At 40.9% G+C, this 72089-nt stretch overlaps 1 protein-coding gene across 2 annotated transcripts; it reads left to right on the top strand.

Moving 5' to 3' along the window:
* The first annotated feature begins 31637 nt into the window (after nt 1-31637).
* FGF16 (fibroblast growth factor 16) lies at nt 31638-71866 on the top strand. Of its 2 annotated transcripts, none has more exons than XM_075834317.1 (4): nt 31638-31798; nt 32789-33307; nt 63979-64082; nt 70191-71866. In XM_075834317.1, exons 2-4 carry the CDS (start codon nt 33034-33036, stop codon nt 70434-70436), a joined length of 624 nt encoding a protein of 207 aa, XP_075690432.1. In that variant the 5' UTR covers nt 31638-31798; nt 32789-33033; the 3' UTR covers nt 70437-71866. The 2 variants fall into 2 exon arrangements, with proteins under 2 accessions (XP_075690432.1, XP_075690431.1); XM_075834316.1 differs by having other exon boundaries at nt 32785-33307.
* Nucleotides 71867-72089: the final 223 nt, after the last annotated feature.

The raw sequence follows: 72089 nt of genomic DNA, 5'->3' as shown, positions 1-72089 counted from the left end.
TCAAGGGAAAACAGCTCCTCATTTTCAGAAGTTTTTTATTCAAAGTCGCATTTTTTTATGCGTTTTTAACAGCCGCTTTTGGAGCTGTTTTTCTATAGTCTATGAAAAACGGCTCCAAAAACGGCTGAAGAAGTGACATGCACTTTATTTTCGCGGCTGTTTTTTACGCCCCATCGGAAGAGAACGACGTTTTTCCCATTGAAATAAATGGGCAGATGTTTGGAGGCGTTCTGCTTCTGACTTTTCCAGCCATTTTGTGAACATACCCTTAGAGCACCATCATTGTTTTCGTTAGTGTCTTTGTTGAATCTTTGAATTATGCCTTCCTTACCCGGTCTGTGGGTTTTAGTGGGCAACCTTCTCTTGTCAGGTTTGTAGTTGTGCCATATTTTCTCCAGTTTGTTATAATGGTTTTACTGGTGCTTCATATGATGTTCCTAAAAGTTTGGGATATTTCTTTATAACCCAACCCTGTTATATACTTCTATACAACTTTATCTCTGACCTGTTTGGAGAGCTCCTTGGTCTTGCTCAGTATTGTTGTAGACTCTGGATTGAACAGACCTTACTAAGGGGTTTCATAGCAAAGGGGGTGAATACATTTGCCCTGGCAACTTTTCAGTTTTTAGTTATTTAAAAAAAAAAAAGAAATGATTTATTTTATTATTCCACTGTAACAATTTTGACTATTTTGTCGGGTCCATTACTTAAAATCAAATTTAGAATACCTTTTAATTTAAGGTTGTAAAACAGGAAAAACACCAAGGAGGTGAATACTTTCACAAGGCACTGTACTTAAAGTATCAATTCTTTACAATTTTCAATCTCTGGATTTGTTCAGGGTTTTTTCGGGCAGTTTTTGAAGACAATGTCAGGTGTAGCTGGTAAAGGGAGGGGAAGAACATAGGACAGAGACTACTTTTTCTCTTATTTTTATCCACTCCTGGTTTTGACCGCGACGTATAAACCCAGCCATCAAGTTTGTTACAAATTGTATCCAGTCAGGGCAATCCTCTGTGAGCTAAAAACACCAGCAGCACAAATCTCTTTCTTTTATGGGGGCTCACAGGCATATAGCCGCTGAGCCAGGGACTGTTGCAGGGAAGGGGTTAAGTGAAGGGAAGAGTTGTCTCCCTCCACCTCCTTCGTGCTTGGGTGAGTCAGTTAGGTAGGGGGCGTTAGAGGAGGAGAGGGGGTGGGTTTAGGGTAATCGAAGTGGGTTTATAAGGGGCTGCTTACTGGTAGTGCGGCCTCTTTGTCAGGAATCTTCTCTGAGACATGGACCGTGCTCAGCTTCTTCAGGCACTGCGTGCCACTATTGCCGCGGAAGGGAGCGGCTGGCTGCAGTCCATGCTGAGGGAGTCTGCTGTGGCTGCTCCTGCTCCTCTTGCCGGGCGGCGGCGTTCGGCTCGGGCCTCTCGGCCGCCAGTCCGGCTCTCTCCCTCCACTTCCGGTGGGGTGCGGTCGGCGGTGAGGGCTGCGAGTGCGGCACATATTCCGGTCCCTCCCCCGTCGGTGATGTCGCCTCCTCTGGCGCCGGTGCTTCCAGGACCGGGAGTGTCGGCGGCCGTTGTGGGGGATGTGGTTCCCCCGACACAGGGATCCAGGGGAGTCACGGGTGTGGTGGGCCTTAGGCCCCGCCCTATGGACGGGAGGGCATTTATGGGGCAGGCCTTGGCGTCGGCCTCCATTTCTGCAGCTGCAGCTGCTTCCCCGGCTGGGAGCGTGCCGTTGCTCCTAGCTTCAGAGGAACGGGAGGTGGGGGATTTTGAAGGGGAGGGGGAGGAGTGGGTGGATGAGTCAGGTGAAGAGGGCTCTTTTGACGGGTCAGAGCTCTTCTTTTCGGGCTGGTCAGCTAGGCGGGTGGCACGTCAGGCGGTGGCCCCTCCCGCTGATGTGCTGCCGGTGTTGCCTGGGCCGGCGGTGGAGGCAACTGTGTCGGCAGCGAGTGTACGTGGAGAGTGCCGGGATCGGTCCCATAGCAGGCACGGTGCGAGTAGGGCGGGTTCAGGACGGCGCCATGTGTCCGGTCGCAGTCAGTCTAGGAGGCATCGGCGTCGTCATTATCACCGTTATAGGCAGTCTCCATCTGACTCCTTGTCGTCCGACGACTCCCGGGATAGCTGACGGGCCGCAAGGAGCGGTAGCAGAAGTGTTCGCGCTGCGTCCGACCGTGGGACTCGGAATCGGCGTTCCTCAGTTGGAGCGCTGGGGGTCACTCCCCCTACGCCAGAGGTGGTTTCGGTGGTCCCGGTTGCCACAACGGCTGAAGTGGGTCCGTCCGCGCCAGGAGGTGCGTCTGCTGCTGGACACGGTGAGTATGCTTGCCTTAGGGCTTGGAATGCTGATAACATGTCTGCCAATGATTTATTGTCTGCTGTGCAATCTCTGGTGGCAGGGGCCGTCTCGTTGCCCGTGGGACCGTCGTCGCAGGGCGAGGGGGCGAGGTCCACGGTGGAGGCGTCCACATCTATGTCCACTCCATCGGTCCCCGCTTTCAGAGATTCGTATTTTTGTAGTGTGTCTCCCTTAGGTGCTCATGTATCTGATGAGGTGCGTGAGAAAATTGGGAAGAACGCGTATATTGATATTTGGTCTCTTTTGTCGGTTGATTCGTCGACGGTGGATAAACTAGAAAGGGGTGTGTTGAGTAAGCCTAGGGTCGTGCGGTCATTCAATAATTGGGTGCAGGCCTTTGCTATTTTGGGGGGGGGTGTTTAGTCAGGCTCGGCCAGCGTGTGCGGGTCAGTTGTTTGTGTATTTGTATACGAATTTTAGTGCATATAAATCGCACGGTGGCTCGGCCTGGTGGCGGTATGATGAGGAGTTCCATCGGTGTCTAGCGCAGAGGCCGGAGGTGGGGTGGGATACAAAAGCGACGGATGTCTGATTCACCATCTGTCCCATCCTAAGGGGCGGTCGGTGAATGACAGGATTGACAGTGATTTGGCGACGGTCTCGTATGTTTCATTTGATCGGGCGGTCGAATTGGTGTGTCGGGAGGGGGCGGGCGCTCTTATGGCTAAGTCAGATATTGCATCCGCTTTTCGTTTGTTGCCTGTTCATGCGGATTGTTTTCACTTGTTGGGGGGGTTTTGGGGGGGTTTTCTATTATGACATGTGTTTGCCGATGGGCTGTTCAATTACTTGTTTGTATTTTGAGGTGTTCAGCTCATTTCTGGAATGATCTCATCGGTTCTGGGTCGGTGACTCATTATCTGGATGATTTTTTGTTAGTGGGGCCTGGGTCCTCGGGGCAGTGTCAGTCTTTGTTAAGGTCCTTTCAGTTTCTTGCTCAGAGTTTTGGGGTCCCCCTTTCTGAAGAAAAAACGGAGGGACCGGTGACGGTGTTGTGTTTTCTGGGCATTGAAATCGATTCGGTTGCTATGGTCTTTCGCCTACCGGCGGAAAAGGTGGGGAAATTGCGTGCCGCATTTAACGTGGCTCCGGCTGCGCGTAAGTTGGAGTTGCGGCAGATTCAATCATTGTTGGGTCTGTTGGTTTTTGCGGGTCGTATTATGCCCATGGGGCGAGTGTTTTCCAGGAGGTTGTCCTTGGCTTTGGTGGGCGTTTCGGTGCCTTCTCGTCATGTGCGGATTTCTAGTTCTGTTAAGGCGGATTTGCGCGTCTGGCGTACTTTCTTGGAGGACTACAATGGGCGTACGTGTTGGAGCGCGCCTTCCGTTTCCAGTGTGGACTTGGAATTGTTTACGGACGCGGCTGGTGCGGTGGGATTTGGGGTGTTGCTGGGTTCGGCTTGGTGCGCTGCAGCTTGGCCTGATTCCTGGAGGGACAAGGGTTGGTATGCAAATTTGACGTTGTTGGAACTTTTTCCCATAGTTGTCGCCGTTGAATTGTGGGGGGCGCGCCTCTCCAACAGGTCTGTGGTATTTTGGATGGATAACAAGAGTGTTGTTTTTGCTGTTAACCAACTTACTTCTTCCTCAGGTCTGGTGTTGGCTTTGCTCCGTGATTTGGTGTTGCGGTGCTTGCAATGTAACATCAGTTTTCGTGCTCGACATATCCCAGGTGTTCATAATGTTGTTGCTGATGCTTTATCTCATTTTCATTGGTAGGTTTTTCGCTCTCTTTGCCCGCAGGCGGAGCTGGAGGGGGCCAACTGCCTGGAATTCTTGTGGAGGCTGCTGGATCGGAGCTAGTGCCCTTGGTGAGGTTGTCCCTGGCGCCCTCAACTTGGGCAACTTACAGTAATGCGTGGAAGGAATGGTTGAGCACTGCGTGGGATAGACTGGTGGGGGAGGATCCGGTGCTGCGCACGACGGTGACGCTGGAATATTTGATGGCTTTGCGCGAGCGTGGGGTTTTGGAGGTGGTAGCGCAGCGGCGTCTGGCCGGGGTGGCTTTCTTTTTCAAGTTGCGGGGGTGGTCGGACGTGACTAAGTCCTTTTTTATTTTGCAAGCCTTGAAGGGGTGGAAGAAGATGGCTTCTAGGCGAGAGTCGCGTCGTCCGGTGTCTTTTTCTTTATTACAGGAGCTTATAGGGGCGCTGCCGTCGGTGTATTCTTCTCCGTATGAATCTGTTTTGTTTTCTGTGGCTTTCTCGTTGTGTTTTTTCGGGGCTCTGCGGATTTCAGAACTATTTCCGATGGGGGCGTCACGGCTGGGGGGTTTGCTTTTGGAGGACGTCGTGGTCTCCTCGGTGGGGGTTTGATTGCGGATTCGTTGCTCAAAAACGGACGTGTTTGGGTGGGGTTGTTGGGTTGCGCTTCAGCCAGCCCCAGGTCCGGCCTGTCCGGGGGCGGCAGTGATGGCTTTCTTGGGGGTGCGCAGTTCCGGGGTCCAATTTTTGACGCACTCGGATGGGAGGCCGCTTACTAGGTTTCAGTTTTCGGCTATTTTTCGGAAGGCTTTGGTTCGGGTTGGACAACCACCAGGGGATTACGGTACTCATTCGTTCCGTATTTGGGCGGCCACGAATTGGCGGCCAGTGAATTGGGGTTATCGGATGCGGCGGTGAGGCGCAAAGGGAGATGGAAGTCAGATTGTTTTGCTGGTTATGTTCGCCCGGACCTTATTTTGCATTCATTTCAGTTTTCGTTTTAGGTGCCAGACCATCGGTGTGGATTGTCGGTCACTCTTATGTGTTTTGGGCAGAGAGGAGGGCTGCCATACGCCCTGGGGGACGATCGTTGGGCTTTGCAAGTGCCGAAGTTTATTGGAGAGGCCTCCGGGGCCTGCGCTGGTTGCAGGCACTGCCCGAAGTGGTCGATATCAGCCGGCATCGAATGGTTCCAACTGTGTTGCTTATTCATCTGGGAGGCAATGATTTGTGTTCAGTCAGGTTGGGGGAATTGATCTCGCTGATACAGTCAGATTTGGAAAGGTTCGCTTAATTTTTCCCCCGTTTAGTGCTAGTCTGTTCAGAAATTGTTCCTAGGTTGGTGTGGCATGGAGCGCGGGACGTGATTGCCATTGAGCGGGCGAGGCGCATATTAAATACCAGGGTGTCTCGGTTTGTCCGAGCTAGAGGCGGGGTGGTGGTGCGTCATCGGGAGTTGTAGGGTGACAACAGGGGTTTGTTGTTGCCTGACGGGGTGCATCTGACGGAGATTGGGCTGGATATTTTCCTGTCGGGGTTGCAGGATGGGGTTGAGCAGGCTCTATTTTTGTTGGGGGTCGGTGAGCCGTGTAGTTAAGGAATACACGGTCACCTGGTGGCGGTAGTAGAAGGGAATTTACCTACATGTCCTTGGTTAGGCAGGCATACAGGTTGTTTATTGACCTATGTTAAGGTCATTGCGTTTATATATTTTGTAAATATGTTATTTACATGTTATTATATTAATAAAGCTGTGGCCGACCCCCGGGTCAACCCCACTTTAAAAGAGAATTACGTGTCAGTTGGTATGTTATTTTAGATGGGGGGAGACTTATGGGTGAAATGTTGCTATATGCATACAGTCATGGGGGCTCACAGGCATATAGCCACTGAGCCAGGGACTGTTGCAGGGAAGGGGTTAAGTGAAGGGAAGAGTTGTCTCCCTCCCCCTCCCTGGTGCTTGGGTGAGTCAGTTAGGTAGGGGGCGTTAGAGGAGGAGAGGGGGTGGGTTTAGGGTAATGGGAGTGGGTTTATAAGGGGCTGCTTACTGGTAGTGCAGCCTCTTTGTCAGGAATCTTCCCTCCCTCCCTCCCTTAGGTATGGGTATTTCAAAGGTACGAGTTGGTTGGTGGATGGTGGAATATAAAAAAAGCAAAAAAAAACATGAAAATCAACAAAGAGGCCTCAAAAAACATACTGTTATTTGGATGGAGTTACAAAAAAAAAAAAGTAACTGAAAATAAATGGAAAATTTAAATGTTGCTATATGCATACAGTCCCTAAAGGTTTTGTACAATGTGTAAGTAAAATGTTGAAACTTGGAGTCCTCTTTAGCTCAGAGAGGATCGCCTATACTGGAGTGGCAGCAGACTCTCGGCTGAGGGAAGTATTAGGTCTGCACAGGTTTTTCGCCCCTGAATGTAAACAGAAATATTTCCATTCACTTAAAGCAGGAATTGAAACACAAAGGGGTATGTTTATCAATACGATTACGCCCGAAAAAAAAATTCTCCAGTTATCAGTAGCCTTATAATTTCTCTGACAACTACAAAATGTTTCTATTGGTAGGAAAGAAGGGGAGTCGCTTCCAAGTCTCAATGTGTGCAATTGAGTTACAAAATCCATTCAACATTTTCTGCACAGATTAGTTTAGCAGTAGTTCTCCTTAGTTGTACTCCTTAATCTGTGTGCAGCATATTGAGGAATACAGCATGGACTACACTATGGCATACTGCTCTGGGTGCATCAGTATTAATAAATGTGCCCCAAAGTATAGTAGAAAGTTCTATAACTCTCAATTGTGCCCCAACTCCTCCTTGATTTTATTTTTGTATTAAATTTATTAGGGAGAGGGAGATGTCGCTGCCGTCAGAGATGGCTTCAGGGAGAATAATGGAGCTGGCATGTTGAAATCCATCATGCGCAATCCTTCTTTCCCCTGACAACAGGTGTTGGGTGGACAAATGGGCTGCCCCCATACACATTAGGTTATCGGCCGATGAAGACTTGCAGTATAAGCATAATTGATAGTAATGTGTATAAGCATAATGGATCTCATTAATATATAGGTAAAAATGAAAAGGCTACACAAGCAAGCCATGCATGAGTCAACAATCATAACCAAGGCGCTGTGCCTTGTAGTTCTAGAAAATAGAGACACTTCTAGTGTCAAAAACTTTTAATAAATGCATACAAAATTCGAAAGATATTTGGGCAGACTTACTAACACTGTCTTAAATTTAGACAACTTAGAATTAGACTAGATGCGCCAAATTTATTTCAGTGGCTCATGCTGGATGATACATTTGGCGTAACTAAAGACACCTCTGTCTAACTGTGTACCACATATTGGTTAACTTACATTAAATCACTTTTTTGCACCAAAATGTTTGCGCAATTTGGTGCATCTTCAGCCATGCTTCCTTGTTGTTCTTTTTGGCGCTATTCCTTGATAAATTTGTCCAAAGGATTTGCGCCAAAAAGTAGATGCAACTTCTGGCACAACATTAATATTAAATCTGCGCCATTATATATTATATAAACTTTTATAATAGTTACAGCAAATATATGCATTCCCCCTCTGGTTAAAGTACAGAGAGATTATTTCCTATGTAGACTTCCAGTTGACAAATGATGACAACACCCCTAAAAAGCAATGACCCGGTACATGTTCACCTATGAACACATTTTTGCAACATTTAGTAACACTGTAAATACATTGCATTATTGTTTTTACTCTTCTGTCTATATTATAACCCTGAGCAGTATTCACTGTTCTGCTGATTGCCATTGGAAACAGTCAATAAACTTGTCAACAGGCACATCCCTAAACTCAAATAATGCAGGACAGTTTTTCCTATATCAGATTACTGGACTGTGCCTGGAGTAAAGACTACACTTCCCTACATAGTTCTTCATTGCAGATAGCTTGTATAATACTCCACTATTCCTGTACCAGATTAGGTAGCGGAAAAATTGACAATATCCAAAATGTGAAATTAATGAAGCAGACCTGCTTCATTTGATATAGAGATTAACCAAAACTATTTGGATATTGGGAAGGCGTTTGAAATAAATGAAACAGACATTCATAGTTAATGTCAATATGGATCCCCAAATTTGTGTTCTGTGGGATAAATGTGTCATTAACCAAAATATTATGTATTTTACAACAACCATTACTAGTCCAAAAGGTTATTGTGAGTAAACAGTCTGGTGAGTTATGAATTTAGATGTAATCGATAATAGATGGATCCTGCGTGAGCGCTCACCGAAGTCGTCAGTTCCGCTGACCTGACGGATTTGGCTGTGACTGCAAGATACAGCTTCTATGTATCCAGGATACATAGAAGCTGTATCTTAAAAAGTAAACTTTTTTCTTCTAAAACCAAATTCAAAACTTGTTTAAAACATAATAAAACATTGATATATATATATATATATATATATATATATATATATATATATATAAATGTCTTCAACGTTTTGCATAGCCTTTAAAGGGGTTATCCGGGGAGCAAGTAAAAGAAAAAAAGAAATAAAATATATCTAAAGATCAAACTACTTTCCCTCCAGTAAAACAGATTTCAGTGTTACTCACTCGTCCCCGATGTAATGCTGACAGCCTTCTGGATAATAGGCTGGACTTGTCATTTTAGCGCGCTCAGTAAACTACAGATTCCATGATGCACTTCGTTCCTCCATCTGATGTGTGTCCCCGCCTACCCAAAATACTGTTCACTTGCATTCCCGACGCTCTGTGACACACAGCACTACTTTCACAATGGCCACAAGTGCCCCCAATAATAAAACTTTTTCCCATTGGTGGATCAGTGAGAAGCGTGCACTACTGAATAGCTAGCGATATACTATAATTCAGGTCCGCTAGAAATTACAATGAGCATGCGCTGTGAAATGCAGTCCCAGACGCCGCTGGTGAAGAAGGGTGTCGGCTTACTTCTGCTGGGACATCTCAGTGCCAGCCCTCTAGCGGTCACGTGGGATGATGACGCACCGACACATCTGGAAGTGAGACCGCTTTCGGTCATGTGGGCTTGTGTTAGCACATCAGCGCTGCAGAAAGAACTACATGACAACCCAGCAGCATATTGTTAAAAGGAGGACCGGCACAGTACTGCAAAGACATGTACATTAGTAAGTGTGTAAATTAATTTGGAGAACATTTTTTTCTCCCTGGATAACCCTGTCACTGGATAAAGAAAAGGGTATCCCCTCCACGGTGAATATTATTACACTATGATATTAGTTTGCAAAAATATGTTGTCGCTTCATAAATAAATGATGATAGCAGAAGTAAAGACATGAGATTTGTAAGCTGGGGCGCACCTGGCAGCAGTATAATGCTCACTCCCTGTGGATAGGCTGTTCTTTATCTCAGGCAGTTATTCTGCACAGATGCAGAGGGTTGCAGTAAGAGACGGCACACACCCTACTTTATACGTCTCGGTTTGTGCCACATTAAGCAGTTGTTAGCCATTGGATACAAAATGATCAAACATCATCTGCATGGTTTATTTTTTATGTTTTAAATTAGGCTTAAGACTCCATTAACTGCACACTGGGCAGTTGTTCAAAGCTCCGCAGGGCCCTGTATCAGTACTTTTATGTTATTAGTTTTTAGTATTGCTTAGGTAACGTTTGTTGAGCTCTGTTATGTTGGCTGGTTTTACTGCCATTAACTCAATGTGCATCACTAGCAGGATTTCTGGATTTCAATAAGGGAGGGTTTCAAATAAGTTATAAGTAATTTTGGCTTTATAGAATTGGATGCTAGAACATTAAAGAACATTAACGATCAAAAAGTATCGTAAAACAAAAGTTACATTTGTGAGCCGTACTGATCAGACGAGATGTGTAAAAACTAGTGCAAAGGAAAACTGGAGCAGTTGCCCATAACCAGGGCCAGTCTAAAGGTCTGCTCATGTAAATAGGCCTTTATGCTAGGACTACACCTAGAATTTTTATCGATCGCTACAAAAAAAATCACTGTAAAATCGCTATTGACAGGAATGTATTAAGTAGCTTGAAAATCTTTTGTCAATCTCTCCAGTCAAGCTATTTGCTAGCATTTTTTTTTTATTAATCACTGCATGCTGGGATTTCAGCACAATTTTAGCTAATTTTTTCCTTCATAGAGTAACATTAAAATCTATTGGAAATCTCTTGCAAATCAGTTTGGATTACTTTGTAGAAAAAAGTCCTGCTACAAAAAGTTTAGGTGTAGCCCTAGCCTTAGGGGTGTGCAACGGGGCATAGCAGCTACCGCCTGCTGAAGGGGTAGATGCTCTGGCACTGAAAGCTTGCAACCACAACCAATCTTAATATTAATAGTTTATCAGATTATTTAGACATTGATGGGTTACATTTGGCTTACAAAATTGAACTGGACAGCCACACTGTAGAGATAGCCATACACATAAAATAAAAGTCTGCTAAACCCATTGTATGTGGGCTTCTTAGGGAAAAAGCGATCGGGTATGTTTTTAGGGTCCATATTGAAGCCACATTACCCGGACTTCACACAGTTTTACTGAATTGAGTCCACTGAAAGGTTCTATTGGGATCTAAATTTAATTCTGTGGAACCATGTGGGATCCAGCTGTTGGAGCAGTAACACAGACCTGAAATATTGAAACCTTTTTCTGTCAAGAAGCATTAAATGTTTTAAGATTAGGACACATGGAAAAGGGTTTTCCAGATGAGGCAACCACTTTAAAGGAAAAGTAACATCCACAATTGGTATCCAGTTTATCTTAACATTACTGCGGAGAGTCTCTAAGTAAGAGGTTGTTTAGCAGGTGACCTGGGGTTACTTATTTTTCCTGTACATCACCTGTTGCTGGCTCAGTGGATGACCCTCAGAATGTATTATGGTGGGAGCTGGGCATCTCAGTAAAGCAAGTGAGACGAAATCTTCACCCTTTTCATTCTTTCAGCTGATGATGCCAATAACACTCTTTAGAAAGCTAATGACCTGCCAATTCTCACCCTTGAAGTGAAACTGAAGTAATTTCAGTAAAAGCCCTATCAGAGGTCATTCAATGACCTACAACTTTTTATAGCCACTTCTTTATTAAGACCGCAATATATTTGGATGTCTTTATGTCACAGTGCAACTCTAAGCTCACACATAGACTGTAGAATATGTTAATATGACTCGACCGCCTCTCTTTTCTATTGCTTTTGAAGTACTTTGTGTCTTTTCACAGCTGCGTGACTTTATTGCCCAGCAATGCCTCCGAGTATTTGTCACCTACAGTATTTCCTGATTCTCTATTGTATTACAAAAAAGGGGAAATAGGTACCATGTCATTGACTCATAAGAGGTACACTGACCTTTTTTTCTGTAACCACTGAGGTGCTGGAAAGTTCTGAAATATATTTAGCATTTGCAACATTGGCTAAAAATGTATAATGTTCAGACTCATTAATAGTAAAAGAAAAATTAGAGGACCGTACAAGACCTGTAGAACATTGTGGGCACAAACCCGGCACCACGGTGGCTCAGTGCTGAATTAGCGTTGTTATGTTGCACTTGAATCCAACCAATATCAACATCTGCATGGAATTTGTATGTTCCCCTCGTGTTTGTGGGGGTATCTTCCCACACTCCAAAACATACTGATAAGTATATTGTATTTCTGTGAAATTGGACCTAGTATGTATATCTGAGGTTGGAAACTGGGACTGATGAGAGTGATTATACTTTATGTACAGCACTACTGGCGAGAATTTACCTTCATTTCTTGAAAAGCACACGACTCTTAACAAATCTGCTGCATTTGGAATTGTCTGACAACTTCTTTTTACACCCGTAGTTTTAAATTTGGCACATTTTTTAACCTTTGACTTTGATAAATGAGTCGAAAAGTACATAAACAGCTTGATCACACCCATTTTTCTCACCTCTTTTCTTTTTCAGAGTAAGAAGACAAATGGTGCAAATATGGCACAATTTTAGATTTGTTAACCTGTGCAATTTATCACCAAATCAGTCGTAAACTGGAAAATAAATGTAAGCCAGTGTGTAAAAGTAAGTTTTTGGCTGTTTTTTTAGCCAAACTCAGAAGTGGACACAAAAAAGGAGACGCATCAGTCTTTTCTTTATAACTTTTCTTTCTTTTGGATGCACTTCTGGCTTTGGCTAAAAAAAACTGCATAAAAATTGCATCAAAAACTGCATAAAAATTATGTGTGTGATCCTGGCCCAAATGCCATGTCTAGAGCTGGCTAGACACTAGTAGTACAAATGTCACAATGGTTGAAGCTTTGAATGTATATTTAATTACCTTGTAAATCACCGTTGGGGGGGGGAGATATCTTCACATATAACTTCACATTTGTGTATATTTTCAAAAATTGATTATTGTAATGAAAATTATTCCATCTTAACGTTTCTTTTTTTTTTTTACAAATAAACTATGCTTTCATACTACACTATTTTTTACTCACTCTCAGTAAATGAGATGTGGTGTGTCTTTCATTTAGTAATGTTCATTTGGTTTATGTAGCATCACAAGCCAAAACTTTGTCTAACGTCATTAGATGCTGTTTAACTTAGCGCCACTTTTCTTTTTTGGGTCTAACAATGAATATTCTTCTCTGATGTAAATTGAATTATTGGAACCTTCCAGGCATTTAGCGCAATATCAGTGGGAGGTCCTTACTGCTTCAATTGAAACCTTTGCTAGGAATTTGTGTTGGTGAATTGAGGAAAATAAGATTTTGCTTTCTTGGTGGTTCCCAAATACATCTAACTTAATATATTGTAAATGAGTCATTTGAACTGCAGTCAGAAATAAGTTCACATTTCATCAGTTCTGATGTTTTATGTTATTTTTACACAATGTTTTTTTACTTTGTTTAATGGTCACCAGTTAGTTATCATAATATGACGTTTTGTTTCATAGCTCCCATAAAAACAACTTATAACAACCTGTATTTCATTATACTCTGGTACTGCTTTATGAAAACATTAATTTTTTAAGGCCCCATTCACACAACCATATTAAGTATTCATAAAACCTTCAAGTTTTACGGAGCCGCAATACAGCACCTATACACATTTATGACTCCGTACTATAAGCAATTTTATGCATTGTACCATGTTATATCGGATGCCATATTATGGATATGACACATGGATCGGAGATAACTCAAATCCCGGCCGTTTAAGCACTATGAGTCTGCTGCTGGAAAAAGTTATAGCTCTCAGAATACTTCGACAGAATTTATTATTTTTTTTAACAACGTTTTTTCTTTGTAAAAGTAGTACAACATAAAAAAAAATACATAAATTTGGTATCTCCGTAATCATATTGACCCGCAAAATAAAGTTAACATGCCATTTTTACAGCACGGTGAAAGCCGTAAAAACGAAACCTAAAAAGCAATAAAGAAAACATTTTTTCTTCCCATTCAACCTGTCAAAGATTAGTTTCAGTTTCCCAGTCCATTATGGTGCCATTAAAAACTACAACTCGTCCCACACACAACTATGCCGACAGAAAAATTAAAAAGTTATGGCTGTTGGAAGTCGAAGAAGAAAAAACGAAAACTACAAAACTAAAAATGACCTGGACATTAAGGAGTGAAATAAAATCTGTATTAACAGTACAAGCTCTTCAGTTTCTCAACTGTATGAAAGGTTAGTGACGGCTCGTGCTGTGTGTTCAGACTGGTTGTCTGTCCCCCACCCGCATATGGAAGTGAGGGTGAATGGGAGACTTGCACAGGCTAGGAGACCTGCATCTTTGATCCCCCATTTTAAATGACTATGCCCGTCCATTGTGTTGCATTTTCAAGTGAGTGGGCTCTTCTTATAATATGTCGAAAATAAAATAGATTCAGTGTGATTCCTCTGATGAAGTAGATGGTAGAGCTACATTTGGTCAGGTTACAACTTGTTGGTTTCCATGCCATCTACATTATTTTGTACATGTTATTGTTTTATGACTTTGACTATATTTTCAGTCAAATACAGGCTACACCGTCCATCATATCTCTTTTTACCTGGCATAGAAGTGCTTCCCCTGGATGTTTCCAAAAACGTAGTCTCACTGCTCCATAGAATTTCATCATCACATTGTGAAAAGTGTTAAATCTGCTAATAGTGTCATTCACAGAGCTCCTCGTATAACTCATTGTTACATCCTTTATCAACACTTTCTCGGGGAGGTTGTTTTCCCATGGAACCCAATAAGCCACATTTACATGAACATACAACAAATCCACATCCAAATACTTTTCTTTTTTCCGGTATTACAAAAAAAAAGTATTCCCAAAAACTGAAATGTTATGTACAGAACATGCAGCCACCTTGAGGCCAGCATCGCAACCACAGTTTTAATGCAGTTTTTGGTGCAGATTTTTGCTCAGTTTTTTTAGCCAAATACAGGAGTGGATCAATGGCAGATCATCATTAGGGCATTTGGGCGGAGAATCGCGGGAAAAAAACGCGACAAAACTGCATTGTGTATGTGTACTGCAAAAGGACCTTTAGACATAAGGACACATGACCTTATGTCTGCAGTTCTTGTTACTGTTTAGAGACGTGCTGGTCACATAACCGCAGGTCCTTGAACAGCAGCAAGACTCCACAGAGAAGACTGTGAAGTGAGCTGCTAGGTAAGTATAAGGGGATGGATTTGTTTAAGGTGTCTGTGGTCTGTATTTAGAGGGTCTGTGTTAGTTTAAGGGGTCTCATCTGGGGTCTGTATGTAGGGGTCTGGTCTGGGGTATGTATTAGTTTATGGGCTCTGTATTTAGCGTGTCTGGTGTCTGAATTAGTTTAGGGATCTTCATTTAGGGCTCTTGTCTGGGGTCTGTATTACTTTAGGGAGTCAAGTCTGGGGTCATTATTAGTGTAGGGATTTCGGTCTGGAGTCTGTATTTATGGGTCTGGTCCGAGGTCTGTATTTATTTTGGGTACTTGTTCTGGGGTCTATATTTGTTTATGGGGGTCTGGTCTGGGGACTGCAATAGTTTAGAAGGTCTGGGGACTGTACGTATTTTAGGATCTGGTCTGGGATCCGAATTTATTAGTCTGAGTAAAAGGGGTTGTCCAGCCACGTGGATACGTCATCAGTATGAAAAACCAGTAAGCATTCACTTTAAAGTATGGGCCTGGTCCTTTGAGTCTGAATTTGTGTGTTTCTATAGAGGCTGGAAATGGCTGCAGAAGCGAGGGACAAAGATGTTTCATCAGGAGAAGTCGCCATAATGGTCTGTGTCAGATGGAGAAGTAAAGAGAACGTCTCCCATCAGAGAAGACATCACCTGTGAGTCACTAGATCTAAAGAGGATCTGTCCCCTCTCCTGACATGTCTGTTGCAGGAAATCCTTGTATTCTGCATAAAGTCTTTGTGTACCCAGGATTAATAGACAAATGCGTGTTACCATTCCCATTGTCAGGAGGATGTGTCTCTACAGTGTGATACTGTCAGCGATGGTTGGAGACTGTCAGTATGTAGGGACACAGCCCTTTGACAAGAGGAATCGTAACAACTATTTGTCAAATGCTCGCACAGAAACGTGGTGTTCAATATAGACACGGCAGAGCGGCGGTGGGGAAGGGGGGCACAAGTTTGTGGAACAGCCCAGGGCCTACGGTCTACTTAATCCGCCACTGGAGTGGATAAAAACGAAAGGAGATGCATCAGTCTTTTCTTTATACCTTTCTTTCCTTTTGACCTTTCCTTCTTTTCCACTTCTGACTTTGGCTAAAAAAAACAATTAGCCACAAACTGCATCAAGCCTGTGTGTGTTTTGCTTCTCTTTAACATCTTCTACTTAAGAATGAATACAACCATCACATGCGCTGTATAAAAATCCCTGAGGCCTCACGCACTCAACAGTGTGCATTTTGGCCCATGATATTGTCACGACGCGGGGTGTGGACCCGCTGGGCCGTACCGCGTAGCGGGATGGCAGCTGGCAAATAGGTATAGTACAGAGTCTATAGTCCAGAAAGGGTACCTGTTGCAACTCGGACAGTAGCAAGACAGGCTCAGCTGGGACCAGTCAGCAGGTAGACGTCAGGTGTTGAGTAGCAGAACACAACAGCTTCAGCATGGCACTTGACCAGGACAGCACGAGATACAGGATACAGGATACACTTGGGAACTGGAAGACACTAGCAGACCATATGCAAGACAAACTTTGGGTAACGAACAATGCTCAGGCAAAGAGCAAGAGGGCAGAGCCCTTTTTATAGTCCAGTAGCATTCTGGGCTTGATGCAGGCTTCCTGCAATTATGCGCGCACTGGCCCTCTTCTTGGGACCAGAGCGGGAGAGAAACTTACTCACGAGGACAGGGGCATCGATGTTCTTCTCTGGCTCCTAAGACCTCACTTCTGGACCGAATCCCCTCCAATCCACCAAATAAAATGTCCTTCCTCCTACCTTCTTAGTGGCCAGAATCTCCCTTACTTCGAAAGTCCCTGACAATCCGCCAGGGGCCACTGCGGAACTAGGAGTCCTGGAGTAGCAGTTCAGGACCACGGGCTTCAGCAAGGAGACATGGAAGGAGTTAGCGAAAAAGAGCACGGCGCCACATAGTGCAGGTAAATCCAAGGCTTTACTGTTGATTACAAGCAAATGAATGCTTACCAAAATTCAGATGGATAAGCACACCAACAAATGGTTTAAACCGCTGGTTGTAGATAGTGCTGCTGCCAAGATCCAGAGCCGGTTAGACCAGCTGGTCACCGCGAGACCATATGCAAGACAAACTTTGGGTAACGAACAATGCTCAGGCAAAGAACAAGAGGGCAGAGCCTTTTTTATAGTCCAGTAGCATTCTGGGCTTGATGCAGGCTTCCTGCAATTATGCGCACACTGGCCCTTTAAGACCGTGCACGCACCCTCCAGAGACAGTCTCGATACCAGGAAGTGAGTGCCGGCGTCTCACAGAGGGACGACACTGCAGGGAACTCACATGTCCATGGCCGCAGTCGTCGAGGGGTAAGTCAAAACGACGAGCCGTGGCCATAAACGTTACAGATATAATGCATAATACAGAACCATATTACGTACTGCATCGTGGGCCGCATAGTTCTGTGTGGGTTGTCATATCTTGGAACAAGTTTTCTCCTAGAAGCACTGAAAACATTGCTTCTAGGAGAAAACTCTGCCCAATATACAGCATCTGATGGAGCATGATGCAACATTTTTTATGCACTTTCTGGTTATGCCCATGAAGTCCTAAGTCAAGGTCAGCTTTCCCATTCAACAATTATATATGAGGATTGCTCATGTGCCGGAGGTTGACGTGTTCATCGGGTCTCACATTCTGCTTTGGCCATCATTTCTTTTAGTAATTTAGGCAGCTTATATGCTCACTGACTTGGATAGCTTTGTATACACAGTAAAATCCACCAGGGAACAACAGATCCCAGAGAAAGTAAAAATTTATGTGGGAATGAACGAAAACAGGTAACCAATAATGATGATGATGATGAACCTAATGCTCCCATGTTTTTGTTACACAGTTGGAAAACCCCTTTAAATAATCTTTGTAAACAATTATATTGTAGCTATTCTGTAGCTCCAAGGAGAAACTGGATAGGATTCACCGTGGGTATGGTCCCTCCCAAATCATACAGAATTATGGGTGGTTTGACTTATTTTGGGCTCTGCTGGGTAGTGTCTTAAGAGTGGGTGTATGTTAATATAGCAATCTATTGTCATGGTGCCCCTTAGCCTGTGATAGTCAGCTGGGGTAAAAGGAGTATGTGGGTAGAATGGTGCCAGACTTTTGTAGCTCCACGGACCCCTTCTGTCTTTGTGTTATATTAGTGTGTTTGTGGTTGGTGATTGTGTCAGCTGTTTATATTATATTTTTGCATTCTTTTACATGTCAAATATAATTGGTTAGTATGAAGGCTGCTGCGGCCAATTTCGTGGAACAACAGAATAAATTATGTTGCAATAAAGAACAACTGAAGCTCCATCTTAACCCTTTGGCGCCATTTTTTCTTTTTTTTCCTCTACGCAATCCAAAAGCTATAGCTTTTTTTGTGTCCATCACATGACCATGGACAGACTTTTATCCACTGGAAGTAAACAATGAATGTTCTTACTGAATAACAACAAGCAGAGATCTTGAAAACCATGGGGAATTACTAAAGAAAGTATATTTTTCATTATATAACAAAATACCATTAATTTGCTTAAACCATACAACCCCTTTAACTAATTCTACACGGACTAATGGCATTGGTGAAAATCAAATATTGACCAAATAAAAAGTCCATAGCCTCGTCTAAATTTTATATATTTTTTTTCTCAAATCAAGACCAGTGTGTGCAACATACATCCTAGTGATCCCAAATGAAGTAGGAGCGTTATGAATCCAAAAGCCCTAAAGATAGAAATATTGTAGTGCCTCATAGGTGTATCTTTAGTGATTCTGGGATGGGGTATTTTACCCACAAATATACCACAGTAACTTGGACAACAAGATTATTACATTCCCTGATGGACATTTTTTCTGACATTACCTACAATGGTCCTATTATTTTCATCATCATCATCATCATCATCATCATCATCATCATATCCTCCACAAATAAGTAGTTTTGACCCTTTTCATTTAATCTACCAACAAGAGAAAATATCTCTACAAGTGACAGATACAGATATAAGCTAAAATTTGCTACAAAATAATGCCTTATTTTTGCCTTCAAAGATCAAATCCATGCAATGTCCTCACCAGATAATCATATTTAATGATCAAAAATGTAGGAGCCAATGTAGAACTGATAGGATATTAAAATATTCAGTCTTCCAATTGGAAATTAAACATGAGATTTTTCTTATTCCCCTTATATAAAAAATGTGAGTGCATTTTTGAAGCTTTATATTTTCTTATTTAAGGTTCTATGGTTTTATGGATCCTATAGAACAGTCCAGAGCTTGTTGCTGTTTTAAGTGATGGTGTTTGTTTTATTTCATTCTTTTACAAGTGTCATTATTACAATATCCATTTTTATGAGTCTTCAATTTGTTTTATTGTAAGCTTTTTTGTAATGGTCTACCTAAGAAAGTAATAGAAATGAGTCATTGTCATTATAATTTATTGTCATTGGATATTACAAGGGAGGTAGAATTGAGTTACTGTCTGTATCCTGCAAAAAAAATAAAATGGTTCGGGTAAACAATGTTAAGAAACAGGAAAAATGAGCCAGCGCTGAGTCGTACTTTGAGTTTAAAAAGGAAGCCGTATTCCCACCATTATTGGGGTATTGAGATTAAAATTGGAGGGAGACGCAGTCCCAAGACATGTGTAGATAGTAGGCAGTTTGCCCTGGCCTACGCGTTACTCTTTGCCATGAGTAAGAGCACAGTACGTGCTTGAAATGCGTAGGCCAGGGCAAACTGCCTACTATCTACACATGTCTTGGGACTGCGTCTCCCTCCAATTTTAATCTCAATACCCCAATAAAGGTGGGAATACTGCTTCCTTTTTAAACTCAAAGTACGACTCAGCGCTGGATCATTTTTCCTGTTTCTTCTATTGTACACCGCCAGCCGTAGCGGGGATCCGAGCGGAGAGTCTGGAGACGCATCAAACTGGTGAGCTGGAGGTTTCCTCCCTTCTTTACTGCTAAACAATGTTAACTTTGTGTCCTGTTTACGGACCTGGTGCACCTGGCTAACATCATTACATACTAGCTGCATCCCCAAATAAACGAAAATGCAAAAGCTAGTCTGTTGCTGGTAGGAAGAAGACATGGAAGGAAGGCCTTACACGTTTCTTACACCCCATTGTAATACATCGTTTTCCAAACATTCCTGCGCTCAAGGAACAAACCTTTCAAGTATGTGTGACAACATTAAGAGTAAGCATTTTACTGAAGCACTTAGCATATCTGCCACCACACAGGAAAGAAAACCTTGCAAATAATTCCTAATGGAGTACGTGTTTAACATGTGCTAATTTTATTTTATTTCCCATGCTTGACAGGTGACAGGTAAACACTGGCTACAGTGGCTCGTCTTCACATAAGAATATAGAAGTGATAAACTAGAAAATAGAAGTTATTAAATTGTTTCCCTGCTTTTGTAGAGGTTATTGCTTGCAACCAAGAAAAATGTAGGAGCAAAACAAAAGTTGTGAATTGACTAATATAAAACACTAATAGAAAAAAATAACTTAATTTTGTCTTTGTTATATCCAAAGGTAAAAGTAAGGTAAGCAACAAAGACCAATGGCCTAGACAAGACAAGTTGTACTGGAGATTATAAAAGAACAAGGATAATATAGAGTCTCTGAACTGTGACTGATTATATTGTAATGTAACTATTAGTATCTGATCTGTTCTTGTATGCATGTGTATTGTACAGTGTCGCTGCCACATGTAACATAATCAAAAGTGTTACACAGACATAACATGGTAAAACAGGAACACAATGTGGTGAAAAGAGTGCGTGAAATAGAGGTGTGAGACGAATTCCTGCACAATTAGAAAACATGTCACCTTAGGTGCAAACTCCAAATTGCACCTGTGGTCCCAGTTGTAAAACACTATAGATAGTAGACTATGTGACCTTATCCTGTATTCTATATGCTCGAAAGTTTAAGAATCATACCTACATGGCATGGGTTTATGGGCCTACTTATGAAACTAGAGTGCACTAAAGTGATCGCTCTAGGCCTATCAAACCTGGTACTGTTTTAAGGATCACTAGAGATTCTCATATTACTAAAGTTTAGATCAAGGCTATCAATAATATTAATAAGCTCACAACACCATTTACACAGTATATTAAAAAAGAGTCATTCAAAAAGTATTCCACAATAAGAACTTATAAATAATACCAGTATTGGAATGGAGTTTCCCTGGGCCCATCATAGGAAATGATTCTGGGAGCCCAGCCTGCATCTATACAGAACATATGCACACTACTATCAATGCACATGCAGGACATATCATCAATAAGGTCTAATAGGCTATTTGTGAATCATCCCATAAGAAATAGACCCTAGTAACAAGTGAATATCTCCATAGTCCGCTTCAAATGGGGTTGTCTTCTGCTAGACCTTTGAGACCCATTATTGTGTCTGAGCCTGGGCCCTGGGAATCCTCTGGTATTCTGGTGGGCCAATCTGACCTTGACAATTACTGATATAGAACAAGTATCCCCATGTGAAAATTAGCGTTTAATCTAATTCAAGTCCTAGTTCTAAGAAAGCATGATGTTTTTCACATAGTTATGGTTCTTGTAAATTGACCATACTAAGCTCTACATTTATAGAGCGCCAAATGCCACCTCGGTTGCAATATGTTTGATGTGTTGTCTAATATACACTACAGACATAACATAGATACCAGGGTGGAACATTGGTTTACTTTTACTCCCCCCCCCCCCCCCCAAATAATTGTATTAGTAAATATAAGTCATTACATCTGAAAGTGCGAGAGTCCTATACAATACATTTGGTTTAAACTTCAGTAGAAAAGCTGGTTTATTTATGATAGAGTATCTGTATTTTTTGCTGATAGTCATACATGGAGGGAATGGGTTAAGGAAGTGTAGGTGTGGTGTCCGTGATTTCGGTTTATTACTAGCAGTGTTCTCACAATAGGACATGGTGTACTCACTGCTCCTTATAGCAGAAACATTTCCTATTTCTTTTTAGTATTCTGTGTGCCAAATATAAATGTTTATATACCTACTGCACCTTTACTCCTTCCTGGGACATGGTCTGCTCCTTCTGAGGATTTCCATAGATGTGTTCTGCTTTGATTTCTTCTATACTGTACTTTTTACTTCATACTCTGCACATATTGTATTCATTATTTTACAGGGATACTGAAAACTATAGAAGAAGTAGATAAAACAATAGAAGTAGATAAATATAGTCTTTGTTTCAGTACAAGATATGTGAGTAGACAAGTCTGGAATTGGAAGTATCTCTAAGCGCCTGGAAAAGTATCTAGATGACAAGTACAAGTGCTTGAGAAAGGCACCATGGAGTAGGGCTGAAACGTCGCATGTGGTGAATAAATTATCCACTTTTTCACTATCTATGGAAGTGCTGCCTTGAATTTTTTGGAAGTATCTACGGGAAGTTTGGCACACTGGTCACGTGTCCTATCGAGGCTTATTTGCACCCAATGGATTGGCTAACAACAGTGCTGCTTTCTTTACCAATTTTTTTCGATTACAAGTAAAGTATAATTTTTCCCCTTCTGTGAATGGCACAAATAGCATATAAATTACATCTTAGAAGGCACCTGTTTGTGTTGCAGGATTTACAAACTAAAGACATCCTTAGGAAAAGCTGAAAGGGTTTATCCAGGATTTTCACATTTGTGACCCATCCTTAGCATAGGCCATCAATATTAGATCAATGGGACAGTGCTGCTATACCTTACACTGCCACTACGAAAGTAACAGCATGTGCAAGTACGAACAAAAATTAAATCAATGTAAACAATGAAGAGGCTGTAGCGCTCATACGAGCGTCACGGATCCCTCAGACAGCTGATCGGAGGGGGTGCCGGGCATCAAACCCCTACCAATCTAATATTGATGATCTATCTTAAGGATAGGCCATCAATTTTAAAATCCTGGATTACCCTTTAAACACCACCATTCTCCAAGCGATGGATACAAAAAACTGTGGTCGCTACATTGAACAAATTGTCCTAGTTGATAGATACCTTGACCAGGCCATGAGTTTGAGAATTTCTGAGAGCCACAATGTCTTGTACAACTATAACCGTACTAGTAGCTTCAGGGATGGACTGGGTGACAAATGAAGAACAAAAGCTCAAATTCAATTATGTGACAAAGTAAAGAAACTTTTGCTCGGTATGTGAATCACTTGCTTACGTCATAAACATCAATCACACAAATTACCCAGATCTTCAGTGTCCGGGGCTAACTAGGACCTGATGGCCATCTCCAACAAAAACTTGAGAAACCAAACCACCTCACAAATACATAAGCACACGAGCAGAATCCAGGCCTAAGAAGCTTCATAAGTAGATGTTGTGGAATTACCGTTGCTCATTTATAAATTATGTTTACTAAGAGCACGTCCACAGATAGAAATGGTCCAACCATAGGAACAGAACACAGTTGACTTAAATACAATCCTAGATGTTGCCCATCATGTACTGCTAAGTCACTGTGTTCTTCTCACCAAGATCCACACTGCAAGCAGAGCCGTAACCTAACCCCGGACTAACCACCTATCAGCTATTGACTTCACGTGCTTTAGTATTATGCTATAATAATAAAAATAATAACAATCTTTATTTATATAGCGCCAACATATTCAGCAATGCTTTACAATTGGAGAAGTAACTAATATGTAAAATGAATAATAATCCCAACAAATGATCTATATACATTTGTATAGTGATTTATCTATATCCAGCATTATTTTACAATTATTATGATACATTATTGTGCCCTGCACTGCCGAATTACAAGAGCCTCTTTCAGACATATGGGACTGGTTGCAAGGGCATACTACAAATTCTCACTACCTACTGCAAATTAGTTTGGGCTAAAACAACTATTATTTGTACAAATGATAACGCTAATGTGACCTCCAATATGCTGCGCTATTGTTTACGGTTGAATGTGAAAGCCGATGGAACATATTAAAGTCAATGGGTTCTTTCGGCTGCCGGTGGTGTCCATGTTGCCATGCAACTGTTGTGTCCAGCATTCCCTTGTTCTGCTCTTCTGACGGAGCAGAACAAGGGAATGCCGTGATGAAGATGTGAATAGTAATGATGTGATGGTCTTAGTAACCACAGATCAACAGGTGCTGTTTTTGATTTCTCCATTTTTTTAAACTCCCTGACCTAAAATTTGTCAAATGAAGGTCAAAGTATTTAAAAAAATAATAATTTGTTGAAAAAGATTGTTATGACACAATATGATGATTCAAGTTCTGGACATCTGGACATCTTTCTTCTTTAAGTGGATTGCAGATGATCATGAGGGCTTCCTTTTAACGTCCACAAGAAGTAAGGCTCTACTTTGAAGTGGCTAATTCCAGTTAAATTCCCAGTATTAACTCGTCCTGTGAACGTGGACAAAAATGTTCTGTAATCAAGGACATTTTCCTTGGAGAAACATAACCACATCAAGCCATCAGGATGAACAGCAAAGAACAGATATGACACACTGAGCTCCCTTGAGTTACTGGTTTATTTCATTACCGGTATTGAGCAATTTTACTGCTCACCGCCGGTTGGATGGACAAGAATTCGGATTTCCTGTACAAGATAGATTTTGGTAATAGACAGAGACACTTCACAGATGCTGTTAACCTAAATTCCATGTTATGAGGACCTTGAATGTTACAAACATTGGAGCCTAATCCCTCAGCAGCTGGTCAAATCTTTTAGTGAAATTGATTTTCAATACACAGCAGTTAAATTAGTACGTTCAAATTCAGATTTTATGGACCCATGTTATACTCTGGGGAGATTCACAATAAAATTAGTTTTTGAAATTTGACATTAAGATGCCCCCACAGACACAGAAAAACAGTGTATGGAGTAGTACAACTACACAACGCTATGCATAAATAGCAATCTAGAATAAATATTGGGATGCACTCCTCAATATTAAGGCGTGGTGCGAATGGGGTTGGGAAGAGCTCCCAAAATATGTAGTCCAGGGACTACATGCATAAATAGCAAAACATAACCCGGATGCCTAGAACATGTTTATATATAGATGTATAGAAAAAGAAATATAGTAAAATTCCTTGAAATGACACCCAATAGTCCAGAAAATCTGATAGTCCAAGACTTGTTTATGGAAAACAGTCTGGATTCTCACAAGATTAAAAGCAGAAGACTGAGCAGAGATAACTATGAGACTCTTCTGATTAAAAACGAACTTCTAGTAGCATATTTTAGATTTCAGGTATATTTTGGTCTGTCTTCCCGAAGGTTCTCCAGCCTTAAAATTTAGTGCTATATACTTTTTTTTATAATTGTCTGATAATCCAGAATATTTCATAATCCGGCACCTATTAAGTCATATTTACACTGGAATGGATTAAAGGAAATGTACTATATTAATAAATTATTAAGCAAAAAAAAAAAAAAGGAATTTATTAAGACCTGCATTTCATATGCCAATCTTAAACAGAACTTGGCTGGAGTAAAATGCGTCAAATTTTAAATAAACAAATGGCTCCTAATAAATTTGGATGCATCTTTGCCTGCTCATGAGCTAGAAAATCAAATCTATGCCTGCTATGATAATACCAACTCCTGGCATAAATTATAGTAAATCCGTCAGTCCATGGCAGGCCAAGCCCCCTCCAATGAACCCGGCCCACTTTTCTTGCCACTTTTTAAAAAATAGAGAGAAAAGCGTAAAAGTGCAAAAAATTAATATTTTACGGTAACAATAGCGGTCGACTACGCTATTGTTTTCTCTAAGATAACGAAAACTTTACAGAACGGAAACAAACGGAAACCAACTGAAATGGAAGCATTACCATTGAAATCAATGGTGATGCAAACGGAAGCTATAGTTTCCGTTTGGCTTTCTGTTCATTGGTTCCTCCGACGGAAAGATCGAACGGAAACGATGAACAGAAGCCCGACGCTGATGTAAACATAAGCCCTTATAGAGGTGACAGATTCTCCTGGACCTGGACTATATGGGTAAATTCACACATAGCGTAAATACTGCCCAACGGATTATGTTTTGGAAAATCCGCAGCATCATACAGTAGCAGCAAAGCGGATGAGTTTTAAACAAAGTTCATCCACACGCTGCGTAAATGATGAGCAGAAAAAAACCTCATAAATTGACCTGCGGTGCGTTTTTTTTAATCTGCATCATGTCAATTGTATAATGTACTGACATATGGTTTGCACTAAACTGTATTCATTGGTGCACCCATTTGCAGTGAATAAAGTCCAGCAATCAACTCAGAAATACAGTTAGGTCCAGAATTATTTGGACAGTGACACAATCTTCATGATTTGGACCCTGCATGCCACCACATTGGATTTGAAATGAAACAACTGAGATACAATTGAGGTGTAGACTTTCAGGTGTAATACAAGGGGTTGAACAAAAATATCCGGTGAAACGTTTAGGAATGTCAACCATTTTTCTACACAGCCTCATTTTAGGGGCTCAAAAGTAATTGGGCAAATTAACATTACCATAAATAAAATGTTTCTTTTTTTTAATACTTAGTAGAGAATCCTTTGCAGGCAATGACTGCCTGAAGTTTGGAACCCATGGACATCACCACACACTGTGTTTCCTCCTTTGTGATGCTTTGCCGGGCCTTTACTGCAGCGGTCTTCAGTTGTTGCTTGCTTGTGGGTATTTCTGCCTTAAGTTTTGTCTTAAGCAAGTGAAATGCAGCTCGATCGGGTTGAGATCTGGTGATTGACTTGGCCATTGCAGAATATTCCAATTCTTTGCCTTAAAAAACTCCTGGGTTGCTTTCGCACTATGTTTTGGGTCATTGTCCATCTGTACTGTGAAGCGACGTCCAATCAACCTTGCTGCATTTGGTTGAGCAGAAAGTATATCCCTGACCACTTCAGAATTTATCCGGCTGCTTCTGTCTTCAGTCACATCATCAATAAACACTAGTGACCCAGTGTTGTTCCAGAACTGGGCTGGCTTCTTTAGATCTTGTTTGACAAGTCTAATCTGGCCTTTCTATTTTTGAGGCTTATTAATGGTTTGCACCTTGTGGTGAACACTCTGTATTTGCTCTCATGAAGTCTTCTCTTTATGGTACACTTAGATACTGATCCACCTACTTCCAGGAGAGTGTTCTTCACTTGGGTAGATGTTGTGAAGGGGTTTTTCTTCACCATGGAATGCAATCATCCACCACTGTTGTCTTCCGTGGACGTCCAGGCCTTTTGGAGTTCCCAAGATAACCAGTGCGCTGCTTTTTTTTCAAGAATGTACCAAACTGTTGATTTGGCCACTCCTAACATTTGTGCTATCTCACTGATGGATTTCTTAATTTTTTAGTCTGTTTCAGTTGCATTGAGAGCTCCTTTGACCTCATGGTGTTAGTTCATCGCAACAGCTTCCAAATGAAAATGCCACACCTGGAATCAACTCCAGACCTTTTACCTTCTTAATTGATGATGGATTAATGAGGGAATAGCCCATGCAGTCCATTAAATAGCTTTTGAGATAATTGTCCAATTACCTTTGGTCCCTTGAAAAAGAGGCAGCTACATATTAAAGAGCTGACATTCCTAAACCCTTCCTCAGGGTGCAGGGCCGGCATCAGCACCCAGCGAACCAGGGCAAGTGCCGGGGCCCACTACCCTTGGGGGGGCCCTCAGCCAATGGGTGCTGTCGCTGCCATCATCACAGCATCACTGTATGGACAGTAATGTCAGGGCGAGAGAAGGAGTCCCAGGCAGAGCGCTAGCGACTCTGCTCCAGGACTCCGTCTCTGGGGAAGCCCAAGATATCACTGTCTATATATGGACAGTGATGTCAGAGAGAGAGAAGGAGTCCCAGGCAGAGCGCTAGCAGCTCTGCTCCGGGACTCTGTCTCTGGGGAAGCCCATGACATCCCTGTCCATATATGGACAGGGATGTCAGGAGGAGAGAAGGAGTCCCAGGCAGAACGCTAGCGGCTCTGCTCCGGGTCTCCTTCTCTGGGGAAGCCCCTGACATCAATGTTCATATATGGACAGTGATGTCAGGAAGAGAGAAGGAGTCCCAGGCAGAGCGCTAGCACCTCTGCTCCTGGACTCCGTCTCTGGGGAAGCCCCTGACATTACTGCCCATATATGGACAGTGATGTCAGAGGGAGAGAATGAGTCCCAGGCAGAGCGCTACAAGCGGCTCTGCTCCAGGACTCCGTCTCTGGGGAAGCCCCTGACATCACTGTCCATATATGGACAGTGATGTCAGGAGGAGAGAAGGAGTCCCAGGCAGAGCGCTAGCACGCCTATTTCGGGACACTGTCTCTGCGGAAACCCATGACATCACTGTCCAGATATGACACTGTCCGTGATGTCTGGGGAAGCCAGTCCCATATATGGACAGTGTTGTCAGGAGCAGAGCAGTGTCCCAGGCAGAGTGCTAGTAGCGCTCGGGACTTTGGTTCTGGGGTTGCCCGTGACATCACTTTTCGAATATGGACAGTGATTTCAGGGGCTTCCCCAGAGCTGGAGTACCGGAGCAGAGCCTTTACTAGCGCTCTGCCTGGGACTTCAGCTCTGCTCCAGACATCACTATCCATATATATGGACAGTGATGTCAGGGGCAGAGCAGAAGTGCCAGAAAGAGTGCTAGTATTGAGGAGACCGTATATATACATATAATGATGTGCTGCATAAGCACAAAAAATATGAATAGTGATTAAACATGTATTAAGTCCATATAAACGTAGGGGAAAGCAGTTATACACAAAAATACTGATGCATATCAAAGGGATATATCATACCCATAATGGATGCAGGAAGAGACACAGCGAACGTCCGCCACAACGTGCGTTTCGGCGATAACGCCTTCTTGACCCCCAGACGAAGGCATTAGCGCCGAAACACGCGTTCATTCGCTGTGCCTCTTCCTGCATCCATTATGGGTATGATATATGCCTTTGATATGCCTTAGTATTTTTGTGTATAACTGCTTTCCCCCACGTTTATATGGACTTAATACATGTTTAATCACTATTCATATTTTTTGTGCTTATGCAGCACATCATGGTATGTATATACGGTCTCCTCACTTCAGTCTATATCAAAACTTTTTGGAAGGCGTGTCATTGGTACAACTTTGTACTTTTTGTTCATCTGTTAGACACACAGCTTATCGTCCTTTTTATCTGCTGGTTTATGGATTCCAAATTTTATTTATTGTCTTTTATCATGTAACTCAATAAAGATTTTTTCTATTTTTGCATATTCTCTTGTCTTCTGAGCATCTGTCTTCTTTAGGTTATATATATTTCTTTTTGATGCTTTTTGGGTATAGACACTAGGATCAGCCCATATAGTTTACATATATTTACTATTGAATTATATATTTGGGCCATTAGATCCATGCTGTATTTTCAGTTAGGTCAGAGTGCTAGTAGTGCTGTGCCGGGGACTATGGCTCTGGGGTTGCCCCTGACAACTATCCATATATGGACAGTAACGTCAGGGGTTTCTCCTGAAGCGGAATCCCCAGCCAGAGCATCGGCAATGCTCTGGCTGGGGATTCCACTCCTAGAGGGAACCCCAAAGGCGCTACCTACAGGGAGGGAGGCTGTGTTGTACTACCAGGGAGGGTGACTGTGTGGCACTACTAGGGAGGGGGCTGTGTGGCACTACCAGGGAGGGGGGCTGTGTGGCACTAGCTGGGAGAAGGGGGCTGTGTGGCACTACCTAGGAGGAGGGCGTTGTGTGGCACTACCTGGGAGTGGGACTGTGTAGCACTACCTGGGAGGTGGGGGCTATGTGGTGCTACCTGGGAGGTGGGGGAAATCACAACTTAGTAAAAAATAATAAAAGATTATACTTATCCTGAATTCTGGACATCATCGTCTAGGCCGGCCTCCTGGGATGACGTTTCATCCCATGTGACCACTGCAGCCTGATTGGATGCTGCGGTCACATTGGATGAAACATCATCCCAGGAGGCTGGACTGCAAGACTGCGTAACTGTGGCTACGTAACTGTGAAACTTTTTTTTTTTTTTACATGCAGTTTTCCGCCCTGTGTGAACAACCCTATTTGTGCTTATGGGGGATGGGTAGACAACAATTCAGTTCCCAAATTGCGATGACCCGTTACATTTGTTACAATGCTGCTGGTGCATCTAATTCTTGTCAAATTGACTGTTACCGCATGTTCTCTGTGATCACTATGGTATATCTGTAAATTAAGTATCATATTAAATATATTCTGGGTTGAAATGAGTAAATGGCCAGTAAAGGCTGGGGTACACACAAACCGTTTGTTGCGTGACAGCTGCAATGGCAACTATCATGTGACAGTCGCAGACATCAGGAATACATTGAGTCACTCAAGAGGCGCATGGACATGATATTTTCATGAAACTTTCATGTGACTGTCGCACAAGAAATATATGAAGAAAGGCATGACGTGAAAAAAGTTATACACAAGTCACAGGCATGAGCGTAGTACAAGTTATATGACTGCGACTGTCACACGACCCCCTCAAAACACTGCCCAATGTTGGCTTTAAAAATATTCCTTACAGTCCATTAGAAACTCCCGTGACTTATTACTGGGTTTACACATTAAAGGGCCGCTAATGCTATGGTGTTTTATAGCATGTTGATAGGACATATAAAGCTCTGATCAGTGCAGGTATGGTTGCTAGGACCCCCACTAATCCTGAGAATAGACCAATTTCAGTCCTGGGCCACCATTAGGGCACTTTCAGATGTGGTGGATTTGCTGCGGACATGCCGCAGTGGAAATCCGCAGCAGACTTTTTTACTTTGATTTCTATAGCTTTTTAGTTAAGTTAGTGCAGATAATGCGGAAAGCAACTGTGTAAAAACTAGCTTGTGGTGCAGAATTTAAATTACACAGTATGCAAAGTCTGTTGCAGAGAAGCAGCATATTTTCACTGCGGACTTCAGCCTTTGCGAAGCAAAGGCTGAAATCTACGGCAAGTCAGCGATGTCTGGACGACCCCTCAAATATGCTAATTTTGCTACAGATTCGCAAATTTGCGGCAAAATCTGCAGCGGAACATTTCCGTCACGTCTGAATGGCACGTCTAAGAGCACCTTAGAGCGCAGTTGTTCTCAATTGTAAAGAAAATGTCAAGTGCTATACCTCCCATTCATTATAACAGTGACTGCGCTGACATGGCCTGATCGCCACCAAAGGCCTGAACTAAAACCAAAGCTTTCTCAAGATCGGTGGGGATCCAGTGCTTCATTACCTGTCCTCTCAGCATGTCATCAAACACTACAGTGGGGGAGCCCCTTTAACTATTGGGTTCCCATCATTCCCATTGTAGAAAAGTAAAAGATTTGGAGTTTTCTCTAATGATCACTACAGATGATAGATAGATAGATAGATAGATAGATAGATAGATAGATAGATAGATAGATAGATAGATAGATAGATAGATAGATAGATAGATAGATAGATAGATAGACGGACGGACGGACAGACGGACAGATATGCAATGTTAGCTGCCGTGATGTTCAGAGCATTAAGTCTCATTCTTGCTTGCTGCGGAAAGATATTAATATAATTATTATTTCATTTTTTTCCAGAAACATTATAACATACTTTACATGTTGGTCTGGGGGTTTTGTTTTTTCAGGTATTAGCTGATGGAGTTATGAAGCACAGCAACCAGAAGAGTATGCAGCAGGAATCTGTACATGCAAACGATATTTTCAAGAAGTGCAATTGAGATTATTCACATGTCCTATTATTTATTCCTGGATGTGGTTGTAGAAATGTTGTGTTCAGCATGTAAATGCTATTTCCCCGGTCTATGGAATGTTGTGCGACTCCTCCCTAGAGACCACTGTGCCTGCCCTCCAGTCGGAGTTTTACATATGGGCTGACACCTGATTGCAACAGGACCCAAGCAGTTCCCAAAAGCGCCGAGGAAGGAAGACGACGTTCTCCAGCGAAGCAGCTCCACAGAACGGCGGCTCCGGCAAGACGTCTGCAGGTGAAGCAGGGAAGAAATGAACAACAGCGCCGTCTAGTGGCCGCATCCTCCTCTCACACTCACTGGTAAGATCATATACACTATACAGGCAGGCAGAAGATGAGTGTGCATTGATGGGGGGTTTGATTGCATTTAATCTACTCTACACTTATAGATATTGTAAGCAATACAGCTGCAAGCATACTGCCCCTACTTACCCAGCCAGCAGAAATGCACATACATGTTACACTTACATACATGTCAAATAACATATAGCCACTGCATAGGAGTCTGGTTTAATTACCATGTGTATTATTTAAGTGGAGACAGAATTGTTTCATCACCCCATAGGCTTATCACTTGGGATCAGTCAGTCACATTATTTGTCTCAGTTTTCCTTCTGTCCTTAGTCTCTTTCTTGAGTTTCCCCAGACAGCTGCAGTCCCAGTCCCAGTCCCAGTATCACAGGGCACAAATGATCTGGGGGAAACACCTGTTCCCAACATGAAAAAGGTCTAACTATCTCACATATGCAGTGTATCTATCTATCTATCTATCTATCTATCTATCTATCTATATATATATATATATATATATATATATATATATATATATATATATTCATTCTAGTGGCTTGAAAAATATCAAACCATAAACTATGCTGTATCATTTTTCAAGCGATCCCTTGTCCCATTGATATGCACTGAGTCCTGCTCTTTGCACAATGCAGTTGTTGGGTGTGTGTGAACAGACACCTATGTGGAGTGTGTGAGTGGAGGCTGATTTGTGTACAACACTCAGGTCACACACACACACACACATGATTTCATCAGGGACTTTGCCAGAAACTGTTCTGCCTCACTGCCATGTGCACATTTTTCCTTTCTTATAATAAAGGAGGGAGTGCAACATTTTTTTTTTCTCCAAAAAGAACTAAATGGATCAGAGGAAAAAAAAAAAAAAGGTTTAGCCAGGGGGAATAATAATGAGGTGTGGCTTGTATTTAAATATCCAGTAAGTCAAAGTTAAGGGGAGTGTGTTATGTATATAAAGTGCAGTTTTCATCTCTTAGCTAGACAGACCCAGCTATGAAAAGCAAGAGGAGATTAATGAAGAGGGACAAGACTTCAATTCCCCACTGGAACAAGGTCACTTGTGGACACATCTACACAGAGGGGCTGCTGGAACCAAGAGGCATTGACAAGTTGATGGAAATCAACAGCACATTCCTAATCTGATTGATTCACAAAGTTCCCTTCTTGCTTTTTCATATAAAGTCTGAGGGACTTGCATTGACAACTCATCCCCGTCATCTCTTGCCATGGCTGAAGTTGGTGGCTTTTTGGCATCTCTGGATATAGATTTGCATGGATTTTCTTCATCTCTTGGGAATGTTCCTTTAGCTGACTCTCCTGGGTTTCTGAATGAAAGACTGGGTCAGATAGAAGGGAGACTGCAACGAGGTTCTCCCACTGATTTTGCTCACCTTAAGGGCATCCTGAGGAGAAGGCAGCTCTACTGCAGGACTGGCTTTCACCTGGAGATCTTCCCAAATGGTACCGTGCATGGAACAAGGTTGGACTACAGCAGATTTGGTAAGATTCCCCTGTGGTTTCTACAGATATTACATTTTCTCTTGTAGCAATTTGTCTTCTGCGATATTTTCATTTGACAGGCTATAATAACTTTATTTACATGCATTTTCTGCTAGTTATTTAAAGGAACAGATGGTTTGGGCTCTATTCATAAGAAAAAAAGTTCAAAGTTCTTATTACAACTTCCAAATTCTTTTAAAATCCTAAATCCAGTGCCGTTAATAAAACTACAAATTGTAAGTTTCTACAACATGATGTAAATCAAGAACAGATTAAATATAGAGGTATTATATATAATAACTAATATGAAGAACTTATTCTTGTATTTATAAGACACAGTATATTGATGTGTCAGATAAAAGAAATAAAGGGCATTAGATATTTAACATTTTTTGTCAGTAAAGGAAACAACTTATCCTGTAGTTTTAGCAAAAGTTTTCTTGGTTTGGTTTATTAGATTGCTAGTTTTTGCTTTATAATGAAACGTTTTCTATTTGCTTTATACTTAATTTTAACATCCTGGTGTGTTCTAGTATAGAGGAATATCCTGGTGTGTTCCAGTATAGAGGAATATCATGGTATGTTCTGGTATAGAGGAGTCTCCTGGTATGTTCTGGTATAGAGGAATATCCTGGTATGTTCTGGTATAGAGGAATATCCTGACATGTTCTGGTATAGAGGAATATCCTGACATGTACTGGTATAGAGCAATATCCTGGTATGTTCTGGTATAGAGGAATATCCTGGTATGTTCCAGTATAGAGGAATATCATGGTATGTTCTGGTATAGAGGAGTCTCCTGGTATGTTCTGGTATAGAGGAATATCCTGACATGTTCTGGTATAGAGGAATATCCTGACATGTACTGGTATAGAGCAATATCCTGGTATGTTCTGGTATAGAGGAATATCCTGGTATGTTCTGGTATAGAGGAATATCCTGGTATGTTCTGGTATAGAGGAATATCCTGGTATGTTCTGGTATAGAAGAATATCCTGACATGTACTGGTATTTAGGAATATCCTGGTATGTTCTGGTATAGAGCAATATCCTGGTATGTTCTGGCATAGAGGAATATCCTGGTATGTTCTGGTATAGAGGAATATCCTGACATGTTCTGGTATAGAGGAATATCCTGACATGTTCTGGTATAGAGGAATATCCTGGTATGTTCTGGTATAGAGGAATATCCTGGTATGTTCTGGTATAGAGGAATATCCTGACATGTTCTGGTATAGAGGAATATCCTGACATGTTCTGGTATAGAGGAATATCCTGACATGTTCTGGTATAGAGGAATATCCTGACATGTACTGGTATTTAGGAATATCCTGGTATGTTCTGGCATAGAGGAATATCCTGGTATGTTCTGGCATAGAGGAGTCTCCTGGTATGTTCTGGTATAGAGGAATATCTTGGCATGTTCTGGTATAGAGGAATATCCTGGTATGTTCTGGTATAGAGGAATATCCTGGTATGTTCTGGTATAGAGGAATATCCTGGTATGTTCTGGTATAGAGGAATATCCTGACATGTTCTGGTATAGAGGAATATCCTGACATGTTCTGGTATAGAGGAATATCCTGACATGTTCTGGTATAGAGGAATATCCTGGTATGTTCTGGTATAGAGGAATATCCTGATATATTCTGGTATAGAGGAATATCCTGACATGTACTGGTATTTAGGAATATCCTGGTATGTTCTGGTATAGAGCAATATCCTGGTATGTTCTGGCATAGAGGAATATCCTGGTATGTTCTGGCATAGAGGAGTCTCCTGGTATGTTCTGGTATAGAGGAATATCTTGGCATGTTCTGGTATAGAGGAATATCATGGTATGTTCTGGTATAGAGGAATATCCTGGTATGTTCTGGTATAGAGGAATATCCTGATATGTTCTGGTATAGAGGAATATCCTGACATGTACTGGTATTTAGGAATATCCTGGTATGTTATGGTATAGAGCAATATCCTGGTATGTTCTGGCATAGAGGAATATCCTGGTATGTTCTGGTATAGAGGTATATCCTGACATGTTCTGGTATAGAGGAATATCCTGACATGTACTGGTATTTAGGAATATCCTGGTATGTTCTGGTATAGAGCAATATCCTGGTATGTTCTGGCATAGAGGAATATCCTGGTATGTTCTGGTATAGAGGTATATCCTGACATGTTCTGGTATAGAGGAATATCATGGTATGTTCTGGTATAGAGGAATATCCTGACATGTTCTGGTATAGAGGAATATCCTGGCATGTCCTGGTATAGGGGAGTACCTAGCATGTTCTGGTATAGAGGAGTCTCCTGGTATGTAGGAGTATCCTGGCATATTCTGGTATGGAGAAGTATCCTGCTATGTTCTGGTATAGGGGAGTGTCCTGGTGTGTTCTGGTATAGAGGAATATCCTGCTATGTTCTGGTATAGAGGAATATCCTGCTATGTTCTGGTATAGAGGACTCTCCTGGTATGTTCTGTTATAGAGGAATATCCTGGTATGTTCTGGTATAGAGGAATATCCTGGCATGTTCTGGTATAGAGGAATATCCTGGTATGTTCTGGTATAGAGGACTCTCCTGGTATGTTCTGGTATAGAGGAATATCCTGGCATGTTCTGGTATAGAGGAATATCCTGGTATGTTCTGGTATAGAGGAATATCCTGATATGTTCTGGTATAGAGGAGTTTCCTGGTATGTAGGAGTATCCTGGTATGTTCTGGTATAGAGGAATATCCTGGCATGTTCTGGTATAGAGGAATATCCTGGCATGTTCTGGTATAGAGGAATATCCTGGTATGTTCCGGTATAGAGGAATATCCTGGTATGTTCTGGTATAGATGAATATCCTGATATGTTCCGGTATAGAGGAGTCTCCTGGTATGTGGGAGTATCCTGGTATGCTCTGGTATAAAGGAAATCCTGGCATGTTCTGGTATAGAGGAATATCCTGGTATGTTCTGGTATAGAGGAGTCTCCTGGTATGTTCTGGTGTAGAGGGGTCTCCTGCTATGTTCTGGTATAGAGGGGTCTCCTGCTATGTTCTGGTATAGAAGAGTCTCCTGGTATGTTCTGGTATAGAGGAGTCTCCTGGTATGTTCTGGTATAGAGGAATATCTTGGCATGTTCTGGTATATAGGAATATCATGGTATGTTCTGGTATAGAGGAATATCCTGGTATGTTCTGGTATAGAGGAATATCCTGATATGTTCTGGTATAGAGGAATATCCTGACATGTACTGGTATTTAGGAATATCCTGGTATGTTCTGGTATAGAGGAATATCATGGTATGTTCTGGTATAGAGGAATATCCTGACATGTTCTGGTATAGAGGAATATCCTGACATGTTCTGGTATAGAGGAATATCCTGGAATGTTCTGGTATAGAGGAATATCCTGACATGTTCTGGTATAGAGGAATATCCTGACATGTTCTGGTATAGAGGAATATCCTGGAATGTTCTGGTATCGGGGAATATCCTGGACATGCCGGCATTCTGTATTTGAATTTATCGCAACCTATGTTATTGCACCCTATTCATTACTAGTTTTGTAGCTACACATCTCACCTAAATCAACTGAATGAAATGCTGGGACAGACTAGACACATATAACCTACACTACGTGCTACTATGACCCTGGAGTAAATGATATTGTATTATGGGTGGAGATGAGGGAATCTTTTTAAATCCTCTTGTCCTTTGATTCCTCAGGAGGTAATGTGCTATGTTACTCAAACTTGGCCAGTCTAATACTGTAATTATTTGTATAGGGCCAACATATTCCACAGCGATGTACACAGATTATACTCACTCATGGTCGCATCATTCCAGTGGCGGACAAAAACTGCTCTCCTGTAGATCATTCTAGAGCACCCCCTTTTGTCTCTCTAAGAATCCATCAGTAATTGTGAGCTATGAAATTCAGTATGGATCTTTTCCACCTTACCTTCTGAGAGCGTGTGCAAGTGCACAGGGCACACATATAATATGTCTTCCCTTGCAACAGTCCCAAATACAACTCAATCTAATCTCCCTATCTCAGACATAAACAAACACATTCATAGGAAGCCAATTAACCTACCACATTTCCTGAGCCTTTCTATCTGTCGGGATAGTTCATCAAGCAATGACATGACTTGCTCATTGTTATGATGCTGAATCGGCTTGGTTATATCATATAAACCTTAAATATATCCACCAGCAATGCTTCAGAAAAATCACTGGTTCATTTAAGTTTTTTTTGTTGCTTTTAATTATGTCATAAATTTAACAGAGTAAATAAACATCATATGATTTTATTGAAAATTAGCTTCACGTGTTACTTTCTAGGACAAACCTTCAAAGTTCCTATTTCCTGCACCTAATGAAAACAAATACGGTAATTTTGTCTATACCTTCCTTACTTATTTCCTCTTGCTTATGTAGCACCATCATATCAGTATGTTTCTTATAAACAAAGATTCTATCAATTACCCCGTAATTCATTGTTCTGTTATTAAATAATTTCTATGGATGTACATTGCTGAGACAAGTAATAGAAATGGCCCCATAGTTCATATGTAAGGCATAGCTCTGTTGGGACTTTGATGAAACAGTTAACCCATGTTTAAGGTGTGCCTCCATTAAAGAGAATTTGCAGTGACCCTCTCCCATGCTCCCATGGTCTGCGACCCACCCAAGAGGAAACAGGTGTCCTTCCTCTAGATGTCTGTTCTCACATCACCATCCTGTGATGCCTTGTGGGCCCGATCTGGCAAGGAAAGGGTTAACCCCTTCCCTGCCAACCTGCATACCAACCCAGAAACACCGCCGCCATTGCCACATACAAAACTAATTACACGATTAATATAAATCATCTCTTTATTCCAGTTTCCGCTTGAGTAGAATTGAAATGCTAAACAAATGTGCTCATTTTCAAGAAATGTCAGACTCTTTTTTCCAACTTCCCTTTTTTTTGCAGGTGTACAAAAACATTTTCAGGAATGTCTGGGATTAGTCAACTCATCCCAGGTCTTGCCCTCCCCGGATTCCTTTCTGGAATTACAGAGCAAGGTCCAGGCTTTCTATCTTCCCACTGCCAATGCACTTTATATATTTCTCATAAACCTCGGGCTGCTCCATACATATTTGTTACATGTATACATGCACCAGTGAAAAAAATTATATATATATATTTATGTGTTTTGTGTGTTCAACCACAATAATATACTTCGTTTCAATTCATCACTATTTACAACATTTCTGTTTGTTGTCAGAGAATTGAAATAGATTCAGGGGCTGAGAACCCTTAAATGCTATATAATTTTCACAGCTGAGAATTTGCTACAGTTATATTGAGTTGAGTCTAGGCAATCTTCTGTGATTTAAAGAGAGCCTGTCACTGACTTTGTGCTGCCCTTTTTGAGGGCATCATAAAGTAGTGACAGACACACTGATTTTAGCGGTCTGTCACGCATTTCTGATTAGTTTAGTATCTCCGGATTACTTCCACTTTAGATGTTGCAGTGTGATGCAAGCCTTGGGAGGAAGGAGTCCGGCGTATTCATGAGCTGCCGCTCCCACCGCCGGGCTTCCGATGATTAACAGCTTTCTTTCTATTACTGTGCATGGGGGGGTGCGATAGCTTATAAACACGCCGGACTCCTGCCCCCCAGTGCTCGGATCGCACTGCAACATTCAAAATGTAAGTTATACTAAATCGCTAAACTATCAGACATGAGTGACTGACCGCTGAAATCGGCGTGTCTGTCACTAATTTATGCTGCCCTCAGAAAGGGCAGCATTGTGTCAGTGACGGGTTCCCTTTAAACAGCAGGGACTCCAGGCTGATACATTTTACACAGATTTGTACATTGTAGCAAACATCAGGAAAGGATACAGATCTGTGCTGTGCTGGTGTTTAGAGAGCTAGACGGGATATAACTGTAGCAAACTTTCAGCTATGAGAATTATTAGGGCATGACCACACATGGCGGAATTCCTCCGCAACTGTCCGCATCAATGCCGCACCTAATCCGGGTTGCGGATTACGGCTGCGGATCTGCACAAAATGTGCAGAAAATTGATGCGGACTAGCTGCTGCGGACTGCGGGAAAAGTGCTTCCCTTCTCCCTATCAGTGCAGGATAGAGAGAAGGGACAGCACTTTCCCTAGTGAAAGTAAAAGAAATTCATACTTACCGCCCGTTGTCTTTATGACGCGTCCCTCCTTCGGCATCCAGCCCGACCTCCCTGGATGACGCGCCAGTCCATGTGACCGCTGCAGCCTGTGCTTGGCCTGTGATTGGCTGCAGCCGTCACTTACTCTGAAACGTCATCCTGGGAGGCCGGACTGGAGACAGAAACAGGGAGTTCTCGGTAAGTACGAACTTCATTTTTTTTTACAGATACATGTATATTGAGATCGGTAGTCACTGTCCCGGGTGCAGAAACAGTTACTGCCGATCGCTTAACTCTTTCAGCACCCTGGACAGTGACTATTTACTGACGTCTCCTAGCAACGCTCCCGTCATTACGGGAGCCCCATTGACTTCCTCAGTCTGGCTGTAGACCTAGAAATACATAGGTCCAGCCAGAATGAAGAAATGTCAAGTAAAAAAAGCAAGACGCATCCGCAGCACACATGACATGTACATGACAGCTGCGGACTTCATTGCGGAACTTTGAATCTCCATTGAAGTCAATGGAGAAATTCCGCCATGAGTCCGCCACTGCTCCGCAACAGACAGAGCATGCTGCGGACACCAAATTCCGCTCCGCAGCCTATGCTCCGCAGCGGAATTGTACGCATCGTGTAAACGAACACTGCGAAATTAAAGTGAAAGTCAATGTAGAAACGGCTCCGCTGCGGATTAACGCTGCGGAGTGTCCGCAGCGGAATTTAAGTGCAATTCCGCCATGTGTGAACCCGCCCTTAGGTCTGTTTTTTTTTTTTCATGTCTGAATGTAGCAAGCAGATATATTGAAAATAATGATGAGTTGAAACACAAAGGGGGATTTTAAGAATGGCTGTGCGCCAGTGTTATGGCATTAAAAAGTCGCAAAATTATGGCACAATAATTTGCAACTTTTTGCCATTTTCCACCGCTCACTGTACTTCTAAAAAAGTGGCCAAGACTTAGCCAGAGGGGAGTAAACACAAGTGGCCCGACAGATTTACTATAATTTATGACAGAAACTGGCCTAAAATATAGCGAGCATATGAGACGCCAGTCTTAGTAAATCTGAGCCATTGTATATTATAGTACAGTTGCATAATTCTTTATTATACAATGATTAATATTTTCTTACATAAAACGGAAAAACTAATTTCACAACATTTTATAGCACTTTATTGTAACTTGTGGCATCACAACATGTCATGTTACTGTGTACCAGCTATTGGTATTTTTTTTTCAAACACCAAATAGCACAGGAGCTTTCCAAAAAGATTTTTAGTCTATCTTTAAAAAATACAATTCTTAAAATTCATGGAAAATGTAACATTTTAGAAAAATGGTATCTTTTCACATAACTGACGTATCCTATTGTATATAGTGTGCATAGATCTCTGATACTATGCTGTCCTCTGGACCATTCCTAAGGCCTCTTTCACATGGCAGTATTTAGGTCAGTATTTTGCATCAGTATTTGGAGGTCAAAACCAGGAATGGAACCTACACAGAGAAAAGTATAGTAGAAAAATCTGCACCTCTTGAGAGTTTTGGACCCACTAACCTAACGCTCATAAAATCTGATAAGCGGTCTGCAAATTCTGAATACATGACTATAAAGTTAAATAATCTTCACTCCTCAGTCTGAAATTTTAAATATCATTGAAATACATTATGAATATGTCTTATACAACAGCTCAGAACAGGCAGCACACTGCTTTATTGTGCCGGAATGGAGTCCAGTAGGACCTTATCATGATGGAGCTTTGGTGGTTTGGAGTAAAGTAGTCAGGTCATGGGCAGTAGGTGTAGTGTCATGTATCTGTATACTACATCTTAATGTATATGGGTGACATACAGTCATGTCACAATGCATTAGACATGGCGGTGGTCAGAGCAGGAAACATGTGACCAGTAGAAGAAATTTATATGATTGGAACCAAAACTTTTACTAACTACATACATAAAAAGGCTGCATTTTCCAGCCCAGGAAAGCTGGGTAGGCAGGAGTGGTAAAGCCATGGTTTACCATTCTTCAATATTGATGTCACTATCTATTACATTTCTTAGGAGAAATATTACAGTCTGCTATTAATGTACATGGGCAGCTTCCGTTTAGATTATGTTAGTTGTAGTGATCTATGTCTAGAAGGGGGAAATAGAACTTAATGGTCAGAGTTCAGCTCATGTTGGTTAGGTGCACCATGCCGTATCAATATAGTGTATAACAGTGCTCCATTTTTTTATATACTGTTAGGGAATGGCCAGACGTGGCGTATATCTGCAGACACTGTCCACATCAATGCAGATTCCTTTGAACCTTTGACTAAAATGTGAAGTAAATTGCTGCGGATTAGTCGTTGCGGATTCAGGTGAAGAGTTCAACCTGCTCTCTTTTTAAAACATTTAATCTCAGTCTGGCTATAGACTTCGAAACACATAGGTCCAGCCAGAATGAAGAAATATCCTGTTGGTAAAACCAATACGCAACGCAACACACATAACATCTGTGGATTTCATTGCGTCATTTTGAAACTCCATTGAAGTCAATGGAAAAATTCCGCAACAGCCAGTGTATGCTGCGGACACCAAATTCCGCACCGCAGTCTATGGTCCGCAGCGGAGTTGTCCGCAATGTCTGCACGAACATAACTAAAAAGGCGTGGAAACCAATGGAGAAATGGTCCGCAGCGGAATTCCACAGCAATTCCGCCACGTCTGGCCGTGCCCTTAGTAGTCAGGTTATGGTGCGTAGCTGCTGAATCCTCACAACTTACATTCTTTTCATTGTGATGTCATTTTTGTAAATTAAAATGGATTTAAAAAAAAGAATAAACCTTTTAATTTCTCTTCTCTTCATTCACTTTTAGCCTCCACTACTAGTTTTTCCTTATAAAAACTGCATGCAAAACGTGCATCAAAATGCATATTGTTAACGGAGTCTTACTTAAAGGGATTGTCCTTTAAAAATGAATCTTCCCATTGATCAGCTGATCGCTGCTATTACAACTTTGCTAACCCTGGGTGAACAGCTGCTGTCACTTGCGGAGCCTGTGTGCTGTGGCCACTTCAGGGAAAATTTGGTCCTACATGGCGCCCATTTAATTAAAACGGAAACCATGTAATACATGATCACACCAAATTATGTTGAGTCCAACAGAATTCTCTTTGTCTTGAAAGAACATTGTACTGTGTAAAATCGAAAGAGAAGTCTGAAACTTCGCCACTTTATTAAACGTCTCTTTCATTTTTGACTATTATTAAATTAAAGTCACAGTGAATTTTTTTCCTGATTTGATTTTTTATAAACATTGAGTTTTTCGGTGACCATGTGATGGGACTTATCATATTATAGTCATGGGTCCCAATAAAATTCACAACTTAAATTTATTTAAAGATAAAAAAGAAAAATCTGAATATGGCCAGAAGAGAAAAGTGTGGTTTGCTAATGTCAGGCCTTCTTGACCCTTCTCTCGTCAGTTTAGTGCTAATTCTGCCTTAAGCTGAAGAACTAAGTGATCTGAGACAAATTGGTTGTTCGGGACATACTGCCTGACAACCTAATGTTTATTACTTATATAGTGCCAACATATTCCACAGCGCTGTACAGAAGTTGTCTTCACTCACTGTCCCAATGGGGCTCACAATCTAAATTCCCTATCTGTATGTTTTTAGAAGTGGGGGAGGAAACCAGTGTACCCAGAAGAAACCCACGTAAACATAAGGAAAACATACAAACTCCATGCAGATGTTCTTCTTGGTTTGATTTGAACCCAGAACTCCAGCGATGTAGCGGTTTGTCAGGGTATCCCTAGCAACAACTGACTCAAGTCAAGTTATGTCATTCCTCATCTCAGTGTGCATTATTAATACAATTTTTTAACAGATATATGTGGAAAACCTAAGATTAATCCGTGTCAAAACCAGAAATTGATGCTTACAGTGAAAATTCACCTTTAAAAAAAAAACATGGGTCAGACTTACAGAGCATTCAGAAAGTCTTCAAACTCTTTCACTTTTTTAACATTTTGTTGTGTTGAGGCGTTGTGCTAAAAGAAAAAAAGAACCAAGTTTTTTCCCATCATTCTGTACTCAATACCCCATAATGACAAAGTGAAAACAGAATTTTAGACATTTTTGCAAATTTATTAAAAATTAAAAACGCATATTTCGCATGGACATAATTATTCAGACTGTTTGCTATGACACTTTAAATTTTGCTCTGGGGACCTCCTTTTCTTCTGGATCATCTTTGAAATATTTCTACACCTTGATTGGAGTCCACCTGTAGTAAATTCATTTGATTGGACATGATTTGGAAAGACACACCCCTGTCCATATGAGGTCTTAGGCTGGGTTCACATGACCTATTTTCAGACGTAAACTAGGCGTATTATACCTCGATTTACGCCTGAAAATACGGCTCCAATACGTCGGCAAACATCTGCCAATTCATTTGAATGGGTTTGCCGACGTGCTGTGCAGACGACCTGTAATTTACGCGTCGTCGTTTGACAGCTGTCAAACGACGAAGCGTAAATTGACTGCCTCGGCAAAGAAGTGCAGGGCACTTCTTTGCAACGTAATTTGAGCCGTTCTTCATTGAACTCAATGAAGAGCAGCTCAAGATTTATGAGCGTCACAGACGCCTCGCATAATACGAGGAGGAGCATTTACGTGTGAAACGAGGCAGCTGTTTTCTCTTGAAAACAGTCTGTCTTTTCACACGTAAATGCCTGCTATCGTGTGAACATACCCTCATAGCTGACAATACATATCAAAAGCACAGGGGCAGCAAGTTTGGAACAACCAGGACTCTTCCTAGAGCTGGCCGCCCCACCAAACTGAGTAATCGGGGGAGAAGGGCCTTGGTAAGAAATGCATGTCTGTAGGAAACCAGGCACTGCTCATCACCTGCCCAATACTATCCATGTTGTGGGGGTGTTTTTCAGCAGCTGGGAAGGGGAGACTGGTCAGGGTTGAGGGAAAGATGGATGGAGCAAAGTACAGAGATAATGTTAATGAAAACCTGATCCAGAGTGTTCATGACCTCAGACTGGGCTGAAGGTTCACCTTCTAACAAGACAATGACTCTAAGCACACAGCCAAGACAACACAGGAGCGGCTTAGGGACAACTCTGTGAATGTCCTCGAGTGGCGCAGCCAGAGCCTTGACTTGAACCCAATCGAACATCTCTGGAGAGACTTGAAAATGGCTGTCCACCGACTGTCCCCATCCAACCTGACAGAGCTTGAGAGGATCTGCAGAGAAGAATGGCAGAAAATCCCCAAATCCAGGTGTGCAAATCTTGTGGCATCCTACCCAAGAAGACTAGAGGCTGTTATTGCTGCCAACTAAGTACTGAGTAAAGGGTCTGAATACTTATGTAAAATTTTAGTTTTTTCCTTTTCAATAAATTAGCAAAGATTACTAACATTCTGTTTTCACTTTGTCATTATGGGGTATTGAGTGCAGAATGATGGGAAAAACTTGAATTATTTTTTATTATTTTAGCACAAGGCGTCAATATAACAAAATGTGAAAAAAATGTAAAGGGTCTGAAGACTTTCTGAATGTATTGTATAGACCCAGCAGGCAGAAAATGCGCCAACTTTATCACTGTGGTTCATGTTGTATGATAAATTTGGCACATCTTGCTAGACATGTTAGATACTTTTCTCTTCCTTACACAACCACTTCCACCACCTCTTGGTTGGCATATCTTAGAACAATTTTGGCACATTTTAAGCCACGCCCTTTCCTGTTAAGTCACACACCCTTTTCAAGACAGGTTTCAAAACCTTCTAGTGAAGCGCAAGGAATGTATGCCAGCTTTTTGGGGGGCACAAAATTATCTAGAATTCTGGAGCATTTAGCTTAGTAAATCTGTCTTTCTTAGGTTTAAAATTGTATTATGATTAATTCCTTAACCCGTTAGTGACCGGCCCATCGTGTTTCTACGTCGGTCACTAACGGGCCTTATTCCGATGCCATAGACTTTTTACGTCGCGGCATCGGAATAAGTAAACAGAGCAGGGACCTGTCAAATCTCCCTGCTCTCAGCTGCCAGAGGCAGCTGAGGGCTGGGAGCGTCCCTGCTCTGCCGGGTGAGATCGATATTAGTATCGATCTCACCCGTTTAACCCCTCAGATGCGGTGCTCAATAGCGAGCACCGCATCTGAGTGGTTTTGGAGAGAGGGAGGGAGCTCCCTCTCTCCCCCACCGACACCCGGCGATACGATCGCCGAGTGTCTGTGTCTCTAATGGCAGCCGGGGGTCTAATAAAAGCCCCCAGGTCAGCCTGGAGTGAATGCCTGCTAGATCATGCCGGAGGCATGACCTAGCAGATGCCTGTCCGTTTTAAACGGACAGGCATAATACACTGCAATACAGAAGTATTGCAGTGTATTATAATAGCGATCGGAGAATCGCATATTATAGTCCCCTAGTGGGACTAGTAAAAAAATGTAATAAAGTAAATTTAAAAAAAATGTGAAAAAAAAATGAAAAACCCACTTTTTCCCCTTACAAACTGCTTTACTATTAAAAAACCAAAATAAAGTAAAAAATTTACACATATTTGGTATCGCCGCGTCCGTAACGACCCCGACTATAAAGCTGTTACATTACTTAACCCGCACGGTGAACGCTGTAAAAAATTAAATAAAAAACGATAGAAAAATTGCTGTTTTCTGTGAATCCTGACTTTAAAAAAATGTGATTAAAAAGTGATCAAAAAGTCGCATCTAATCCAAAATGGTACCAATAAAAACTACAAGTCGTCACGCAAAAAAAAAGCCCTCATACAACCGCATCAGCGAAAAAATAAAAACGTTACGGCTCTTCAAATATGGAGACACAAAAACAAATAATTTTGAAAAAAAAGCGTTTTTACTGTGTAAAAGTAGTAAAACATAAAAAAAACTATACATATTTGGTATCGTTGCAATCGTAACAACCCGCTGAATAAAGTTATTGTGTTATTTATACCACACGGTAAACGGTGTAGATTTAGGACGCAAAAAAGAGTGGCGAAATTTCAGTTTTTTTTCCTATTTCCCCCCCCCAAAAAAAAGTTAATAAAAGTTAATCAATAAATAATATGTACCTAAAAATGGTGCTATTAAAAAATACAACTTGTCCCGCAAAAAACAAGACCTTATACAGCTATGTCGACGCAAAAATAAAAAGGTTATAGCTCTTGGAATGCGACGATTGAAAAACGTAAAAAATTGTTTGGTCATTAAGGTCCAAAATAGGCTGGTCATTAAGGGGTTAATATATTTATTTATCAGGCAGAGCTCTGTTTTTCTCATACAGAGCTCCAAATCCCCTGTATCCACCACTAGACAGAGTATAGGACAGGGGTCTCAAACTCGGTCGGGTAAATGGACCGCACATAGAAAAAATGTGAAGTTGACGGGAGGCATTACTTTCAAGTTTTATAGAATACAAAATTATTGTTAATCATTTAGTTATTTGAACTACTATAACAATACTGCATTACTAATACTACATTACTATAATAATACTACATTACTAATACTACATTACTATAATAATACTACATTACTATAACAAATACTACATTACTATAATAATATTACATTACTATAATACTACATTACTATAATAATATTTTACTATAATAATACTACATTACTATAATACTACATTACTATAACAAATACTACATTACTATAACAATACTACATTACTATAATAATACTACATTTCTATAACAATACTACATTACTATAATAATATTACATTACTATAATACTACATTACTATAATAATATTTTACTATAATAATATTACATTACTATAATACTACATTACTATAACAAATACTACATTACTATAACAATACTACATTACTATAATAATACTACATTTCTATAACAATACTACATTACTATAACAAATACTACATTACTATAATAATACTACATTACTATAATACTACATTACTATAATAATACATTACTATAACAAATACTACATTACTATAACAATACTACATTACTATAACAATACTACATTACTATAATAATACTACATTACTATAACAATACCACTAGGTTTAAACTTACCGGAAATTTGCGAGTTTACTCCACATGCTTATTTTAACAATCCAGTTTTCCAGTTTAGGTGTAGCTAAATGCAGTCTGGCAGCTCAGTTGGCAGCGTTTGGCAGACAAAAGAGTGTCAAGATTGCGCAGCCCCTTCTTAGATAGTGCCACAATGCCCTCTGTAGATAATGCCACATTGCCATCTGTAGATATTGCCACAGTGCCCTCTGTAGATACTGCCACAGTGCCCTCTGTAGATACTGCCACAGTGCCCTCTGTAGATACTACCACAGTGCCCTCTGTAGATACTTCCACAGTGCCCTCTGTAGATACTGCCACAGTGCCCTCTGTAGATACTGCCACAGTGCCTTCTGTAGATACTGCCACAGTGCCCTCCGTAGATAAAGCCACACACCCGCCCCCGTAAATAATGCCACAGCCCTCCAAGATAATGCCACAGTGCCCTCTGTTGGTAATGCCACAGTGCCCTCTGTAAATACTGCCCTCTGCAGATAATGCCACACTGCCCTCTGTAGATAATGCCACACTGCCCTCTGTAGATAATGCCCTCTGTAGATACTGCCACAGTGCCCTCTGTAGATACTGCCACAGTGCCCTCTGTAGATACTGCCACAGTGCCCTCTGTAGATACTGCCACACTGCCCTCTGTAGATAATGCCCTCTGTAGATACTGCCACAGTGCCCTCTGTAGATAGCGCCATTGGGACTCCCTCTAGGAGTGGAATCCCCAGCCAGAGCATAGGTTGGAGATTCCGCTCCTAGAGGGAACCCTTGATCTCACTGTCCATATATAAACAGTGACGTCCGGGGCCTACTCCTGCAGCGGAATGCCCTGCAAGAGCATCGGCAACGAGGATTCCGCTCCAGGAGTAGCCACTGACCATATATGAACAGTGACATTAAGGGCTTCCCCGGGCACAGTGCTTAAAGTAGTGCTGTGCCAAGGGAGTCCTTGGTGAGCTCCCTCTGCTCATCCGCTCTGAACTAATGCTGAAGGAGGGAGCTGACGGTTCCTTGCTTCAGTATTGGGTTCAACTGTATCTGCATTCTGAGGATGCAGATACAGTTGACAGCGGGACATATCCCTGGCCACCCGGGACAGCGGGATACTGCCCAGAATCCGGGACTGTCCCGCTAAATCCGGGACGGTTGGGAGGTATGGCCTGGGGCGAATATAGCACTCTCTACAAGGGGGGTGTGGGGCAATATCTACAGGGGGTGCATTATTTACAGGGGGCTGTGTGGCCATTGCTCACCCACCACTAACGGACTGCGCTCCTTCATGACGTCATGAACATTCCTCCTTCGGCCTGCTCTCTCCTGTCCCGAGTTAGCTATAGTGCCAAGCGGGCCGCAGATGACAAACCTTTACGGGCTGCGTGTTTGAGACCCCTGATGTAGGAGCTTACTGCATACTGTTTTATTACGAAGTTAAAATGTATATCACTCATGATGGGGGTAGCTGCACGCACACAAAATGTTATTATTAAAAGAGGATCTGTCAGCTCTATTCACATCTCTCTCTAAGAATAAATTGACAACTGGGTGTTACTGGTTGGGGATGTGCCCCTACACAGTCTGACAATGTCCAGTCAGTGCTGACAGAGTGTAACACCCAGTTGTCAATGTATTCATACATTTTCAGAAAGGATAACAGAGGAACAGCATTATAAGAAAAGGTGCTCCAGAATTTATATCAATTGGGGAATACAAGTATTTACTAAAACAAAAATGTCAGTAGAGGTGTAATCTTTACCTCTGTCTGTGTAGAGGACATAGAGCTCTATATCAGAAAAACAAAGCTCGGACCGATGTAAAGATATATTAAGAAAAGCAGAATACAGCGCAGAATATTGGACCCATTTTAGATTTTAAAAATTGGTATTCATGGGTGGACAACTGGACATTCATTGTGCACTGAAGAGGCATAGATCTATCAGTGAAAGTCTTAGGGTATGTTCACACGCACTAATTACAGACGTAATTCGGGCGTTTTTGCCCCGAATTACGTCCGAAAATAGCGCCTCAATAGCGCTGACAAACATCTGCACATTGAAAGCAATGGGCAGACGTTTGTCTGTTCACACGAGGCGTATATTTACGCGCCGCTGTCAAATGACGGCGCGTAAATAGACGCCCGCGTCAAAGAAGTGACCTGTCACTTCTTTGGCCGTAATTGGAGTCGTTATTCATTGACTCTAATGAATAGCAGCGCCAATTACGTCCGTAATGGACGCTGCGTTCAAGCGCCTGCACATGCCGTTACGGCTGAAATTACGGGGATGTTTTCAGGCTGAAACATCCCCGTAATTTCATCCGTTACGGACGCCCTCGTGTGAACATACCCTTATTATGGTGAATAGCATTTTGTAAAGAATTTTCCCACTCTTTGCTGAATGCAATGAGCTCAATCCACTCATCTGTCTTGGAAACATTTTGTATAACTGATCCTGATGACTGATCATATACTACCGTAGTAGTAGAGTCGTTTAAAGATCAGAGAAGAAAACAGAAAAAGTCATGATCTGCAGAAGAAAGATGCATTTGCCGGATGATGATCCTTACACAAATACAAACTTGCATAGAAAGTAATTTTTAATGCTGCATGGGCATATTCTGCAAAAACAAATATTAATATAGTTACAGTTCTAGAACCTGCAGATCAGAGGGAGAAGGGCCCTTATTATATAATAAAACACAAGACCATGGAAGCACATGAAAGCCCACTGTACATAATGAGGGAGTTAAGGATCTAGGTATCAGTTGCAGCATTACTCATAAGGTCACCCAGCTCATTACTGTTCCATTTCTATTCCAGTGTCAATTAAACATTATGTGAACTGTTGAGAGGAATTTTACAGAAAAGATTTTATCACAGAGTGCAAATGAGCTTTATAATGTTACCCTGGTTATAAATCAAGTGCATATAAGTGACAATAAGGCCCTGTTCAGGCCCAGTTCACACAGAGTTTTTTTTTACACGTTTTTTAACGAGCCAAAAAATGTCCAAATATGCCTCCCATTGATTTCAATGGGAGGCGGAGAAAGCGTATTTTGCGGCGTTTTTGCCTGGAAAAAAGAAGCGACATGCCCTATCTTCGGGCATTTACGTCTCTGACCTCCCATTGACATCAATGGGAGGCAGGGAAAGCGTATTTCTCAGCGTTTTTGCCGGTGGCGCTCAATGGGCGCCAGCGAAAAACGCAGTGAAAAATGCGTCAAACGTGGTGCAGGCAGATCAAAATCTGTCTCAAAATTTCAAACTGAATTTTGAGGCAGAATTTTCGGTCTACAAAAAAGTCTGTGTGAACATAGCCTCACACAGAGTTTTTTGCTGCCGAAACCGCGGCAATAACCGCTGAAAAAAGCGTCCGAAATTGATTTCAATGTGAGGTGGAGGCGTTTGTTTTTTTTTTACCGTGGGCAAAAAAATCGCTTGCGGGAAAAAATAGCGACATGCCCTATCTTGAGGCGTTTTCCGCCTCAAAAACCCCATTGAAACCAAAAGGAGACGTGTTTTTTTTACGCGATTTTTCGGCAAAAAACGCTTGTGGTTATTCCATCTTTCTGTTGAAGAGATAGCTATAAAAAAACTTGGCAAAAAAATGCGTAAAAAAATCAGGCAAAAAATTGCGTCAAAAAACGCGTGTGGTGCAAAACGACTTAAAAAAAACGGAGCTGATTTTTCCAGGCAGAATTTTCTGCCTGCAAAAAAACTCAGTGTGAACAGGGTCTAAAATATAGGTCACCTTTAGATCGCTCATACATTAGGCTTTTTGTAGAGGATATTTTATTAATACACAGAGACTAACCTCATCCGAATCATTCATATCTGCCCAACAATCCATCCAGTCATGGTTTTTTGACAATACAGATCAATCAATAAAAGAAGTCATTGTACTGAACTTATTTTAGCTACTGTAAATGGGTTATTCTATTGTCCCAAAGAAGGACCCACCAGTGATCAGGCAGAAGATGGCCACAAATTTCTCCTGCAGCGGCCGCCTGTGGTATCTGGTATTACATCTCTATGACGTCCATATGCCCTAATAGAGCATGGACAGTGATTGTCCTAATGAGATAACCCTTTACCGGCGATACACATTAGATAGCTGTTTCCCGACTCACCATGAACATGAACACTCTTGGCTGAGTGTGTCTGTTGATTTCAATGAAGGGAGGGAAATAAGAGGTGTCTGGTAACAGTTTATCTCCTGGGAAAAAAAAGATAGGATACGTTCAAATCCAACATACCGGATCCCCAGAGGGTAACTTGAAGCTCCTCGCCCAGGGCAGAATGTCTATCAGGGCACCCACCTACCATGTTCCATCTATCATGCTGTTGTCTGTTTGCTACCTCAGCACCGCCTATAGACTAGGCCCCTGTTGATCCTTGCTACTATTCATATTACACCATTGTTGATCCGTGAACTGACTTCAATGTTTATGGCCTACTTTATGCTAAAGTAAATCTTCCAGTCAGCAGCATTGATACCTTTTGCTACCGGCTTCCAACCGGCAGTGACAAGAACCATCTCCATGTTACCATCCAGGGCTGAGGTACAAATGTCGTCTACAGGCCTTGGTATTCTTAAAAACATTCACCAGTATTTCATATGCCTCTGAGAGTGTCCGGGTTTTAGATTTTTATTGTATGTACTAAGCAAGTGATTTGTTGCTCCACGCGCCTCATGTCTTGAGCAGTCCACAGATTTCACGTTTTTTCTGCCTGCTCCATAATGCACTTTGTATGACCCATCAAGACAAGCTGAGGAAAAAAGTGACCACTGTTCGTAGTATATTTTATCACTCACAAAAATCCTTTTTACTAGCCAGCGGGTCATTACAAGAGGATTGTTCCCACAGATTCTTTTTAACATGGAATCTCCAAGTTAAATAGCTGGCGCTCCACCTACCTCTTCCTCACAGTGTTAAATATTGGACTCACTTGCAGGCCTGAAAACAGGGTCTGATTTATTATGACATAAGTGATGTCACCACAGCAACTCCACAAATGTGTCACCCAAACTTCCTCAGCTGAAGTCATTTATAACATTACACCACAATGCATGAGAGAGCATGGCTGGTACATCAAATGAATGGGAACATTTCTTCATTGACTAAAGCTTAGTTACTGTGGGGATGACTTCAAAGTTATTTCTAGATACTATTACTGGCTTTTATAGTATAACATAATGTGCTCTTCTTACCCAAAATATTCACCTCAAAGTCTGAGGGTGCATTTACATGCGTCGTTTTTACGAAAATCGCTAAATAAAAACCACAACAAAAGACTACTGATGTAAATTAACCCTAAAAGAGGTTACAATAGGATCTTATGCATATGCAGGTAATAAACATTAGGTGCGAAGTCAAGGCTCCTTACACTGTTTATGTGAACAACAGGGACATTCATACATTGGGATCCCTTTACAAGCATATCGCTTCTGCAGACAGCATCATTGCTCACGTGATCGATCTATTGGGAGTATCAGTTTATCAGTGGAGATTTATAAAACAAAGGAAAAATGGAGCAGCTTCCCATAGGAGCCAATCAGCCTGCTGCTTTCATTTTCAAAATGCCTCTGTAAAATTAGACCTGAAATCTCATTGGTTGCCATTGGCATCTGCTCAACTTTTCCCTTGTAATCATTTTGATAAATCTCCCCCAGTGAGCTATAGATTTTATCGGAAAAAAATACAGATAAGGCCTACACATCATCAGTAAAAGCACCCGACATATACATTAAACGTAGGCTCTTGCATTTGCCTAACAGTGGCATCTGTCACATAGACTTAAATAGTATCCGTTAAACGGTTACATCATGAAATGGGGTCATGGTAGTTTATGATATATCTGTTAAAGTATACCATTACAGTCTATAGTGACGGATGCTACTGTTAGGTATTTGCTTTATGGATTCATCACCCTCAGACTTTAATGGCATCCGTTTAATGTATACATCAGGAAAGTTATTGAAACGTCTGTGATGTTAATGTTAAATGTATGTCTATTACATAATGCCATACAGTGGCATACATCACCCATAGGCTCCCATGTTAAAAAAACTTCTTTTTTTTTACTCCATTCCATTGTATGGAATTGTGTAGTCAACTAAACTATTCCATACCTCAAAAAAAGGTATATGAACATATACCAGCCTGACAGAGGCCATAAGGACACTTTTTTGGCCCACATCAGCTAATGGAGCCCTATGTACACTTTTAGGCTTCACAGTTCAGAGTTCACACGGAGCCATTTGACGCGTTTTTCGCTGCGTTTTCCGCTCGCACCCATTGAGTTCCATGGGCAAAAACGGCAAAATACACCTTCTCTGCCTTCCATTGATGTCAATGGGAGGTCAGAGGCGTAAACGCCCAAAGATAGGGCATGTCGCTTCTTTTTCCCACAAGCGTTTTTTACCGCTCGCTGTGAAAAAATGCCTCCGCCTCCCATTGAAATCAATGGGAGGCATTTTTAAACTTTTTTCGGCGCATTTTCCAACGCGGTTTCTGTGTCAAAAAATATGTAAAAAAAAATCTGTGTGAACAGGGCCTTAGCGGGTACACCGGGATCATTCCCAAGGTACATGGTACACGTAGTGCAATGATGGGTTGTGAATGGGCATTATAAATATACATATTGAAGCTCCTTTGTTACAAAGCTTCTGTATGCTATACATTCATTTCAGAGAAAAGCAGGCCAAGAGAATCCTGAGGTCTCTACATCCCAAGATTGTGGGTTAATATGATCTCCAGTATCTCCACCTACAATAGCCTGACACCTGCACCACTTAAATCTTGTGAAAAAATGCACAACCCAAAACATGTTAAGGAAAATCTGGGAAAAAAGATCCAAGCAAGGGCAACCACTCCTTCCTCACCTCCAAGCTGTGACTATCTGTTCCACATGGTCCTTGTCCTGCACTGTTCGGTTTGCAGCCTCTCCTCCGATTCCCAGTTTACATATGAGTGAGTGTGTCTAGACATCCAATATAAGACATTCTGGGTTTGTACATTACAGAGATCCCCAAGGCAATGTTAAATGAATATTTGTGTTCTGCCTTTCAAAGGGAAGCCCAATAGTATTTATTGGAAACCTGTGTCCGTACATAAAACGGAGCTGAATCATGCAGCACAAGCCTATAATATTATGTACGTGCTACGATCATTTGCAATTAACTCTTCAAGTGACTGAAGAACAAGCTGTTCATTATAAAGAATTACACTGCTCAGTACTCAGGCTTTTTTCTTCATATGTGATGTGAAGCAGTAATTTGCAGCGTACACAATGATAGCGAAACCTTATACTAGTGAGTCATTTTGGGTTCAATTCCATAAACTACTATCTATATAATTTTATAAATGACTTATTTCTCCCAAAATGCTCCAGATGTGATATAGAAAAGCACAATAACAATAACAACAACTGGGAGATGGCATTTTCCATTAAGAGTTTGCATTCCTAAAACAAAGAAGTATTTGCATTTCTCAATCCTATCACGCAACCTAAGAAGAAAGAGGTTATAACTCATTTAAGGACAGTGGGTAGAGGTATGAAAACTGTTCCTTTATACTCACATACATCGAGAACCACTGGTATGCAGTACAGACAAAGCTTATAAATACTTACTGATGAGAGTTAAAAAGTTAGGAACAGCTGTGTGCAAAGGGAATTCAATGGCTCTGTACAGGTTTTGCGTGAGGTAATAAATCAGGATTTTGTTGGCTATAGGGACATAAAGGAACAATTTACATGCCCACTCCCTCCTGTTCTTAACTGGGGGTTAACTGCCTTGTTATTTTCATATATTATGATTATGGGATCGCGCTATAGTAATACTGTCTGTTTTTGGAAAGCCTTGTTGTGTTTTCCATTGGTAGAGTTAAAAGGAATTTTAGTTCCTATTCACTATATCCTTGCAGACAATCCATTATGTTGAAGCGCAGCAGTTATGAGTACCAAGAAATACAATTTTCATATGTGCCATTCTACACAGTCGAGTCATTATTATGACCACCTCCTATTTTCGACGTTGGCAGCATGTAGCCCATGAAGGAAGTGATGTGTCGTGGGCTGGCTTGGTGGGTATATAAGGTGTGTGATAATATGTCTGAACACATATCACTCGTTGTTGCCATGGGTAAAAGGGGCAATTTATCAGAGTTGCAAAAGGGGATAATTATTGGCTTTCGGGCCAAGGGTGGCAGTATTTCTCAAACAGCGCAGTTTGTGAAATGTTTGCGTGCTGCTGTGGTGAACGTATATCGTGAGTGGACAAATGGCACCAATGGGAATAACCGGCGTGGAAACTGCAGAGCACCACGTGCTACTGATGTGGTGAACGAAGGCTACGAAGGTGCTACGAAGGTGTGCAAGGGCCAAACAACAAGCTACAGTGGAGCAGCTCACCATGAAAATCAACCAGGTTGCTACCAGACGTGTCTAAAACAACAGTTCAGTGAACCCTACTACATATGGGGCTACAGACAGATGGTCACTGCTCCTATATTAACAAAGGTGCATCGGAAAAAAAGGCTTTAATTTGCATGGCAGTATCGGTATTGCACCACTGATGATTGGCAAAGGATTGCCTTCTCTGAGTCACGTTTTCTGCTTCATCGACTGGATGGACGTTGGTGTGTCAGGTGAGAAACATCAGAGAACAAATACCCCGCAACCATTGCTGGAAGAATACAAGCTGGTAGCAATAGCGTTATGGTCTGGGGAATTTTTTCATGGCATTCTCTGGAAGGCAATCTGAACCGATTAGGGTATGAATCCATCGTTGCAGATCACGTCCACCCATACATGCTGTTTGTCTTCCCTAGTACGCAGCAGCTTATTGAGTCACTCCCAGCCCGTCTAGCTGCTGTCCGTGCTGCACACGGCGGTTACTCTGGATATTAGCTGGTGGTCATAATAATGTAAATAAACTGTGTATATACCATCAAATGCTACATAATATTATAAAGGAAAACATATTGTGTATATAAGGTTCCTGCCTATGATAATCTACAAATTACATTTACAGTAAGATATAGTTGGAAAAAGGAGTTTCTATATCTGCATTACCATCTAGTGGTTGTAAGTGGTACTGCAGATCTCTCTTATTTTGGAAGGATAAAATTCTTGGCAAGCCTTGTCTAATATATATATATATATATATATATATATATATATATATATATTAGAATGTGATCACATATAATCACTGAATAGACATTTCAAGGAGCAGTTTTGAGAACATTTCACAAACATTACAATGTCTATAAGATCACTAAACCTGTCTAGACTTGTCACTAATTCCCATCATACGTACCTCAAAGTTTACAAAAATATAATCTGAAAAACTCAAAGCTGCCAGCACGAATCCTTTGATTTATGGGCTCAAATCTTTAAATAGTTTAATCTGTAGATTGATCGGTGCTTTTAATTCTATAATTTCTTCACTTTAGAATCCCTTTTCAAACTCTTGTTGGATTCTTTTTATTTCCATTAACACATATTTACAGGTATCGGCAACCGGAATTTACTTTTTTTGACATTTTTTTTTTTCTTTTTTCTAGATTTATTTACTCAGTAACTTTCAAAAACTTTCCAGTGTAAATTGAAAGTTTACATTTTAAATACTAAGAATTTGTGGTATCAACTATTTCTTAACATATATATTGATCACATGCTCTTTATATGTAAGAGAAAGTGTCTTTCTCTGCAGAAGGGTTGGCTAACAAGGAGAGGAGATGGCGCACATGCCCTAAGGCCTCAATTACCTTGGGTACCAAGAAACCTCCACCACCCATGAAGGCAATTTGGTGTTTTTATCCAGCTGAGAAGTGGTGGAGAGGTTACCATTACACATTACATGTGGCTGTGATAGGGGTAAAATGACGTCCAAGTCTCTGAGGTGGGATGGTGACTCCCACCAATTTTTTTGCACAGGAGCTTTGTACAGCTTTAACCCAGCCCTGCTCTGCAGGAACCATCAGCAGAATACAAGTTCCATCTGCTCTAATATAAATGAGTGATAAATTCTGCGGATGGCACCTGCAGTGATCTTTTACCCGCATGGTAACAGTAGCGACATAGGTAATATATACATTTTAAAGAAATATATTCTGTTTTGCAAGCAGAACTGAGAATTGCCTGGGGTAATATGACTGCCTCCTAGACATGCCCCTGCAGGCACATTTTACTCTGGGGTAGGCCAAATGTCAAGCTGTAAACAGAACTTAAAGAGGCTCTGTCACCAGATTTTGCAACCCCTATCTGCTATTGCAGCAGATAGGCGCTGCAATGTAGATTACAGTAACGTTTTTATTTTTAAAAAACGAGCATTTTTGGCCAAGTTATGACCATTTTCGTATTTATGCAAATGAGGCTTGCAAAAGTACAACTGGGCGTGTTGAAAAGTAAAAGTACAACTGGGCGTGTATTATGTGCGTACATCGGGGCGTGTTTACTACTTTTACTAGCTGGGCTTTCTGATGAGAAGTATCATCCACTTCTCTTCACAACGCCCAGCTTCTGGCAGTGCAGATCTGTGACGTCACTCACAGGTCCTGCATCGTGTCGGCACCAGAGGCTACAGTTGATTCTGCAGCAGCATCAGCATTTGCAGGTAAGTACCTACATCGACTTACCTGCAAACGCCGATGCTGCTGCAGAATCATCTGTAGCCTCTGGTGTCGATGTGTCCGACACGATGCAGGACCTGTGAGTGACGTCACAGATCTGCACTGCCAGAAGCTGGGCGTTGTGAAGAGAAGTGGATGATACTTCTATACACAACGCCCAGCTAGTAAAAGTAGTAAACACGCCCCGATGTACGCACATAATACACGCCCAGTTGTACTTTTACTTTTCAACACGCCCAGTTGTACTTTTGCAAGCCTCATTTGCATAAATACGAAAATGGTCATAACTTGGCCAAAAATGCTCGTTTTTTAAAAATAAAAACGTTACTGTAATCTACATTGCAGCGCCGATATGCTGCAATAGCAGATAGGGGCTGCAAAATCTGGTGACAGAGCCTCTTTAAATGGCTTTACACTTTCAGCAAATTAATGTCATTTTTTTAAAATATAATTAAAAGTTATTACATTTTCCAATATACCGTACTATCTGTATTGATTCCTCACAGCTTTCAATGGTCATGTGATGGACACACAGGTGCTGGGATTATTAGAAGACACAGCTCTGGTAGACATGCTGTAAGTGTAACGAGCCATGCACCTGTGTGTCCATCACATGACCATGGACAGTATTTTATCCACTGGAAGCAAACAATGAATGTTGCTACTAAATAACAACAAGCAAAGATCTTAACTGGTTGCCGACACAGGACGAGTATGCTCGTCCTGAGCGGCGAGCACTTCGCGCATTAGGACGAGCATACTCGTCCTGTGTGACAGCCGTCCCTGCCGTCTCTGTGTGTGCGATCGAGAGCGGGGCAACGGCTGTAATACACAGCCACGGCCCCGCTCTGACAGCGGAGAGGAGAGAAACATCTTCTCTCCGCTGTTAACCCTTTGAACGCCGCGATGACAGCTGATCGCGGCGTTCAAAGAGAGGGGACTGCACATTGATCGCGTCACAGAATATAACTGTGACGCGATCAAAGCCCACAACTCGTATGGCCAGACAGCCCAGGGTCCAGTGAAGGACCCCAGGGCTGTCTGAACATATTTCCTGTTGTTAGGGCATACTGAGGTATGTCCTAACAACTGCCTGTGTACGATCAGTAACAGGCTAATGTACTGGCATATAGATCTATGCCAGTACATTACAGTTACAAAATAAAAATCAAAATGATAAATCCCTTTATGGGATTAACAAAAAAAGTTAAATGAATGTAAAAAAAAAATAATGGTAAATAAATAAATAAAAAGTCAAAAAAATACAGAGAAACACACATTTTTTATAATAAATAAACTTTTTAAAATATAAGTCCCAAAACATGAAATAATATAGACATATTTGGTATCGCCACGACCGTAACAACGTGTACAACAAATGTATACCATTATTTATGATGATCGGTGTATGGTGTAAAAAAAAAAATATTAAAACTGCTGCGCAACTGCTTTTTTTCTTCATTTTAATCTAATTAAAAATTTATAGAAATTAAACGATAATGTATTTGTACCAAAAAATGGTACGTACATAAAGTACAACTCGTGCCGCAAAAAACAATGTCTCATACAACTATGTCGTACAAAAAATAAAAGCGTTATGAGCGTCGGGATGCAAAGAGGGAAATGTAAAAAAAATTGCTCTGTCCTCAAGGCTAAAATTGGCCGTGTCCTTAAGGGGTTAAAAACCATGAGGTATTGATGCAGAAAGCATATTGGAATATTGTAAAACTTTTAGTTGCACAAAAAAATAACATTAAAGCAGTTCTCCGGGCATTTTATATTGATGGCCTATCGTTAGGATAGGTCATCAATATCAGATCGGCGGGGGTCCAACTCCCAGCACCCTCACGATCATCTTATTGATGGGGTCACGGCATTCATTGCCGCAGCCTTTTCCCAGTTTACAGGCACATCGCCCTACATATCTGTAGCGGCTGTGCCTGGGATTGCAGTTCCGATCCCATTCAAGTGGGACTGAGCTGCAAATCCAGGCACAGCCTGTAGGGGCCACGGCAACGATCACTGTGGCCCCTTCAGTCAGCTGATTGGCTGGGTTGCTAGGGGTCGGACCCCACCAATCTGATATTGAAGACCTATCCTAAGGATAGGCCATCAATTTAAAATACCCGGGCAACCCCTTCAATTTGCTGATATGCGGACAACCCCTTTAAAGAGAGAGGATGAGTCACTGGATTGATGTTTGAGATGATTAATATCATATAAGACATCTTCTGCTGTATATTACTTTGTGCTGCTTAGAGGAAATAGACGATAGATCCTTGAGCAATAAGGTCTTGTAGATAAAATACAATAATATCTGAAAATAATCTACTACTGTGTCAACAATCTGCCATTAAATACACGCCGAAAATGTAAGTTGTACATTTTCATTCTTGTGAAATCTTGGGTTTCATCACATTCATGAGCATAGTTGTCAGAGTTTCCATGATTTAATAGACTGAATTAAACAGAGTATATTTCTCCATATCATTCCACAGAGGAGTACTAAAACATATGTGACTAAATTATTCTAAGCATGGAAATCATTCCATTGTTTATTTGGAACATGATTGGAAGTTGCCGTATTGAATAATGTAAGAAAATATCGTAGATAGATAGATGCATTGACCATCACCAACTGTGTGATTGGCCCTGAATCAGCTTAAATATAGTCTCAAAGCACGTGAAATATATAAGAATATAATTCAGACAAATGGCCCACCCATTGCTTTGTCAGTGTAAATAAAATAAAAAATATAAAAAAAAATAATAAAAAATAAATAAATAAATAAAAAAAAAAATATATATATATATATATATATATATATATATAGTTGGTTGTTGCACTGCATAAAATGCATATCCAGCTCATACTATTTCTTTGTAAAATGATATTTAGGTTCAATATAATATATAAAAGACTACAGTTTGTATCTGGCTTCTTATATAATAACTGAATTTGAATTGCGATGTTCTGGATACTCCCAGTCAGTTGGCACATTTTTTGGGCACATTGATAAACATCTCTGGTGTCATATATCAAGTGAGCGGCGTAACTATAGGGGGTGCAGAGGTTGCACATTATGTTGATGTCCTGATACATAAGAATGGATTAGGGAAATCCTTAGACCAGAGAAAAGTTTGAAGCATTTCATTATAAATGTACTTGTATTCCTAATTTCCACCTGTCAGTAGTAAATCCTGGAGTTCCCTTTGAATGGGGAGACTCTGCAAGGTCAGTATTAGACAGCTGGGATCTGTCCAGCCCCGGCACTTGTGTTTGAGTAAGGGCTGGAAACACATTTGCATCCAAACCGCTGCCTAATTACTCCATCTGGTGAATATGAGTACAAAGGGGCATGACCAGGACTTCACGTACTGTGTTTTGACTGAAATTGCTACCAATAAACGGCTTCCATATGGAGCCAGTGATTCCCTGTGCTTTTCTGTACAGTTATTGGCACAGTGCTGCATTGAGCATCCAATGCAGTCTGTCTGAAAGATTCATGTATTTATTATCAGAAGGTCTTAGGGTTACAAATATCACTGTGACACGTAATATGTCTTCATTATGATTAAGTAGATGAAAATTGATCCACATCAAAAAGATTTTACAGTAATGTTTGAAGTAAGACGCGGTTAGATTGTTCAAACGGCTTTTTTAACAAGCTGTTTGAAAGAAGACCTTCTATTGCTTTCCATTTTTACAAAACAAATAGTGTAAAAGATGTGTTCTGAAGACAGAGTGTTTGATGAATTTTGATGGCTATCATGTTTTCTTGACCTTGGAGATGAGATGATAGAGTCGGAAATAAAGAGCAGATGTGTCCCACTTCAATGAATGTATGGCAGCAGGTACACTTGGAAAACCAAAGGAATCTTAGACCGGATCAAATTAGTCTCCACCCCTGGCCCTCAGACATTAAGTTCCCTGCCAAAGTACAGAATACTCATTAAAAGGTCTTTAATGTTTAAGGTGAACAGTTAAAGAAGTCTGTAAGATACAATGCCAGCTACTATTTTCGTGAACAGCATCATCCCAGCACGAATTGTTCTTCATCTGTTGGGGGATGAATGTGAACTCCCTTCCGCATCATTGAGTAATACCATTAATGATGGATCTGTACCCACCGTACAGCACAGATCACCATCTGAGGGCAAGCAGGACTTCCTGCAGGTGGGCTTTAGATGTACCCTACTAAAAATACGATCGTCATGTGCTCCTTACCCAGATTACTTTATATCTTCTTTAAAGGTTTACATTTGCTATCCACCATAGCTAGCATGTTCCAAACGTAAAAGGGAAGAAAAACAAATATTAGCCACTAGAAAAGAGGGGTCCTCCTCAATCTGCTCATTGTATTTCCTGCACTGTATATAAGTAGTTTACATAGGTGTAATCTAAATCATACTAACGTATATATCTGCACATTATTCAATGCACTTGTATAGTGTATACAATTAGGTGTATATCGGTACTTGTTACCAACCTTAAAAAATTCCAAAAGTGAAAACACAGTTGGGTAAGCAGATCACTTGTATGGGCAAACCCCATTACATAATCTTTTTACCTCTGTAGCTATTCCTTGGCTTATTTAATGGGCTTATTCGGGAAGTGAACATTTTTAGTAGGGACTGCAAATTAAATAAATAAACCACAAAATAAATAGTTACTTATATATTTTTTTTGTACATAATAATTAGTCTTCCAACTATTGTCAATGTGTGCTATGCATTGGAAAAAGTTTGCTGATTTTTTTCCCCCACCAAAAACAGGATAGCAGTAAATAGTAAGAAACCTTTGTGTATAAGCAGAGATTTTATGATTGTTAAAGGTAAAGTAGTGGAGAACACTACCCTCAACAAATCAAAATGTTTCTAGCATTTGTCTCTGAGGTGAAAGGCCACGAAAAGCTAAAATCACGTCCTGGACAGACTAGTCACTGAACAGAATTCTTTTTTTATGGGCATGATCGCATGGAAAGCTGGAAAATAGCTTACAGAATATTTTGCTGTGATCATAACCCGTTTTCTTCAATGTGTGTTTTTAGAATATAATAAAAGAGCAATTCCACTTCATATTGCATAATGTAAACCATGAGGTGGCTCAAGCCTTTTCCACTGTAAATGCCAAGCAAGGTCACTGGCCAATATGCCATTTCTTACTACTTTCCCGCCACATAACTATGAGTAAAAACTTACCGGTAGTTCTACTACCCCATGACTATAAAGACACATTTAGGACATGAATAGTTTGAATATCTTAATAACTAATTGGCTTATTGTATAACTGTAATGAATGTTTGCTATGTTTGGGCAGCTTTATAATAACGGGCAAATTACATAGAAGAAAGTGACTATATTTAAAGTGGTTTGATACAGGGCAATAAGCTCGGTCCTGACGGATCCTTATTCTCCTGGGAGAGAGCAGTGTATGGTGGGTGTTTCCTGGGAAAAAGCAAACTAATAAAATCTCAACCACCAGACAGGACGTGTGGTCTTCAGGTGGAAGTCAAGGATTACACTCTCAATGCCAGTAGGCCACATATTCAAGCCATATTGCTCTCCCTCCAAGAGAAGATAATGTCCTGTATACTGACCAAATGAAATGTAGTGTAGGAACCTACTGCTAAGAAGAGTATTTTTATTAAATACTAATAATAAAGCAAATAAATATATAATAAAATATAAGTAGAGAGACTTCATAATTCTTAATGATGATAAGTTTACTTCAAGGATTGCAGCATTCTGATCTGGCTCAAACTTGTTTTCACCACAGGAATTTTGGAGTTCATTAGCTTGGCTGTTGGTCTGGTCAGTATCCGTGGTGTGGACTCTGGACTGTACTTGGGCATGAATGAGAGAGGAGAACTGTATGGGTCGGTAAGTTTGAAGACTTTATCTTTATAAATCCTGCAATAAATAACATTACGCTTCTACCTGTACAAATAACAGTAAATCACTGCAGCTGTCAATAAGATCTATCTGAAATTTTATACTGAGCCACTATTAGAGATCCATATTTTGACCAGATTAAGGCATCTTTTTTTGCTCAGTTTTGTTTATTCTATTTTTATTAAGAAATTATAAGATGTATAAGAATATCAAACAGGGTTTACTGGAAGTATATGCATGGTGAATATATTCCAAATCTTTATACAGGTAAGACATAATGAAAACAAAGTATGACAACATTGTCTAATATGTAGTGATGACTTAATGATCTAAAACTCAAAAAAGAGGAAAAAAGGGAAGAGAAAATTAAAGGAAAAGAGCTAAGTATGGGAAGCTACGATCAGTTAGGAAAGAGAGGGAGAATAAAGACATTAGGGATGAATGGGCCACCAACTTCTTCATGGAGTACTAATGGGGGGCACTTTGCATCAGGAGGAATATAAACTCCTCTTAGTATGACAGGTGCCCAAAATGTAATCCCTCCCAAATAACATATGTTTAGCATGAACTTTTGCAGAATTTACCTCAAATCTGTAAGAAAGAGGATATAAAGCAATGAGAATAAAAATAAACACACAGCTCTTAGGGGTGGAATCACCAAAACGCGCCTGTGTCTACAGGGAAAGTCATGGGTCACTTGCATTTTCACCTGTATCAAATATTGGTGGCAGGATATCCGCCAATGTCCCAGATGTTACTCGAGAGAGGGAGGTCAGATTGGCAATTCAGCAACATTGAGAACTCATCCACTGAAAGCAACCAATGGAAAGGTTGATCTTTGTTCAGTTTCCAAGACAAAGTTCTTGCAATCGTAGGATTTGTGTATTATTATAAAGTGGGTAATGATGGGTACAGACATATAGAAGCAGTTCCACCAAGTCAATTACATAGTATGGTTGAAAAACCCACACAGTATGTCTATCAAGTTTAACCAAAGGAATGGGAGAAAGGGAAGAGATATATGTAAACTATAGAACTCTGTTTTACCCCTTTTGTTCCAGAGGAAGGTGAAAAAAAGAAAAACATCAGGCATGAACAATCGACCCTAAAAAGGAAAATATTCCCTCCAGATCCCAAGTGACGATCAGACTGGATCAACATTCAGACATGACTTCTAAACATTAGTGTAGTTTTAGAATTTGTAAATGACGTCCCTTGCTCAGAATGTAGGAAGACTTTTTTGTTCTTGGTAGACACAATGCCATATTATACATCTTTGACAATATAGGAACCAAATCTCCTGCTGGCATGGTCTCTAGTCTAATGTGTATGGTCAAAAGTTTACAATGCCAATCATATGACCATCAGAATCAGATGATATACATTAAAATAGGAAATCTTGTAGACCCTAGACATTCTGTGTGACCACATCATATATGTTGTATGGCCCATTTAGCAGCTATTTAGCATGTCAGGGCGCATAATTATATTTAGCACTGTAGATCTTTTTTTAGATGATCTGCATGGATATGTGTGTAATTTGCTTATTGGGATACTAAAACTAGACAGGAACGGATCAAGCATTTTTTTTTTTATGACATCCTGGATACCATCGTAAACTCATAGGCAGCAGGTATTATATAAAGATGTTGCTAACATGTTACCCATAATAAGTCAGAGAGACCCAATTTATGTTGTTGATAAACTGTGACAGTCATGTAATATTCCCAGGCACCATCATAAGTATTGAAATGTGAGGAAGATAGGAACTTCAGAGACCAGGCAAAATAAAAACACTGTGTCCTTTGTGCGAGAATTTAGTACAGCCTCGCCCAGTTTTCACTTCATCAAGCTGTGTTGACTTGTGATAATCACATTATTTCATTAGAAGAAATCTTGATCACTTAAGCTGATAAAACATCAGTAATTAGGTTACGAAGTGAAGCCCCACCTCTTGTGTGCCCAAGGGCCTGTGAATGCGCATTTGTAGGCATTTGGAAATTGGATTGCTGTGCAGCTGGTTAAATATAAACCCTCACATTTAACCCACGTAGAACTATTCAGAACAAGTAACCCTATAATGAAACATTCCTAGGATTTAAAGGGGTTGTGTCACAAAACACATGTATCCCCTATCCACAGGATAGGGGATACATGTGTGATAGCTGACCGCTAGGGCCCCCAGCGATAAGGAGCATGGAGGACCGAAAGTCCCCCGAAGTCCTTAATGAGAAGCATGGAACTTCCAGGGTCTGTGCCCGGCTTGTGTGTCCGGAAGCTCCATAGAAATTTCTGTGGAGCTTCCGGACACACAAGCCGGACACAGAACCCCGGAAGTCCCATGCTTCTCATGGGGGACTTTGAGTCCCCCGTTCTCCTTATAGCTGGGGGTCCCAGCGGTCGGACCCACAGCTATCACACAAGTATCCCCTATCCTGTGGATAGGGGATACATACATGTGTTTTGTGACACAACCCCTTTAATAGAGAAGTAGTATATATTTTCTATGCAGCGTTTTATTTAAAAAAAATCTATAAATATTCAGCAAACATGTTGCATAAGTTGTTTCAAACAGAAATGACATGTTTTTTTCATATTAGAATTAATTATTAGGAATTAATAGGCCATTCTGCCTGCACGCTTTCTGGATTATGTAACATCTGCAGAGCCAATTGAAACAGTGCCCCTAGTGGCTAGAAACATAAGTCTAAAATTTTCAGAATCCAAATATTTAACCCTACTGTTATGATTAACTGGCAATAATAATAATAATAATAATAATATAATATTACTGTATGTCAGTAATCAACAATGTGTATGTACAAATTTATTTTGTATTTTTATGCTGAGGCAAAAGAATGTATAATAACAATTTCAACGGTGTATAATTTTCATTTCAGTCCATATATATACCTCTATGTGTCCTTTACGCAGTTTGAACTGACTTTGCAACACAAACACTGCAAATCCCACACAAGACTTTAAGGTGAGGCTAAATTCACACTTGCGTTATATAATCAGTTAATCTGATCCGTTTTTAGATCAGCAGGTGGTATCAAAATAACGGATGCAAATTCGTCCGTTAGACATCCATTTTTTTTGAACAGTGAAAAAAGTCCTGTACTCTGCACTTTTATCTCTGTCAAAAAAACGGATGACTAACATAACGGACGCTAACGAATACAATTAAAAATCCCATTGATTATATAAATATACAATGCAAGTGTGAACTTAGCCCTAACCATCATTTTACCAGCAAACCAGGGAATGTAACAGACTTTGTATAACATTCTTGCTGTCAGTGTATATATAATTTTAAATGGAATCATCGCTTCTACATTCTGACAAATATAACTAAAATAACTTAGGTAATGCCCAGGATAGGTATACCGCAATGTACCCTGCCGGTGTGTCCCATGTGGACAAACTTCATTAGGGCAGATTTACACGAACGTGATTTTCACGCACCTCGCACGGACCTATATTAGTCTATGGGGCCGTGCAGACAGTCCGTGATTTTCACGCAGCGTGTGTCCGCTGCGTGAAACGCACGACATGTCCTATATTTGTGCGCTGTTCGCGCATCACGCACCCTTTGAAGTCAATGGGTGTGTGAAAATCACGCGCACCACATGGAAGCACTTCTGTGGGACGCGCGTGATTCGCACAACAGCAGTAAGAAGTATGATTGAAAACAGAAAAGCACCACGTGCTTTTCTGTTTACAAACATACAAACAGAGTGTCATAATGATGGCGGCTGAGCCAAAATCACGCAGCCGCGCATCATATGGTGATGACACACGGAGCTGTTAAGTTCCTTTTGGGTGCGCAAAACGCCGCGTTTTTTGCGCCTTTGCAAAACGCACACGCTCCTGTAAATCCAGCCTTATGGTAATGTGACCTTACACATTAGCAATCACCTAATTGCTAGAAACAGCAAATAAATGAAATAAACCCTCCCGTCCGTCAGCTGGACTTGGAGCTTCTGCCTCACAATCATGAACTCATGTTCCGTCATTTTATAGTACAGCCAAAATAGAATTTGTCTTATTTCTCTGCCTTTAGATTGTATTTTTTACCTTCATTGAACCCAGTGTTTTGCTAAACTACTGTGCAGAGAGGATTATTTTTGGCACAAAAAGGGTTATTTAATGGGGCCTGTACAAGTTCACAACCTGAGCAGATGAAGGTGCTACGGGAAACCAGGATTTCTCTTTCCAATGGGCTGTACCTTTTTCAGCACCTCCTGCCAAATAAATCATTATATTTCACCTTCTGTTTTTTTTTTTGTTTTTTTTTTGACAAATAAATATAAAAAACCCGAAATGAAGGCAAAAAAAATAATCTAGCTGGGTATTTGACTGCTTGTAGATATCAGTCTGTATTCTACATTGCATGGGGTTTTCTTCTGTAGGAAAAGGCAGATTTTTGTGCTGCAAACTCTCGCTTTTCAGAAACGTATATACATATGGTAGTCATTTCATGATTAAAAATGTGTTTCTACAATAGCATGCTCTCTTCCCTCTGCGGATTTGAGCTGGCCCTGCGATGTGTCACTTGCAAGCCAGCTTCTTTTATGTCAAAGCTGTAAAATTCATGCTGAAAACATATATTGTCTGTGCCAAGGCATAAGGGAACAATCTTCAAAAAAATCTATGTACAGGTGGAGATTTTCCTATTAAAATGATCAAAGACACAATTAGCAACGCTAAAAGAAAAACATTCTTGGTCCAAAGGAAAAAGTCGAGGAAATTTTTTTTTTTTCTTCCCAGAAACCCAGCTGTGGGAACGCAAGCAAAAAAAAAAATCATAGTTAATTAACCCTTTCTATGCCAGTAACTTGTACAGGAAAGGTACACTCACCGCTATAGGGAAGGTAGCAAGGACAAAATGCAAAGACTTCTGAATGTTCTTTTCATAAACGACTTTGTTTCTGTGTCTTCAGTCTTAGACGAGTAGTAGGATCAGTCTGGCTGTTAAAGCTGCTGGAAATCCATCACGGGTCCCTAAGGCTATGTGGCCCTAAATAGCTTGTAAAAAGAAACATACGGAAAGTAGCATTTCCTCCATCTGAAGTCACGCTTAACCATTAATCACACGTCTTTCCCATAGATTAAGATGTATTTAAAATACAAAATGACTGTGCTAATTATATGTGTTATTTTATATTGGTAGCAACAAAGGCTTCTAGTAAAAGTGGGAGCAGAGCTGTGGCTATACAAAGACTCTGGTCACGAGACAGATTCAATAGTAAATTTCATATGACCTTCCTATTAATGAGTTTGTTGCACGACAGTTGTAAATGTCTATTCTGGGTTCACACACACAGGGTTTTTGTAGAGAAAAAGCTCCAATTTCAGCTGTGGCGATATGTACTACAGATTCAATAGCATTTGTTGTACGATTTGTGCATAATTTATTTGTATGCAACTTGCTTGTGGGAAACGCATGGGTTGGCAAAAGTTGCATGCAAGTAATGGGACAATTGCTATTCCATTTGTTGTACGATAACTGAAATTGGAACGACAAGGGTCTGTGTAACCTCAGCCTAGGGGCAACATAGCAAACATTTGGAATGACCTAAGATGTTTGAATAAGACGAGACGCAAAGGTTTAATTTAAAAAATTGGGTTAAGCGTAATGGGTTGGAAGACCCTTGCAATTGCTCAATTAGGAATTCCACGATATATTGTTATCTCTCTCTTTTATATAGGGAGAATTCTGGTAAAATACGTGCATGGCTGTGGGATAAATCAAATCATTAACCATTGCCCGGTGAATCTGTCAGCAGACATAGACTGTCTTACAGCAACCTGTAGTCTGAAGTCCATTGACATGGCTGCCACAAAATACAGTCTATAGTCTGCTCTCTTGGCAGCAGCACACGGGAGCAGGACTTTGTTTTTTGGAAACTTTAATAAGTATTGTATCCTTATGTTCCCTCTGCAATACATTTAATCACACTGAATTGTCTTATAAAAAATATGGTTCTGACATGTTTTGGTTCTGACATTATATTTCTTAAAGTGCATTATTTTCTTCTATAACCACTGTGTTTCAGTTGAACCTCACCAGTTTTTCCCCCTTCTTTGCAGAAAAAGCTGAACAGGGAGTGTGTTTTTCGGGAACAATTTGAAGAAAATTGGTACAACACCTACGCATCCACCTTGTATAAGCATATAGACTCGGAGAGACAGTTCTACGTGGCCCTAAATAAAGATGGGTCTCCAAGAGATGGCTATAAGACTAAACGACACCAGAAGTTCACACATTTCCTCCCAAGGCCTGTGGATTCTTCTAACATACCAGTCAAGTACAGAGACCTCTTTCACTATAGGTGATGTTCAGCTACCTACTGATGCCAATGTACATACCTGGGACTCTTACTGTGGCTGGAGCGCTGTTTAAAATGCTACTTGTCCTGAAGGCACAATCCTTTTAAACCGTTGTGAGAGGACCTGTTTAAAAGGTTTGCGGTCTAGGAGAAAGGGTGATGGCCGTTACAATATAGACCACTTTTCCTTTTTATATAAAAGAGATAGTTACTTTTTGTAAATATAGATAAGACAATAGGTACTTTGTACCATTCTCTACCAACAAACGTATACCACTGGTTACCAGTCTCTGGAACCAATTATTAATAAGCATTCCTGATATTGGTTGTGTTAAAGCCTTTAGTAAAGAAGGTCTTTTTGATACTAAAGGCTTTAGACTGAGAGTAATGGTACTGTGCTTGAATGTAAGAGAGCATTATCTTTCTAAGGGGATCATATATTTGTTCCTTTTTTGAATGAGACAAAAATTTCTAAAAGGGGATTCTTTTTGGAATCCTGTGAAACAAGATATATTGGTGCTGTGGGTTTACGACAAACAATTAAACTGCCTTGTGGCTTTTTATGAATCATGTAACCAAAAATCAACTCCTGCTAGAAATCCACATGTAAAATTCTGAACGACTGTGAATTATCACTGAAATCTTCCACAAGCGTTAGCACGTGACTAGAAGCTGTAGGGAACTGATAGGGAATGATGCAAATGACATGCACACACTACAATAGGCTTGTGTGTAATACTATAAAGTTTAGGAAATGGTATTAACCACTCGAGCAGCTCAACTCAGCTTCATAAAATTGTCCCTGAAACACAAGCATAGTTGCAGATGGAGCAAACAGGATGATTGATCCCATGTACAACCTGAGTCTGCTCCATCTGTGCCGGCTTGTGTGTCTTATATAACCATAAATCACAGACCCACTAACCTTTCACACATTTCTGTATGTGATATAGGCACTTAAGGCCACTTCTTCAAGTGTTAAAAATGTTGTTTATTGGAATGTTGAATATATATGTAAACTTCTGTAACCAACAAGGATGGATGATTGAACACAGCCATTGCCATCCCATGGCAGAAGATCAGAAAAAATAATAAAAGAAAGGATTTCACCACCAATCTGTACCTGATGGTGACCTGTACATCATTTGGTCAATGCTCTTCTGAAGATACAAATCTGTGGAATTCCCCCCCCCCCACCTCGAACTCACAGTGCTCCTGTTTTCAAGGAACGTTATATAGATGCAAGCATAGATACTGTGCATAAGGATGAAAACTATTTATAAAATGTATATGATATTTATTTTATATATTTATTTATTTCAAATAATTTTATTTTTAATGAGAGATGCCTATGACCAGATTTTTCATCAGAAGGAGAAAACGAAATCCTACTGACGCATAAAAATAAGAATCATTTTGAGTCTTTAAGAGCTTAATGGCAATAAAATTGTCTTTATATTGTAAGCTGGTATGTTTTTCATGGCTGTGATGGTGAATAATTATTTTATACCTGAATTTTACTTAAAGCAGAACAAATGAAAACTAAGCTGTGCTTAGACCTTTATCTCTATCTATTTGTTGGGCATTTTCATCCTCTGGCAGTTCAGCTCCTGAGCTCTTCTTTCACATGAAGTTGGAACCAGGAAATAGCAACTTATGG

This window comes from Rhinoderma darwinii, chromosome 8 (assembly GCF_050947455.1).
Source record: "Rhinoderma darwinii isolate aRhiDar2 chromosome 8, aRhiDar2.hap1, whole genome shotgun sequence".
Lineage (NCBI taxonomy): Eukaryota > Metazoa > Chordata > Amphibia > Anura > Rhinodermatidae > Rhinoderma > Rhinoderma darwinii.
Note: the sequence above shows the minus strand (reverse complement) of the source record. Positions and strands in the feature narration are given on the sequence as shown.

Bases quoted from the DNA above. Each gene is read 5' to 3' on its own strand.
- FGF16 (XM_075834317.1), top strand. From the start codon at position 33,034: ATGGCTGAAGTTGGTGGCTTTTTGGCATCTCTGGATATAGATTTGCAT. The intron at 33,308-63,978 runs GTAAGATTCCCC...TTTTCACCACAG, and splicing joins GTTGGACTACAGCAGATTTG to GAATTTTGGAGTTCATTAGC. The intron at 64,083-70,190 runs GTAAGTTTGAAG...CCTTCTTTGCAG, and splicing joins GAGGAGAACTGTATGGGTCG to AAAAAGCTGAACAGGGAGTG.